General features: G+C 44.0%; 2 protein-coding genes across 7 annotated transcripts; one reads left to right on the top strand and one right to left on the bottom strand.

Annotated features, from left to right (window-relative positions):
• Positions 1-11,076: 11,076 nt before the first annotated feature.
• On the bottom strand, positions 11,077-28,395 carry SKA2 (spindle and kinetochore associated complex subunit 2). 2 transcript variants are annotated; one of them, XM_056556845.1, is made up of 5 exons: positions 28,343-28,395; positions 18,304-18,390; positions 17,107-17,283; positions 14,957-15,041; positions 11,077-12,333 (listed from the first exon to the last, which is right to left on the bottom strand). In XM_056556845.1, the coding sequence occupies exons 1-4, from the start codon at positions 28,367-28,369 to the stop codon at positions 14,961-14,963; spliced, it is 372 nt and encodes a 123-aa protein (XP_056412820.1). In that variant the 5' UTR covers positions 28,370-28,395; the 3' UTR covers positions 11,077-12,333; positions 14,957-14,960. The 2 variants fall into 2 exon arrangements, with proteins under 2 accessions (XP_056412820.1, XP_056412819.1); XM_056556844.1 differs by having other exon boundaries at positions 11,078-12,333; positions 28,222-28,360.
• Positions 27,187-49,653, top strand: PRR11 (proline rich 11). Of its 5 annotated transcripts, none has more exons than XM_056556842.1 (10): positions 27,187-28,105; positions 36,820-36,923; positions 37,159-37,309; positions 39,207-39,329; positions 39,470-39,718; positions 40,504-40,602; positions 42,497-42,609; positions 42,693-42,752; positions 43,542-43,638; positions 46,941-49,653. In XM_056556842.1, the coding sequence occupies exons 2-10, from the start codon at positions 36,823-36,825 to the stop codon at positions 47,010-47,012; spliced, it is 1,065 nt and encodes a 354-aa protein (XP_056412817.1). In that variant the 5' UTR covers positions 27,187-28,105; positions 36,820-36,822; the 3' UTR covers positions 47,013-49,653. The 5 variants fall into 5 exon arrangements, with proteins under 5 accessions (XP_056412817.1, XP_056412814.1, XP_056412818.1 ...); XM_056556839.1 differs by lacking the exon at positions 27,187-28,105 and adding an exon at positions 28,494-28,597; XM_056556843.1 differs by lacking the exon at positions 27,187-28,105 and adding an exon at positions 28,604-28,902.
• The last annotated feature ends 4,297 nt before the right edge of the window (positions 49,654-53,950 follow it).

Genomic DNA, 53,950 nt, shown 5'->3' with positions numbered 1-53,950 from the left:
TGATCCCACTTCGGAAGTGTCTCCCTCACCTTTTGAGGACCTGGTGGGTTCACAGGCTCGCAAGTTGTCTCTTTCCTACCTGTATACGTGCCTTAACACCTATTTTCTGAAGATCTCTCGAACGGAGGTGTTTAGAAAGTGGGAATCTATAGTGCCGGATGATGACTTGCGTTCAAAAATCTTAGAGGGATGGACTAAAGTTAGAGCGAATGTTATCAGTGAGAGTTGGAGGGAGACCTATTTCAAGTTGATGCATTATGGTTACCTGGGATTCAATCTCCCGACCACTACCTCATGTCCCGACAGGATTACTGCATGCCCTAAGTGCTCCAGCCCTGGTACTGATTTTTTTCATGGGATATGGAGCTGCCCTTCCTCACAGTCCTATTGGACTGATGTAGTGAATTATGTAGCCCGCTTTTGGAAACTTAGAGTCCCTGTGTCCCCTCAGGCTCTTCTGTTCCAATCTGTCGATCCCGAGATTGCCGAGGTGGCAGGCTTACGTAATGTGCCACGCTTTATCCATGTGATCTTTCTGGTAGCTAAACGAGTTATTCTTAGAGAATGGATCCACTCGCGCATGCCGACTATGTCGGACGTGGTGACGGAACTAAAAGTTTTCCTGGAGCTCGACAGGTTGGAAACGGAGAGACACAGGGAACGTTATGCAAAAAGTTTCTTTGCCAAATGGCGCACTTTCATGGCTGCCCATTTTGACAGATCGCAAATTGAGGCTTTTGTCCTGCCCTTCCGTCACACGGAGTGGTATTGTAAGGCCTCACTCAGCGGTACTCTAGGCCCTCTCCGCCTCTCAGATGGTGTAGGCTAACTGTCTAGGTCAATGATCTCGTTATGGGTATCCTCGTGGGCCTACCTTCCTCAGATTACTCTCATCTACGCCCTTTCTCTCTCAATTTTTTTTTTCTTTCTCTCTTTCCCCTTACTTCTTGGCCGTTTCCCTTCTCTTGTGTTTTTTTCTTTTACCCTTCAATGTTGTCTTGTGTTGTTGTCCTTGTTATACGTCACGGTCCGAGTACGTGTGGGGGGACGAAAGGAGGGTTGGGGATTGCTCAGCTCTATGCATAATGATGTGTTTACGGTATGATATTAGTATGTTGAGGCACCCTGGGTACTGCGCTACCTGCCTGTGCCTATCTCTATTGCTTTTACTTGTTTACATTTTGTGTTTCTTGCTTCTTATAAAATTTGTAAAATTCAATAAACAAAGTTAAAAAAAAAAAAAAAAAAAAAAAAAAAAATATATATATATATATATATATATATATATATATATATATATATTTATTTTTTTTCCGGAGGAGACCCAAATTTTCTCCCAAGTTCCCACAAACCCCCCCACTGGAGTAAGAACTTCATTGTTGAGAAACTTTTGGAAGGGCATCTTTGTTGGGGTTGAAGAGGAAACCCTTGCTTTTACTGGGAACTTTAAAGGGGTACACCGGCCCTAAGACATCTTATCCCCTATCCAAAGGATAGGGGATAAGATGCCTAAACGCGGGGGTCCTGCCACTGGGGACTCACGCAATCTTTCATGCAGCTTCGCTCCGGGTCTAATGAATCACAATCACGGGGCGGGGCATTGTGACATCACGCTCTGTCCCCTCAATGCAAGCCTATGGGAGGGGGCATGACAGCTGCCATGCCCCCTCCCATAGGCTTGCATTGAAGGGTAGGAGAGTGATGTCACACAGGGGGCGGAGCCGTGATGTCACAATACTCCGGCCCCATGATCGTGATTCATTAGACCCGGAGAGGTATGTCAGAGACAGCTCCACAGGTCTCCCACCGGAGGACAGGAAACCTGAACTGGAGAGGCGTGTCCTTTTTTATGTTCCCAAGTTTCCTGTCCAGGGTGGGATGTCCTCTCCAAGGGTGCTGTCATGAGTGCTAGGTAAAACTGCAATCACAGAGGCCTGTGGGAGGAAGAAAGGAACTATTGGGGGAAAAAATTGCCCTACTAATAATCGTACTTTACTTTTACACATTCTTTTCTCAGGTTTTCCCTTTATCTCCAAGGTGTTGGTGATTTTGTAGCCTCCATTTCATCAAGGTGACATTGACCATTTGGTAGTATGGCCCCTTAACCCCTTCAGGACCAAGCCCATTTTGGCCTTAAGGACCAGAGCATTTTTTGCACATCTGACCACTGTCACTTTAAACATTAATAACTCTGGAATGCTTTTAGTTATCATTCTGATTCCGAGATTGTTTTTTCGTGACATATTCTACTTTAACATGGTGGTAAATTTTTGTGGTAACTTGCATCCTTTCCTTGTGAAAAATCCTAAAATTTGATGAAAAATTTGAAAATTTTGCATTTTTCTAACTTTGAAGCTCTCTGCTTGTAAGGAAAATGTATATTACAAATAAAAAAATTTTTTATTCACATATACAATATGTCTACTTTATGTCTGCATCATAAAAGTGACGAGTTTTAACTTTTGGAAGACACCAGAGGGCTTCAAAGTTCAGCAGCAATTTTCCAATTTTTCACAAAATTTTCAAACTCACTATTTTTCAGGGACCAGTTCAGGTTTGAAGTGGATTTGAAGGGTTTTCTTATTAGAAATACCCCACAAAAGACCCCATTATAAAAACTGCACCCCCCAAAGTATTCAAAATGACATTCAGTCATCATTTTAACCCTTTAGGTGTTTCACAGGAATAGAAGCAAAGTGAAGGAGAAAATTCACAATCTTCATTTTTTACACTCGCATGTTCTTGTAGACCCAATTTTTAAATTTTTACAAGGGGTAAAAGGAGAAAATGTATACTTAAATTTGTAGCCCAATTTCTCTCGAGTAAGCACATACCTCATATGTCTATGTAAAGTGTTCGGCGGGCGCAGTAGAGGGCTCAGAAGGGAAAGAGCGATAAGGGGATTTTGGAGAGTACGTTTTTCTGAAATGGTTTTTGGGGGCATGTTGCATTTAGGAAGCCCTTATGGTGCCAGAACAGCAAAAAACCCTCACATGGCATACCATTTTGGAAACTAGACCCCTTGAGGTACGTAACAAGGAATAAAGTGAGCCTTAATACCCCACAGGTGTTTCACGACTTTTGCATATGTAAAAAAAAATTTTTTTTTTTTCACTAAAATGTGTGTTTCCCCCCAAATTTCACATTTTTCCAAGGGTTAATAGCAGGAAATACCCCCCAATATTTGTAACCCCTTCTCTTCTGAGTATGGAGGTACCCCATAAGTTGACCTGAAGTGCACTATGGGTGAACTACAATGCTGAGAAGAGAAGGAGTCATATTTGGCTTTTTGAGAGCAAATTTTGCTCGGGGGGCATGTCGCATTTAGGAAGCCCCTATGGTGCCAGAACAGCAAAAAATACCCACATGGCATACCATTTTGGAAACTAGACCCCTTGAGGAATGTAATAAGGAATAAAGTGAGCCTTATTACCCCACAGGTGTTTCATGACTTTTGCATATGTAAAAAAAAAATAATAATTTCCACTAAAATGTGTGTTTCCCCCCTAATTTCACCTTTTTGCAAGGGTTAATAGCAGAAAATACTCCCCAAAATTTGTAACCCCATCTCTTCTGAGTATGGAGGTACCCCATAAGTTGACCTGAAGTGCACTATGGGCGAACTACAATGCTCAGAAGAGAAGGAGTCATATTTGGCTTTTTGAGAGCAAATTTTGCTCGGGGAGCATGTCGCATTTAGGAAGCCCCTAAGGTGCCAGAACAGCAAAAAAAACACACACATGGCATACCATTTTGGAAACTAGACCCCTTGAGGAACGTAACAAGGGGTACAGTGAGCATTTGCCCCCCACTGGTGTCTGACAGATCTTTGGAACAGTGGGCTGTACAAGTTTTCATTTTCATGGACCACTGTTCCAAAGATCCGTCAGACACCTGTGGGGGGTAAATTCTCACTGCACCCCTCATTACATTCCGTGAGGGGTGTCGTTTCCGAAATGGGGTCACATGTGGGGTTTTGTTTTTTTTGCGTTTGTCAAAACCGCTGTAACAATCAGCCACCCCTGTGCAAATCACCTCAAATGTACATGGTGCGCTCTCCCTTCTGGGCCTTGTTGTGCGCCCCCAGAGCACTTTGCGCTCACATATGGGGTATCTCTGTAGTCGGGAGAAATTGCGTTACAAATTTTGGGGGGCTTTTTTCCCTTTTACCTCTTGTGAAAATGTAAAGTATAGGGCAACATCAGCATGTTAGTGTAAAAAATAAAAAAAATTTACACTAACATTCTGGTGTAGACCCCAACATTTCCTTTTCATGAAGGGTTAAAGAAGAAAAAGCCCCCCAAACCTTGTAACGCAATTTCTCCTGAGTACAGCGATACCCCATATGTCGCCCTAAACTGTTGCCCTGAAATACGACAGGGCTCCAAAGTGAGAGCGCCATGCGCATTTGAGGCCTAAATTAGGGATTTGCATAGGGGTGGACATAGGGGTATTCTACGCCAGTGATTCCCAAACAGGGTGCCTCCAGCTGTTGCAAAACTCCCAGCATGCCTGGACAGTCAACGGCTGTCCGACAATACTGGGAGTTGTTGTTTTTCAACAGCTGGAGGCTCTGCTTTGGAAACAGTGGTGTACTGGACGTTCTTATTGGGGGAGGGGGGCTGTGTAAGGGTATGTGTATATGTAGTATTTTTAACTTTTTATTTTATTTTGTGGTAGTGTAGTGTTTTTAGGGTACAGTCACATGGGCGGGGGATTACAGCGAGTTTCCCAGCGCAAAATTTGCTGCATCTCAAGATGTGAGAAACCCACTGTAAAAGCCTCGCCCATGTGAATGTACCCTGTACATTCACGGGGGTGGCGGGGCGGGGGGGGGGGGGGGGGCTTGCATCAGCTGTTGCAAAACCACAACTCCCAGCATGCATGGTCTGTTAGTGCATGCTGGGAGTCATAGTTTTGCAACAGCTGGAGGCACACAGGTTAGGAAACACTGAGTTAGAAACAGACAATGTTTCCCAACCAGTGTGTCTCCAGTTGTTGCAAAACTACAACTCCCAGCATGCCCAGACAGCTGAAGGGCATGCTGGGAGTTGTAGTACGGCAACATCTGAAGGGCCAGATGTTGCTGAACTAAAACTCCCAGCATGCCTGGACAGTCAGTGCATACTGGGAGTTGTAGTTTTGCAACAGCTGGAAGAGCACAGATTGGAGACCATTATACAATGGTCTCCAAACTGGGGCCCTCCAGATGTTGCAAAACTACAACTCCCAGCATGCATGGTCTTTTAGTGCATGCTGGGAGTTATAGTTTTGCAACAGCTGGAGGAACACAGGTTAGGAAACACTGAGTTAGAAACAATGTTTCCCAACCAGTGTGTCTCCAGCTGTGTCAAAACTACAACTCCCAGCATGCCCAGACAGCTGAAGGGCATGCTGGGAGTTGTAGTACGGCAACATCTGAAGGGCCAGATGTTGCTGAACTAAAACTCCCAGCATGCCTGGACAGTCAGTGCATACTGGGAGTTGTAGTTTTGCAACAGCTGGAAGAGCACAGATTGGAGACCATTATACAATGGTCTCCAAACTGAGGCCCTCCAGATGTTGCAAAACTACAACTCCCAGCATGCCCAGACAGCCAAAGGCTGTCTAGGCATGCTGGGAGTTGTAGTTTTCAGACTCCTAGAAGCAGCAGTGAAGATCTTCACTGCTGCCTCTGAGGACTACATACTTACCCGTCGCTGCTCGTCCACGTGGCCGGTCCCGCGCTGCTCCTCGGTCCCGCCGCTGGATCAGGTAAGTCCGCCGGTCCCCACGTGTTCCCCCCGTGTGCCGCAGGTCCCCACGAGTCCCTGCAGCCTTCGTCCCCCGTTCTGCCCGACTTCCAGGGGCGGGCAGTGCGGGGGATCTGAACTTTCACCCCAGATCACTGTGATTGGTCCACAGGGACCAATCACAGTGATCGCTGACCAGGACCATCAATTGATGGTCCTGGGGGTGAAGCAGAAGTTGTCCCCTGCTGGAAACAGCGGGACTTCTGCCAGTTAACCCGTGCGATGCTGCGCATCGCCGGGTTAACTGAATGTCATTTATAAACGTCGGGATGCGCGAACGCACTGCACAACCCGGCGTTTATATATGCCATTCTGCGGGAAGGGGTTAAGTTACCATAGTGTATTATTTGGTTTCAGGATGACCATATGTTGAAACCACATGAAAGAATGGAGATGGCACTCACCACCGATGAAGAAATGGCTGTGCTTTAATCAGTGAGCGGCAGACTTACAGCATGGGGAGGAAACGCGTGATAGCTATTTCGTGCACAAGGTGCACTTCTTCAGACCACTCCCCCACTGTCGTCAGTGGGCGTATGCCTCCAAAAAAACACCAATAAGTGAAAATAGAGTAAAAAAGGGTTAAAAACATACGTGAGGACAAACATAATGAAAAATACAGTTTCCGGGATGGGGAACTCTGTATGTTTTTTCCACAACCAATCCATACTGTAGGTGGATTGATAGTTACCACAGATTTGTGGACATTTTTATCGTCTGGGGGGCACAAGTGAGGGCTTCGCAGATTTAGTCAACCACATCAATAGTAACAACATGAACTTAAAGTTCATATACAAAATCAGCACAGTGGACCTGGAGTTCCTTGATGTGGTAGTCAAACCAGAAAATAGAACACTTCACACAAGGGGTTACAGGAAGCCCACTGCTGGGAATGTCCTTCTTCATTTTCAGAGCTATCATCCGACCCATGTAAAAACTGCTCTACTGTATGGCCAATTTTTGCGCCTACGACGGATCAATAGTTTGGATGATGGCTTCTTATTACAGGCGAAAGATCTTGTGCAACGATTAACCCTTAGAGGTTATCCTCAAAATATTATAGATGCTGTTTTCACTAGAGCAGCTTTGTAAGATTGTGATGCTTTATTGAAAAGGAGGAGGAAAAATTATAACCCCACAGTTGAATGTCTAGAGTCGGAGTGCCAGTTGGTAGAATTAACCCCCCCCCCCCCCCCAATAGATTCTCTTCTGTATTCGATTTTAGCCCTCTTTCCAAGGTTATCAAAAATGCAATGAATGACAACTGGTCACTTCTTCAAAAAGATCCCCTGTTAAAGGGGTATTCCAGGAAAAAACTTTTTTATATATATCAACTGGCTCCAGAAAGTTAAACAGATTTGTAAATTAAAACAAACAACAAAAAACGTGGTCTCAAATGGCAGGAGGTGCTCAACCCCAGATGCGGTTGTGCATTTATACTGGGGGAGCAGATCCTGCCGTTGCTAAGACGTTGCTAAGGGCGATCCCCAGCATAAAAATGCATACAATGGAGGATGCCTGCAGCGGACTACAAGTGCCACAATAGAATCCTACACCAGATAAACGGTGTGGATGTGTAACAATTAGAATACAATACAGGAATATAGGTGCACTACTGTGGTGGATGTATACAGTGACATTGGCTATCCCTAAACACTGATGTTAAAATTGAGACATTCGCCAGTGTATCCTTATATGAAGGACACACCAGAGCCCGCACACCAACGCCAAGGTTTCTCAAGATGGTGCGGGACCTACGCTAATCCTACCTGTGCTTGATAAACAGAACAGGGGCCAGTGGGCAATTACGGCAGCATTCGGCTGGCTCACAACCTCCTTCCAGATACCCTCCAGTGTTACTACGCACACATGCAATGGGAGGAGGGAGGCAAGCTGCAAGCCCCACCTGAGTTGGCTTTTAAGGGTGCCTGGCCTCACAGGTGCTTCCTTAATGCTGCCTGGTAGATATTCAAGGCGCATTAATGTTGGAGTTTACACACCTCCAAATTTAAAATTTAAACAAACAACAAAAAACGTGGTTTCAAATGGCTGGAAGTGCTCAACCCCAAATGCGGTTGTGCATTTATACTGGGGGAGCAGATCCTGCCCTTGTAGTCCGTTGCTAGGGGCGATCCCCAGCATAAAAATGCATACAATGGAGGATGCCTGCAGCGGACTACAAGTGCCACAATAGAATCCTACACCAGATAAACGGTGTGGATGTGTAACAATTAGAATACAATACAGGAATATAGGTGCACTACTGTGGTGGATGTATACAGTGACATTGGCTATCCCTCAACACTGATGTTAAAATTGAGACATTCGCCAGTGTATCCTTATATGAAGGACACACCAGAGCCCGCACACCAACGCCAAGGTTTCTCAAGATGGTGCGGGACCTACGCTAATCCTACCTGTGCTTGATAAACAGAACAGGGGCCAGTGGGCAATTACGGCAGCATTCGGTCGACTCACAACTTCCTCCCAGATACCCTCCAGCATGACTGAGCACACATACAATGGGAGGAGGGAGGCAAGCTGCAAGCCCCACCTGAGTTGGCTCATATGGGTGCCTGGCCTCACAGGTGCTACCTTAATGCTGCCTTGAAATTATTCAAGGCGCATTTATTTTGGAGTTTATACACCTCCAAGTATAAAATTTAAACAAACAACAAAAAACGTGGTCTCAAATGGCAGGAGGTGCTCAACCCCAGATGCGGTTGTGCATTTATACTGGGGGAGCAGATCCTGCCCTTGTAGTCTGTTGCTAAAGGCGATCCCCAGCATAAAAATTCATACAATGGAGGATGCCTGCAGCGGACTACAAGTGCCACAATAGAATCCTGGCTCCAGAAAGTTAAACAGATTTGTAAATTACTTCTATTAAAAAATCTTAATCCTATCAGTACTTATGAGCTTCTGAAGTTAAGGTTGTTCTTTTCTGTCTAAGTAATCTCTGATGACACGTTTCTCGAGAACCGCCCAGTTTAGATGCAAATCCCCATAGCAAACCTCTTCTAAACTGGGCGGTTCCCGAGACACATGTCATCAGAGAGCACTTAGACAGAAAAGAACAACCTAAACTTCAGAAGCTCATAAGAAATGAAAGGATTAAGATTTTTTAATAGAAGTAATTTACAAATCTGTTTAACTTTCTGGAGCCAGTTGATCTATATAAAAAAGTTTTTTCCTGGATAACCCCTTTAAGTAATGTGACTCAAAATAGACCCGTAATAGCTTTCAGGAAAGTGAAGAACATCTTCTTACAAGAAGTCGGTACGTGTCAGAAAAGAAAAAGGATATAGATTGGATTAGTAGCACAGCACCAACGGGGAATCACTGTTGTGGGAGCTGTAAATGGTGCCCAAGTTTGAAAAAAGGAAAAAAACTTTCTGCTAGGTGGATCTGAGGTATTGTGAAAGATCTCATCACATGCCGGAGCGATCACATAGTTTATGGAGTCGAGTGTGCATGTGGCCGCTTCTACATAGGGAGCACTATATGCCCCATGCACACTCTGTTCCGTGAACGTGTGCGGTCTGTAAAAACCTTGAAAGGCTTCCCCAGAATTATTGAGCACATAAATACAGAGCATAAAGGTGATACCTCCGTGTTGAAGTTCTACGGAAGTGAGAAAGTCCTCTCCGTTGCTGGTGGAGACAGGAGGCTTTTACTGCAGAAGGCGGCAAGGTGGATTCTGCGCATGCATGCGCAGGGTCCAGCTGGCCTGAATGATAAAGTGAATTTAAGTATATTTTTATAAATATTTACACTATGTTTTGCATTATGTTTGTCCTCACATATGTGTTTAACCCTTTTTGACATTATTTTCACTTATTGGTGTATTTTTGGAGGCATACGCCCACTGATGTCACTGCCAGGTATTTTATGCCGACACTGACGACAGTGGGGGAGTGGTCTGAAGAAGTGCACCTGGTGCACGAAATAGCTATCACGCTCACGGCGTTCCTCCTCCCCATGCTGTAAGTCTGCCGGTCACTGAGTAAAGCACAGTAGTTTCTTCATCTGTGGCGAGTGCCATCTCCATTCTTTCATGTGTATTCTGTTCTGAATTGAGCACCCGCTGAAGCATATACGGACTAGCAGTCCTGGGGCGTCATATTGATCATTTGTGGGTTTCAGGGGAGCTGTGCTGAGAACTCTATCTTTCATGCCTGATATGTTGAAACCATTGTGAGCACATGTGAGGGTGCTTAACAAGTCTGGTCTGTACTGACATCATTTTGTCCTGTATTATTACTTGTGACACTTTGCCCTGAGTTGCTTTGCAGCTGTGACACTGTTCACCTGATTTAGGTGGTGTTTCTGCTGGGAAGGTCCACTTAAGGCATTAAGTGTTGTATTGCATGTGCGTATGATGGATGTTGTACCCTGCACTTTTCTTGGCCAGATCATCATATCCAATAACAATTAGACAGTCCATTATTTCATTTTACGGGTATACAGCTATATTGTTAGGCTTATTTCTTTCATGTAATGAGTGTCTTTGTTCCTTACTGGGTGCTTACTTTATTGTAACACTATATACCAGTATTGAGACTTGTGGAGTCTTTTGTGTAGCATCTATGTATTTTTATTTGTTTTGTACTAATAAAGTTTGTCTGTGTAGAATTATTTTTACTGCTCTATAATATCTGCAATGCTACTTCTAAGAGGTATACTGTAGAGATACATTGAAGAATTCCCTGTTCTGTGTGTGCGCAGAGTATGGGAGACATAATAGCTATTCTCTACACACCAGCTAGGAGAAAACTGAAAAATAGAGAAGGAGCCTGGTGAATAATGCTATAAAGTTATATAATGCCCAGAAATTGAACTACTCCTCATGTACACGTACTTGACACGTTGTGAAATGACACCGGAAAGTGCAGGTACAATTAAATATAAACTAGTTTATTTTTGTTATTTCCTTACTAAGAATGTCTGTGGAAAACCTTCAAGATTCACTCTATTATAAAGCAGGCAGTCCTAAATCTTACAGAATCATATAGATGGTGGTTGCTCAATGATGAGTAGAGATGAGCGAACTTACAGTAAATTCGATTCGTCACGAACTTCTCGGCTCGGCAGTTGATGACTTTTCCTGCATAAATTAGTTCAGCTTTCAGGTTCTCCCGTGGGCTGGAAAAGGTGGATACAGTCCTAGGAGACTCTTTCCTAGGACTGTTTCCACCTTTTCCAGCCCACCGGAGCACTGGAAAGCTGAAATAATTTATGCAAGAAAAAAGTTAGCAACCGCCGAGCTGAGAAGTTCGTGATGAATCGAATTTACTGTAAGTTCGCTCATCTCTAATGATGAGCTATAGAAACAATCTATAGTACAAGGAATTAAAACACTCTGGAATGTGAGCATGCAAAAAAAAAAAATTATTATAAAAATAAAAATAAATTTATAATATGTAAGAAATAAACAAGAAAAAAACATACCAGTAGCAATACAAACATGACATATGCACAATTTCTACTTCCATATTATAGTTTAGTCTGTAATATTAAAATATATACATTTTTAAATTACATGTTATATGTATAAGTTATATGAGCATAGGTAAAAGAAGTCATTGTAATATCCATATCACAACAGGCTTGTGTTGTGGAATTTAGAACTAAAGTGAATGATATAGGATTCCTGTTCTTTTAGGGTCTATTCACACGTACAGTATTCTGCACAGATTGGATGCACAGGATTTTCGGCTATAGATTTCAATGTAAACTGAATGACTGAACACAGCTTCAATCCTGCGCATCAAATCTGCACAGAATACTGTATGTGTGACTAGACCCTTAAAAAGGGAATCTGTCATTAGTATCACCCACACTAACCTGTTGGCAAAGTATGGTGGGTGATACTGAGAAAGATGGTCCTTACATTTCTTTGCTCAGTGATGCCTGTTTTCCGGTATATGCTAATGAGTCGGGTAGGTGCATGTGGGCGTTCCCGCCCCACCCCCACTAAACTGGCTTATTAGCATATACCAAAAGACAGGCATTGTGGACCAATGGAGCAAAGAAAGGTGAACTCCATCTTCATCAGGGTGACCCGCACAAGCCTGTACAAACAGGTTAGTGTGGGAGATACTGATGACAGAGTCCCTCTAAAATATCCCTGCAGTGTTACTCTTCCATCCGATTATCACATTGGGTTGGTTGGAGTTGTGTCTCTTCATGCCTGACCTAAATATTGGTTAGGAGAGTAACGTTGGAGGGATAGAAAATCAACAAGCTGAACCTGCAGCAATGTATTATAATGTAAGCTGTACAAAATAAATTGGAACTGTAGTTTACAGAAAACCTTATATAACATGTTATTTACACTTCAGCACAACAACAACCAGTTTTGCAAGAGTGGGTTTCCTTCGCTCTTAAATAAATAGGTGGGTGATCTTTCACGAATATCACTATCATTGTTTATTTCTGACACAGTTTGGGAGTCATCAAGCCTGTGTTGACAGCAATTCAACTTTACACTGTTGTGTTGTATGAAAATCTCATTTCCATTTCGTGAGGCTTTGAAAGTCTAGAATATTAACAAAAAAGAAAAGTGTATTAGTTTTCTTAGAAGTTTAGTAAACCTGAAATAAACCATTCTTAGCACTGCTGGTCAATCTCATTGTGGCTTAAGGTCTGTGTGGTGTAATGCCACAATTTTGTATAGTGCTCAAAAAAAATTAAGAGAACACTAAGATAACCCATCCTAGATCTGAATGAATGAACTAATCGTATGAAATACTTTTGTCTTTACACAGTTGAATGTGCTGACAACAAAAATCCCACAAAAATTATCAGTGGAAATCAAATTTATCAACCCATGGAGGTCTGGATATGGAGTCACACTCAAAATCAAAGTGGAAAACCGCACTACAAACTGATCAAACTGACTTTGATGTAATGTCCTTTAAAACAAGTCAAAATGAGGCTCAGTAGTGTGTGTGGCCTCCACGTACCCGTATGACCTCCCTACAATGCCTGGGCATGCTCCTGATGAGGTGGCGGATGGTCTCCTGAGCTGGACTAAAGCATCCGCCAACTCCTGGACAGTCTGTGGTGAAACGTGGCGTTGGTGGATGGAGCGAGACTTGGTGTTCTGCATTCAAAAGTGACCAAAACATCAGCCAGGAAGCATAGGAACTAAAAAGAGGTCAGTGGTCACCATCTGCAGAACCAGGGCTGTGGAGTCGGTAGATAAATGTTCCGACTCAGATCCCACAGTTTTTTGTACTTCCGACTCCTTTGTATTAATATGCGAATGTATTTATAAACACTTACAGTTGAATCAAGAAGCTGTTCCACCAAGTCCTTCTAAGCTCTTCTAGCAGAGAGAGGTAGTTGGGTAGAAGCTGCTGCCTTCTCCTTTTTGTGTGCTGATCTGCTGCTGAGATAGGGCAGTGGGAGGATCCAGGAAGGGGCATTTATTATAAAACATGATTTCCCTAGTAGAATCTCATAGTCATGTTTCAAGTTTAAGCTAAAAATCGGAGTTTACAAGTTTTTATAGCCTTAGCTGAATGGCAGCAGTATTCCAATGGTTTACAGTCTTTAACTATTGACCCGCCATTCCTTTCACTTATACAAGTGTCTCTAGTCCTGCAAAAAACATATTTCCTTAACCCCTTATCAGTGAGAGGCTAGGTTACCAATGGGTTCCCTGTAACAGCAGAACACAACACTATGGAAAGTATTGCCACTCCTAATTATGCATTGCGTGCCATATAGTGAAGCACATGAAAAGCATGCTTCTTCGCGGTCACTTAACGTGTTCGTTTTGCGGTTACGTGAGGCACTGCATGCATTGGTCTTTATTCTTACAGTAGAGAGGTCATTAATTATAACTTTTTTGTGAATTGGGACATTTAAACTTGTTTTTTTTTTTTTATTACAATCTAAATTTAGTAGGAGTCGGTGCATTGTTTGCCGACTCCAGGTACCCAAAATTTCGTCCGACTCCACAGCCCTGTGCAGAACCACTCCATTATTGCGGTGTCTTGCTAATTGCCTATAATTTCCACCTGTTGTCTGTTCCATTTGCACAACAGCATGTGAAATTGATTGCCAATCAGTGTTGCTTCCTGAGTGGACAGTGTGATTTCACAGAAGTGTGATTGACTTGGAGTTACATTGTGTTTAAAGGGGTACTCCGCCCCTGGCATCTTATCCCCTATCCAAAGGATTGGGGATAAAATGTTAGATCATCACGGTCCCGCTGCTGGGGACCCCGGGGATCGCCGCTGCGGCACCCCTCCATCATTACTGCACAGAGCGAGTTCGCTCTGTGCGTAATGACAGGTGATACAGGGGCCGGAGCAGCGTGACATCATGGCTCCACCCCTCATGACATCACGGCCCGTCCCCTTAATGCAAGTCTATGGCAGGGGGCGTGACGACAGCCACGCCCCCTCCCATAGACTTGTATTGACGGGGCAGGCCGTGACGTCACGAGGGGCGGAGCCGTGACTTAACGATGCTCCGGCCCCTGTATTGCCCGTCATTACGTGCAGAGCGATCTCGCTCTGCGCAGTAATGATAGCGGGGTGCTGCAGCAGCGATCCCCGGGGTCCCCAGCAGCAGGACCCCGACGATCTGACATCTTATCCCCTATCCTTTGGATAGGGGATAAGATGTCTAGGGGCGGAGTACACCTTTAAGTGTTCCCGTTATTTTTTTTGAGCAGTGTATTTGTTGGATAGATACAGAATTTTACATAGAAAACTCTTCTGGGCACATAATATTGCAGACACACAGAAAACAATATGCCACATAGAATTCTATAGGCGATTAGCTGCATACAACAGGTACGGCTGTACAGAGCTGTGATATGCTTTTCTGCATGAGCTCTTATAGTGCACATTTTCCTGCCATATACTTTCCCTATAAAGATAGTTTCCCCAAACTAACAAAGCGTCTCAGTATTATTACTGGTGCTTACCAGGACAGGCATATTTCTTTTTGTACTTTGGCTGAGACTTTGTATACTGACCTTGTGAAACTTGTACACTAAAGATAACAAAACACAGTTTGGGGGTTTCAAAGTTCTCTATTTCAGCTGATGTCACTTACGCAAAAATACTGGTAAATATAGTTCAAAAACCTTTCACAACCAGCTTTACTTAAGCTACAACTCTGTAATTAAAAAACAACAATACCTGTTCATTTCAGGTTCATGCCTTTTGATGCTAGTGTCTCAAACTGTTGAAGAGCACGAAGTTCTTCATCTGAAAAAGGGGGTACCTGCAAACATAGTTTTTCATTAGTTACTTTGAAGATATTGAATATACCCAGTTTTCAAAAGTAGTTATTGTTTAACCTCTTGGGGACGCAGGGCATATGCATACACCCTTCATCCCCGATCCTTAAGGACTCAGGGCGTACCTGTACGCCCTGGTCCAGTATAACAGGTTTAAACCGTTCTCACCGGTTTAGAACAGGATAAACCCCGTGAGTGCCGGTTGCTAGGGGCAGCCAGGACCCACGTCTAATGCTGGGCACGGCCGATCGGGCCGATGCCCGGCATTAACCCTTTAGACGCCACAATCAAAGTTGATTGCGGCTTTTAAAGTGAAAGTAAAAGAATCCCAGCACCTCAACGGAGCTTATCGAGACTATCGGGACAAAATAGCGATGTCCCGATCAGCTTACAGGATGACGGGTGGCTGCCTCGTCCAATCGGTGATCTATTGCTCCATACCTTTTGCAGCAGGCTAGAGCAGCAGAGCACCGGTTACACTGATCAATGCTGTGTAATGGCATAGCATTGAACAGTGTAAGCAATCAGAAGATTGCATCTTGTAGTCCCCTATAGGTGCAAAAAATAAAAATTTTAATAAAAGTTCATTAACCCTTTCCCTATTAAAAGTTTTAATCACCCCACTTTTCCCATTTTTTTAATAAAATGTAATAAAGAATAAATAAAATCATATGTGGTACCGCCACGTGCATAAATGTCCGAACTATTAAAATATAATGTTATCTAAACCACATGGTCGATGGCGTACACGTAAAAAAATACCAAAGTCCAAAATTGTGCATTTTTGGTCACTTCATATACCATAAAAATAACAAAAAGTCCCATTAAAACAAAAATGGTACCGATAAAAACTAGAGACGATGGTGCAAAAAATGAGCCCTCATACCACCCCATATACGGAAAAATAAAAAAGTTATAGGGGTCAGAATATGCCAATTTTAAATAAACATACTAATTTTGGTGCATGTAGTTTATAATTTTAGTATTAAAATAAAACCTACATAAATTGGGTATCCTTGTAACCATATGGACCTACAGAATAAAGATAATGTGTTATTTTTACCAAATATTGCAGTAGAAACGGGAGCCCCCAGAAGTTACAAAATGGCTTTTCTTTTTTGTTTCACCCCAAAAATATATATTTTTTTTGTTTCGACGCAGGTTATATTATAAAATCAGTGATGCCATTACAGAGTACAATTGTTGACGCAAAAAACAAGCCCTTATATGGGTCTGTAGGTGCAAAATGTAAAGTTATGATTTTTAGAAAGGAAGGAGGAAAAAGCGAAAATGCAAAATCGAAAATTTGCCGAGTCCTTAAAGGGGTATTCCAGGAAAAAAGATTTTTTTTTTTATATATCAACTGGCTCCAGAAAGTTAAACAGATTTGTAAATTACTTCTATTAAAAAATCTTAATCCTTTCAATACTTATAAGCTTCTGAAGTTAAGGTTGTTCTTTTCTGTCTAAGTGCTCTCTGATGACACGTGTCTCGGGAAACGCCCAGTTTAGAAGCAAATCCTCATAGCAAACCTCTTCTAAACTGGGTGTTTCCCGAGAAACGTGTCATCAGAGAGCACTTAGACAAAAAAGAACAACCTTAACTTCAGAAGCTTATAAGTACTGAAAGGATTAAGATTTTTTAATAGAAGTAATTTACAAATCTGTTTAACTTTCTGGAGCCAGTTAATATATAAAAAAAAAGTTTTTTCCTGGATAACCCCTTTAAGGCGAAAATAGTCCCTAACTAAGGGGTTAATACAATGATTAATACTGCTGGAGCATAACTAGACTTTAGCTTAACATGATGGTACTCAACTAATACAGCTTCCATATAAGCACTGGTCCAGTTATAGGCTCATAAGGACAGTTCCAATGAGCTGCTAATATGAAGTTTCAACAAAATGTTCTACATGAACCCAATTTAAAATGTAAGAAAAAAATGATAAGTAACTTTGCTGCAGTACAAAGGATAAACAGGAGACATCACTTTCATCCTTCCACCAACGTAGTCCCATGCAGTAAGATATATAAAGACTCTGGTTAGTACCTGAAAATCTGTTTGCTGTTGTAAATGCTGCACCATTTTCAACGTGTTTGCAATTGTTGCCTGAATGCTTTCCACTGACTTTTGCTGGTCTGCAGCAATCTTGTCGAGCTGGGAAGACAGACCCTTAAAGCGTGACTTCACACTGGCCAACTGCTCCAGCAATACAGTAGGGTTATCCTAAAATGAAATAGTTTGCTCCGTATTAAAAGATACCCCTCAAAGCTTAACCACCTATCGAGTTCTAAAATCTAAAAGAAAAAGTTAACAAAAAGTAAAACTCTCAGCTTTAAGAGTGTCTTCATACAGACAATGTCACATGACTACAGGATAGGTAATGTGTCTGATCCTGGGCCAGCACTACCATAGGGCAGATACATTCGAGCGTACCCCTCCCCTTCTTCAAAGAGAAGAAATGAGCCAGAGCCCAGACATGAGGAAGAGGCCAAAGCGCAGGAGCAGGGGAAAGGTGAGTAAGATTTTTTTTTTTTTTTTTTTGTAGAGGAGATGGGATTCTCTTCCCTAACTTCTTGGGACTTTCCAACCCATCTAAATTACTGGGGGCTTTCCTACCTATCTAACTATATAAGGCTTTGTTACCTAACTAGAGGGTGCCTCCCTACCTATCTAAGTACTGAGGGCATCAACAAAATCTGTGAAGGGGGGGGGGGGGCATTCTCTACCATGGGATCTCTACCTACTGACTGGGGGGGGCGGACTCGCTACCCATCTACAAAGGGGGGTGAGGGATTGCCTACCATACTGGGAGAAAGTCACTACCAGTAGGTATATGGCTATATGCCTGCTTACTGGGTGGCATCTACCTAATAGGGGTGAAATTACCCACTTAGTGGAGGTATCTACCTAAATGGGGCATTTAGCTATTTTTGGCAATCCCACAGAGTGAACAGTGCCAGTGCACTTATTTGACCAGATGGATAATTGGATGTCTTATTAACAAAAAGCATAGTCTATGGAGGAATTTATGTGCAGCATTTAGTGTCTCAGACCGCCATACAGACCTGTTCTCAAAAAAACAAACAAAAAAAAAAAAACCTACAAACATATGTGCAAAAACACTTTTGGGTCCAACTACCCATCCCTGCCTAGAGATTGAAGTATACCTAAGGCAACCTGAGAATAAAAACTTGCTCAGATTGTTGCTTTTTTAAAGCAAATAAAAGGATGTAAATGCTGTACCTGGGACGATTCCTCTGGGAGGCTCTTCCGTATTTCAAACTCCAGTTTTTGTTCAATGTAATCCAAGTCAGACTCAGCTTTTTGAAACTGAAATTTAGATTTCCAGAAAACATCACAACTTGTTACCACAAGCAAACAAAGGTCTTAACACCTACTTTCCCCACCAAACATTGCCATTCTCCAAATGGTGGTTGTATGAAGTTGTCCTCTGCTCCCAAATGCTTTGACAATACTATTGCACTGCTAGCTGTATAGTACAGTAGTGCAATAAAGTCAGAGCAATTATTAGCAGAAAAATCTTCACAGTTCAAGAAATAAAAGCAGCTGGACCACAGGCGATCATACACAGACGGGGGAGGAGGCGTTCAAGTACATCCACAACGTTGCTCGGGTCACTGGCCAATGCCCTTTTAACATTGCACTGCTTTTTGTGCCAGGCCACTAGTAGTACAACATAAAAAGGGCCCTGGACAGGAAAGAGAAGAGTATTAAAAAGAGCTCATATTTATAAATATCACATCACAAGGTTTAAGGAATCTGTTAACCAAATACCATAAAAGGAAAAACAAACACTTAACCTAATCCTAGAACACAAAGGTTATAAATCTTGTTTTGGAGCTATATAAACAAGGCAATCTATGGTATACACCGTGTGGTGTCTTGTAGTGCTGGGCGGTATCAACAAAAATGCATATCATGGTATTTTTGTAAGTTATGGCAGTTCCACGGTATTTAACGGTATTCCTGGGGAACTGATCATATGTGTTCCACGGGCACTGCTCTGCTTCTCTAACCCCCCCCCCCCCAATGAACTATCAGTCGCTGCGCTGTGCCGTCCCCCCCCCATCAGGGAACTAATCATATGGGACCCGCAGGCGCTGCTCGCCACGTCCTCCTGTGCCCGGGCTGCAAAAATAAACAAAATAAACTTTGACTCCCCTTCCTACGTTCTCCCATTGCTCCAATATCGGCTCCTTACACCGACAGCTCTGTGACGTTCCCGTCCCCAGGAAGCAGAATGGTGAACAGTGAGGCCGATACCGGAGCAACAGGGGGAACGTAGAAAGGGGAGTCAAAGTTTATTTTGTAAATTTTTGCAGCCCGGGCACAGGAATATGTAAAATAATCAGTAAAGATGTCATTTATTAATCATTTCCAGCACCGCGGCACGCAACTCATTCATTTAAAGTGCCAACGGCTCACAGGAGGAATGGGGGAGCAGCGCCCGGGGGTCACATATGATTAGTTCTCGGATGTGGGGGATAGCGCAGCGCTGCGACTGATAATTCATTCGAAGGGGGGGGGGGGGGAGGGGTCAGACCGGTATTGCGGTATAGGAAAAATTCATATTGTACAGAATTAAAAAAATAAAAATAGGTATTCAGTATGAAAAGGTATATCGCCCAGCACTAATGTCTCGTACAGGTCCTGGGGGGCGGGGGGGGGGGGGGGGGGATACAAGATCTACTGTTTGAGAGAGTAATAATATATTCTTTGTCATGCACTGGACCAATTGGACCAGCACCAGTCATAAGACAGCAAATGTGCTTTGTTTACAAAAACTAACAAGAGAACTGTCAGTATGGCCTGTGACAACCAATCACAGTACAGCCTTCTTTTTCATAAATTTAAAGTGTAATTGTCATTGACAAACTTTAACACGGTCCTGAGACCGTTCCTCCCTCCTAGAATTATAATGAAGTCCATCTCCTGAAATCAGTCCTTCATTTTAAATGGCAGTAACACTTCAAGTCAACTAATGGTGGACTAGACAGTAAGAATGACAGATTTATCAAACAGTTTAAATGGGGTACTCCGCTGCTCAACGTTTGGCACAAACTGTTCTTAACGCTGGAGCCGGGAGCTCGTGATGTCATAGCCCCGTCCCCTCATGATGTTATACCCCGCCGCCTAAATGCAAGTCTATGGGAAGGGGCATGACAGCTGTCGCACACCCCCTCCCATAGACTTGCATTTAGGGGCGAGGCATGATGCCATGATGGGGCAGGGCTACGACGTCATGAGCTCCCGGCACCGGCTCCAGCATTCAGAACAGTTTGAGTACCCCTTTAAGTCTTTATGATACATCTTATACTAGACTGTCTAAAAATGTGCAAGTTTACAATTAATTAATAAGTCCTTATGATAAATCTTGCACATTTTTACACAGTCTAGTGTACGTTTACATTGAATTAATACATCTTCGGAAACTTGTGCACTGTTGTTGCTGTTTTATTGTGGTAACCCAGTTTTCATTGTGATTTTCCTCACTGGGCACAAACTAATAAAATAAATTAAATAGTAAATCACACAAAAAGGGCATGTTACAGCCACTGGCGGAGCGGGCATTGCCTGCATATACAAAACATCACAGAAACCATAAAAAGAGGAGAAGAACAGCAGGGACCATCAGGGTAGCAAGGGTTGGAGACTGGGTCTTATTTTCAGAAAAAAACCTCTTTAAAAGTTTTAACCTATCCATCCACAGTGGGGGTCCGACTGTTAAAATCCACACAATCACGTTAATGGAGGCCCCTTGCCCTGGGCTAAATAAGTGGAGGAGCGCTTGGCCTCCAATCCATTCACTCTTTATAACAGTATTTCTCAAGCGCGGTCATCAAGACCCCCCCCCCCCCAACAGGTGAGGTTTTCTGGATTTCCTTAGTCTTTCACCCACAGTTATATTACCTGTGAAAGACTAAGGAAATCCTGAAAACATGACCTGTTGGGGGTCTTGGGGACCGCACTTGAGAGACGCTGCTCTATAGAGCTTCCAAAGACAACCTAGTGTGGAATTCAGAGCAAACTAGGTGAAGATGGAGCATGTTCTTCTGCCTCATTCTGCTTGACCTAAGGGTGGTCATTTATTATCTTGGGATAACCCTTTAAGTAAAGGTGATTTGACAGATCTATATAGAGTTCTGCAGGAATTATAAATAAAAGGGTTATTGAGGAGGAAAACATGTGGTAACCAACAACCCGATAATGTTGTCAAAATTGCGCAGACATTGTGTGGCCATTGGTGATCACATATGGCATGGTTTCGCTCACCCATGCATTTCATGCTTAAAGGGGTACTCTGCTGCTCAGGATTTGGAACAAACTGTTCCGAACACTGGAGCCGGCAGCTTGTGATGTCATAGCCCCGCCCCCTCAATGCAAGTCTATGGGAGGGGGTGCAACGGCTGTCATGCCCCCTCCCATAGACTTACATTGAGGGGGCGGGGCTATGACGTCACAAGCTCCTGGCTCCAGCATTGGGAACAGTTCCAAACGCTGAGCGGCGGAGTACCCCTTTAATGACTGCTAACCAAGCGAGACATGAATGACTCCCAGGCCTTTAGCAGCCCGTCTATGAGAACCACATACCTAAACATTTCAAGCAGCTGAGTTGCAGAGGTCCTGGCTGTGCAATCCCAACCCTCCGAGAGGTCATAATACAGTCTTTTTAATAACAGATTTAGAGAGGAATTTTATTTACTTTTGCACATAAACCAAGGAGACACCTCAATGACCACAATGTATGGAGGTTATCCCGACCCAAAAGCTGTCCTGTTTTTTTTATTTAAGAGCTGATGAACGTGCTCTCCAATCACCCAATGTGCATGAAAAAGTACATGTGTGTCACACAAAAAAAAGTGCACAAAGGATGCGGTCTATCGCAAGCTGTTTTTTATTTTCATAGACAAAAAGTGAAAATGGATCCAGTGTAAGATTCTCCATAAATGTATGTTTAGTACTGTAATAACACCTACTGCACTCCCTACTAAGAGGTCAAAAGTTAGCACACGATGTATAGGACATCCTTCATTCTGCTCGCTCACTGACTATTTATGAAAAAAAGAATCAATTTACTACTAGTGTTCCCTAACCCTCTGTGGCTGGTACATGGCAATTGTTCCAAGCCAGTGGACCTATAACTTACATGTTCTTAATTCACTTAGCTTGTTTCAATAAAGCTATTTTATTTCACATTATTTGTGTTTTTTTTTTTTTTTTTTTTTAATGAACTGGGTCAAGCGATCCCCCTTAGCCGGGGAGGCTTTCTTTTCTAGGACCCTCCTAATGGGGTTCCATTTATGGTGATCATAGTGGCCGTTATACAGGCCATTTGGAAACTACTTAGTGCTTTTCACTTTTTATACAATTTATGCTAAAATAAATGTTCCCCCGCCCCCACCCTCATTCTGCGCTCTATACCCCATGATGACAAATTGAGAACAGAATGCAGGAAATCTTACCTAATTTATTGAAAAGGAAAACCTTAAATATTCCATTGACAGGCCACATTCACACAGCAGAATGTCCTCTACTTCTCCACGGCACACAAGTTATTTACAGCAGATTCCAAGCAAAACTTGCATGTGGAAATTCTGCCTTATGTCAATGGAAGGTCCTGACAAGGGGTACGGACTAGGGATCGCCCGATACCGATAATTGGTGGAGGTTAGGGTCGGTAGCCAATAACTTATACCGATATTTCGGTATAAGTTATCAGCTATTTATCCCCCCGCGACACCGCTGCAGATGATTGATTTAAAGCGGGCGCTTTAAATCAATGCACTGCAGTGGCTTTTGTGGTGCCATAGGCCGCCGCCACCACCACCCGCTTCTCTCCCCCTACCTGTCAGGGTGGTCTAGGCCATCCATCCTTCCTGTAGTGTCCGGCGGCATTCCGGGTGGAGGGTGAACCGGTCCAGGCTGCCCTTCTTCTCCAGGGGTCCTCTTCTCCACTCCGGGCAGGCTCCGGCCTAGTAACGCAGCATAGACGCCGCTGCGCAGCGACGCACCTGACATCACGGCGTAGCGGCATCTATGCAGCGTACTAGGCTGGAGCCTGCCCGGAGTGGAGAAGAGCACCCCCGGAGAAGAAGGGCAGCCCGGACCGGTTCACCCTCCACCCGGAATGCCGCCGGACACTACAGGAAGGATGGATGGCCTGGACCACCCCCATTACGGGTAAGTTTAATTTTTTTTTTATCGACTCGTAGGGTGGGGGAGGGGCCCGACCGGTATAGCGGTGGGAGAAAAAAAAAACGGTATCCGGTTCATACCGGTATACCGCCCAGCACTACAGTGGGGGGTGCGACACGGTGCGGTGGGTTGGGGGGGTGGCGGTCGCGGTGTGGCGGGTCGGGGGGCGTTTGCGGTGTGGGCAGGGCATTATCAGCTTATCGGCAATGTAATTGCCGATACCGATAATGCCCAAAATCGTGATTATCGGCCGATATCGGCCATACCGATAATCGGTCGATCCCTAGTACGGACATGTCAATTCTTCAATACACCTTCCATTGACATAAGGTAGAATTTCCACATGAAGTTTTGCTTGGAATCTGCTTCAAATGTCTTGTTGCCATGGGTTTTGATAGAAGTAGGAGGTGCGGTAAGGAAATACTGCTGTGTGAACACTTCCGTATTCAGACCCTTTACTCAGTACTTTGGTGAAACACCTTTGGCAGGGATTACGGCCTCCAGTCTTCTTGGCCATGATGGTACAAGGTTTACACCTGGATTTGGGGAATATTTTTTTTCTGTTGATCCTCTAAAGCTCTGCCAGGTTAGATAGGGAACATTGGCGGACAGTTTTTATTTTTTCAGATCTCCCTAGAAATGTTCAATTGGGTTAAAGTCAGGACTTTGGCTGGGCCACTCAAAGACATTAAAAAAGGCGAAAAGCCTCTCCTTGTGAAGTAACGTAGATGGTAAGGGTAAAGCAAAAGGAAGATTCAATACCGCTTACCAGAGGAGGTTGTGCAACAACATACACCACAATGGTAAAGGTGTGTAGTTGGATAAGAACCGTCTGCAGCCTTCCTGGACATGGGTAGAATATATTCAAAGAAAAGCTTTGTTATAACCAGGATTCGCGGCGCTGAGTGGAGCAAGAAATTACAGAGCCAGGATACAATGCACAGCGAAACGCGTTGCATTATTGGAATTAAATCGGATGGATTGTATCCTGGCTCTGTGATTTCTTGCTCCGCTCAGCGCCACGAATCCTGGTTATAACGAAGCTTTTCTTTGAATATACTCAAAGACATTGACAGTTTTCCCTAATCCAGCCCTGTGTTTTCTTGGTTGTGCTCAGGGTCATTATGTTGGAAGGTGAACCTTCTGCCCAGTCTGAGGTCCAGAGAACTCTGGATCAGGGCTTTTTTTTTTTTGTTTTTTTTTATCATCATCAAGAACATCCCTGCACTTTTCTCTATTCAGCTTTACCCCAACCCTGACCAGACTAAAAAACACCCCCACAGCATGATGCTTCACTGTAGAGATGGTATTAGGCAGGTGATAAGCCGTGGCTGGTTTTCACATGACACCTAGACTAGGGGTCAAAATGATCAATTTCGATTTTATCAGATCAGAGAATCTTGTTTCTCACAATCTAAGTTTTTTTTTTGCAAATTTCATTTGGGATTTCATATGTCTTACTAAGGAGAGACTACTTTCTGGCCACCCTGCCATAAAGCCCAGATTGGTTGAGTGTGGCAGTGATGGTTGTCCTTCATGAAGAGTCTCCCATCTGCACTCAGGATCTTTGGAGCACAGTCATTGTGACCATTGGGTTCTTTGTCACCTCTCCTACCAAGGCCATTCTTTTCTGATTACTTCGTTTGGTTGGGCGGCCAGCTTTAGGAAGAGTTCTGGTTGTTCTTGGGAATTCTGCGCTGCAGAATTTTTTTGTACCCTTCTCAACATCTGTGTTGCCACACAATCCTGTCTCTGAGCTCTACAGGCAGTTTTTTCCACCTCATAAGTGTTTTGCACTGCTATAACATTGTCAGCTATAAAATGTTTTAGAAAAAGGGAGGAGGGGGGTGTCTTTCCAAATCTTGTCCAAACAACTGAATTTATCACAGGAAACAAAGAAATGGAAGGCCCGCAGAGTTAATTCCAAGGGTCATAGCTAAAGGTCTGAATACTTTTGTCTATGCAAAATGTAAAGATCTGTAGTGGAAAATGTTTAGAATCCCCTGTGCCCGGGCTGCAAAAAGTAATAAAATAAAACAAACTCACCTTCTGACATTCCCCCGTTGCAGCGAAATTGGTGTCCCGGTCCTCCGATGCCGGTGTAGTGCCATATTTTTTGTTTTGCCATGGAATAGGTTACATGACTCAGCACTTTCCAGTGCTAGACTAAGATAGTTTCATTGGCAGACCCGCGCAAACCCGCCCCCAACTATTGGTTGCTGGAGGGGCTGGGGGTGCTCGCGCGCATGTGTCAGGTGACCACAAACATACTGTCTCAACCACCGTTCCCTTCAGTGTGAGTTCGCCTACCACAGCAAGATGATGTCTACTGCAGCGATAGCCGAAGCACTGCGGCTGTAATGTAATTGATTCATCACTATGGGGACCGTGCGCCCGCAGGGGGATCTTGGCGCTGCGGCTGACATTACATTAATTCGCTGCTATGGGGACCGTGCGCCCGCGAAGGGATTTGTATGAGAGGCCAGCCAATGTGCTCAGCTTGTGACACCCACGGCCGCACGGTCCCCAAAGCAGGGAATGAATTTAATGTCAGCAGCAGCACTGGGATCCCCCCGTGGGCGCACAGAGTCAATTACATTACAGCCGCAGCAGTCTTCTTCCTGGGGATGAGGAGTCATACTGCACTCAGTGTATCGTCTGCCGCAGCAATGTACCGGCTGATGAGATCGTGTAAGGAGCCCGGGCAGCAGGGAGAAGGTTCCTTACATGACACTCCGCCTATCATCGGCCAAGGCGGGACATCACTGTGGCAGATGATACACTGAATACAGTATAACTCTCCGTCCCCAGGAAGCAGACCAGCACTGGAGGACCGGGAACCCAATATCACAGCAACAAGGGAACATCAGAAGGGGAGTTATTTGTTTTGTTACTTTTTTGCAGCCCGGGCACAGGGGATTATAAAAAATGTATACTACAGATCCTTAAGTGTTTCCTTTTTAATAAATTAGCAAAGACTTCTAACTAGAGATAAGCGAACTTACAGTAAATTCGATTTGTCACGAACTTCTCGGCTCGGCAGTTGATAACTTATCCTGCATAAATTAGTTCAGCTTTCAGGTGCTCCCGTGGGCTGGAAAAGGTGGAAACATTCATAGGAGACTCTTTCCTAGGACTGTATCCACCTTTTCCAACCCACCGGAGCACCTGAAAACTGAACACATTTATGCAGGAAAAGTCATCAACTGCTGAGCCGAGAAGTTTGTGACGAATTGAATTTACTGTAAGTTCGCTCATCTCTACTTCTAACCCTCTGGGGGGGTTTACATTTTCATTGTGGGATAGAGTGCAGAAGAATGGGGAATTTTTATTTTATTTTAGCACAAGGCCACGACATAAAACGGGAATAAAGTGAATCCGTAATCATGTTTGGCGCCATCCAATAGTTATGAATGTCTCAGGTTTAGGGCACCTTTAGCTGGTCCAACCCAATTTCCTTTAGGAGCAGTAATCTTGTATCTAGCGCTTGTTTCATAAGCCTTTATGAGCAATTGCTGGATTATTCATTTAACCCTTCACTTCTATCCACGTTTGCCCCACATCCACATGGAAATGTGCAATTTTTTTTAGCCTTTTAAAAATGACGCGATCAGCTACATATGAGCAGCGGATAGCTGGGCATATACCACAGGGAAATAATTGCTCTATGTACATAGGTAAAATCACTTTTAGTTGCATTCAGCTAAATGCGCTGCAGAATCTGTAGTCGCTAAATTAATAAAATTATTATTAAATGCAGTATGTACTACTGAAATGTTGTGGTTAACGTGTTTTTTTTTGTTTTTGTTTAAATAGTTGCCAGTTTTAGCATTTACTCTCTAAGGCTATGTTCAGAGAGTGGAATTTCCGTGAAAAATTCTGTGGAATTTACTGCGATTCCAGTAATGGGATTCCGCTACCCAATCCTAATTTCCGCATTCCGCAAAAGTTAAAGATCAGTCTTTCATTTTGCAGAATTCCACAGCCAAATCCTATTGAAGTCAACGGGGCTTTGAATTTCAGCGGAATTCTTTGTTTGGAGCACACAATTCTGCAATTCCATTCATCAATCTTTTCAGAACAGAAAATGCGCGGAATTGCGGAGATTCTGCTGTCTGAACATAGCCTAATTTCCCGACCTGGGAGCCTCCAGCTGTTACAAAACTGCATTTACCGCAGATGGGCAACCGCATTGTGTGTTTTCACAATCTGGATGCTTATTAGTTTTGTGATCAAATAGTCACATGACATGTCGGACAGCATGTTAGGGTTAATCGTCGGATTCCATAGATTTTATGCCCTAGCTATAGCAATGTGATCCAAGCGCTGATCCCGCTCCTGGTTTTCTATTGAGCAGGTTTTCCCATCACACTTGGAGTGATTTACTAGGGTTTTCTTTTGCCACATAGTGCGCCCCCTACAGATCAGGATATACAATGGTAATATCACAAGGGGGCGGGGCTATGCATAGATAATGATGGGGCAGGGACTAGGTGGATTACCGTACAGGTAACGCAGCAGTGTGACTGGCGCCAGTGATTGGCGTGCAGAGTGACAAGTGAATGACAGAGGGCGGGGCCGCAGGACGTGGATCAGGAGATCCGGGGTATAATCCGCGGTGTGGCCCTGCTGACGGAGCGGAGCGGGATGGAGAGGCGTCTCCTGCTCCCGCCATTTCTCAGCTCCGTACACGTTCCGGCCAGCAGGCCCTCCGCTCGGCTCTATCAGTATACACAGCCGGGGCCGCCCTCCCGTTGGTGCACACCGCCGCTTGTGGTGCTGGAGCCGGGCGGCAGCTATCACGTCAGCTTGAGGCCGCCACAACCAGGTGCTCGGCGTCCACCATATCCCCAGCCTTCACCCGCCGACACTAGGGCCGTCCTTCCCTGCAGATACCGCTCTCGGTGCAGGCCGAGCCCGCGCACACCCCCTCCGCCGTCTTACCAGAGCCTCCAGCTTATTGACTGCTGTCTCCATGTTGAATAGTTTACATTCCTCAGGCGGACCCGGGAATACGAGCGGGGGAGGGTACGGAGGGGAGGAGCCCTGTTTGTGCAACACTCACTGGGTGCAGATAGCCGGCCGCGCTCATTGGGCAGCTGTCAGTTCATGCCGAGTCCTCATTGGTCAGCGGAAGACGATATCGAGCCTCTTATTGGTCGGGAGCTTAATGTAAACCACTTCATGGCTTTTACCGTCTGATTGGCTGAGAGCAGAGTGCCGGAATGCTATTGGCTGCAGTAATCTCGCCTTCATCTCTCATTGGTTACTCGGCAGTTCCGAAGATTTAACCCATTCATTAATGAATGTGGGCGGGGAGGTAGGATTGCAGCGAACTGATTAGTTGGTGGATGGGCACAGTAGGAGGGGCCGCAGGTAAAGCGCAACGACATCCGATTGGCCACATCGCGAGGGAGCTAACGGCCGGGGGCGGGCTTGGGTGTCGCCCGGTGCAGTGATTGGCTACGGAGCGCCGCGTTGTAAATTTGAATGTAGGTAGTGTGTCAGGCTGTGGCTGGAGGACTGGGGAGCGGCCGCCTCACATCTGGAGCACGGTGAGCATCTCTGCCTGGCATAACTGGCACTGACACTACGGGCACGGTGCCAGCAGAAGCGATCGTACAGGTCTATCCATTGTAATGGCATCTACTATTACTATACACACACTGTACATCTTCTATATATATATATATATATATATATATATATATATATATATATATAGTGCATTACAATACAGTGACTGGTACTGAACCACCACATGTCACAACCTGACAATTACAAGAATAGATGTGACACAGTGTAGTGTGCAGGAGGCTTCCCATTGGTACTCATACACATTGGCATGTGGCCTACACTCTTCCTTAGTATGACTACCTGCAGACCCTACCCAACATGGGTCCCCCATTGCCAGTATTCATATGAAACACAGTTTTCTTTCTTTTTGTAAATGGTAGTATCCACAGGTCTATTGATGTTCACACATAACACTATTTCCCAACCAGGGTGCCTCCAGCTGTTGCAAAACTACAACTTCTAGCATGCCCGGAGAGCCGTTGTATGTCCGGGCATGCTAGGAGTTGTAATTTTGCAACAGCCACAGGCATCCTGGTTGGGAAATACTGACATACAGTCATGGCTGTAAATGTTAGCACTCCTGAAATATTTCTAGAAAATGAAGTATTTCTCACAGAAAAGAGTTGTAGTAACACATTTTGCTATGCACATGTTTATTCCCTTTGCGTGTATTGGAACTAAACCAAAAAAGGGAGGAAAAAAGCAAATTGGACATAATGTCACACCAAACTCCAAAATGGGCTGGACAAAATTATTGACACCCCAGTCCCTTAAGGACTGAGCCCTTTTTCACCTCAGGACCCGGCCATTTTTTGAACATCTGACCACTGTCACTTTAAACATTAATAACTCTGGAATGCTTTTAGTTATCATTCTGATTCCGAGATTGTTTTTTCGTGACATATTCTACTTTAATGTAGTGGTAAAAATTTTTGGTAACTTGCATCCTTTCTTGGTGAAAAATCCCAAAATTTGATGAAAAATTTAAAAATTTTGCATTTTTCTAACTTTGAAGCTCTCTGCTTGTAAGGAAAATGGATATTCCAAATATTTTTTTTTTTTATTCACATATACAATATGTCTACTTTATGTTTGCATCATAAAATTGATGAGTTTTTACTTTTGGAAGACACCAGAGGGCTTCAAAGTTCCGCAGCAATTTTCCAATTTTTCATAAAATTTTGAAACTCGCTTTTTTTCAGGGACCAGTTCAGGTTTGAAGTGGATTTGAAGGGTCTTCATATTAGAAATACCCCATAAATGACCCCATTATAAAAACTGCACCCCCGAAAGTATTCAAAATGACATTCAGTAAGCGTTTTAACCCTTTACAGGTTTCACAGGAATAGCAGCAAAGTGAAGGAGAAAATTCACAATCTTCATTTTTTACACTCGCATGTTCTTGTAGACCCAATTTTTGAATTTTTGCAAGGGGTAAAAAGAGAAAATTTTTACTTGTATTTGAAACCCAATTTCTCTCGAGTAAGCACATACCTCATATGTCTATGTTAATTGTTCGGCGGGCTCAGAAGGGAAGGAGTGTCAAATGGTTTTTGGGGGGCATGTCACCTTTAGGAAGCCCCTATGGTGCCAGAACAGCAAAAAAACCCACATGGCACGTAACAAGGGGTAATGTGAACCTTAATACCCCACAGGTGATTCACGACTTTTGCATATGTAAAAAAAAAAATAATAATTTTTACCTAAAATGCTTGGTTTCCCTAAAGTTTTACATTTTTAAAAAGGGTAATAGCAGAAAATACCCCCCAAAATTTGAAGCCCAATTTCTCCCGATTCAGAAAACACCCCATATGGGGGTGAAAAGTGCTCTGCTGGCGCACTACAGGTCTCAGAAGAGAAGGAGTCACATTTGGCTTTTTGAAAGCAAATTTTTCTCTGGGGGCATGCCGCATTTAGGAAGCCTCTATGGTGCCAGGACCGCAAAAAAAAACCACATGGCATACCATTTTGGAAACTAGACCCCTCGGGGAATGTAACAAGGGGTTAAGTGAACCTTTAATACCCCACAGGCGTTTCACGACTATTGCATATGTAAAAAAAAAAAAAATGTTTTTACCTAAAATGCTTATTTTCCCAAAAACTTTACATTTTTAAAAAGGGTAAAAGCAGAAAATACCCCCCAAAATTTGTAACACAATTTCTCCCGAGTACGGCGATACCCCATATGTGACCCTTAACTGTTGCCTTGAAATACGACAGGGCTCCAAAGTGAGAGCGCCATGCGCATTTGAGGCCTAAATTAGGGATTGCATAGGGGTGGACATAGGGGTATTCTACGCCAGTGATTCCCAAACGGGTGCCTCCAGCTGTTGCAAAACTCCCAGCATGCCTGGACAGTCAACGGCTGTCCGACAATACTGGGAGTTGTTGTTTTGCAACAGCTGGAGGCTCCGTTTTGGAAACCGTGGCGTACCAGACGTTTTTGATTTTTATTGGGGAGGGGGGCTGTGTAGGGGTATGTGTATATGTAGTGTTTTTTACTTTTTATTTTATTTTTTGTTAGTGTAGTGTAGTGTTTTTAGGGTACTGTCGCACGGGCGGGGGTTCACAGTAGTTTCTCGCTGGCAGTTTGAGCTGTTGCAGAAAATTTGCTGCAGCTCAAACTTGCAGCCTGATACTTACTGTAAGCCTCCGCCCATGTGAGTGTACCCTGTACATTCACATTGGGGGGGACATCCAGCTGTTGCAAAACTACAACTCCCAGCATGCGCTGACAGACTGTACATGCTGAGAGTTTTAGTTTTGCAACAGCTGTAGGCACACTGGTTATGTATCACGGAGTTTGTGACCTTACTCAGTGTTTCAAAACCAGTGTGCCTCCAGCTGTTGCAAAACTACAACTCCCAGCATGTACGGTGCATGGTGTAAGGTGACTGCTGGGAGTTGTAGTTTGCAACAGCTGAAGGCACACCGGTCGTGAAACACTGAGTTAGGTAAAAAAAAAAAGTTTCACAACCAGTGTGCCTTCAGCTGTTGCAAAACTACAACTCTCAGCAGTCTCCGACAGCAAACGGGCATGCTGGGAGTTGTAGTTATGCAACCAGCAGATGCACCACTACAACTCCCAGCATGCACTTTAGCTGTTTGTGCAAGCTGGGAGTTGTAGTTATACAACAGCTGAAGGTACACTTTTCCATAGAAAAAATGTGCCTCCAGCTGTTGCAAAACCATAAGTCCCAGCATGCCCATAAGGGAATGCTGGGAGTTGTGGTGGTCTGCCTCCTGCTGTTGCATAACTACAGCTCCCAGCATGCCCTTTTTGCATGCTGGGAGCTGTTGCTAAGCAACAGCAGGAGGCTGTAACTCACCTCCTGCTGCTGCTCCATCGCAGGCTGTCCCTCGCCGCCGCCGTCGCTCCTGGGGCCCCGATCCCAACATGGACGCCGGGGATCGGGGTCCCCAGCACCCGGGGTCGTCTTCCCGCACCCGCTCACGCCCTCCGGAAGAGGGGCGGAGCGGGTGCGGGAGTGACGCCCGCAGCAGGCGCCCTGATTGGTCGGCCGGTATTCCGGCCGACGAATCAGGGCGATCGTGAGGTGGCACCAGTGCCACCTCACCCCTGCAGGCTCTGACTGTTCGGGGCCGTCAGAGACGGCCCCGAACAGCCAGTAATTCCGGGTCACTGGAGACCCGATTGACCCGGAATCGCCGCAGATCGCTGGACTGAACATGGGGGGGCATAATAACCCCCCTGGGCGATATGCCGGGATGCCTGCTGAACGATTTCAGCAGGCATCCGACTCCGGTCCCCAACCGGCTAGCGGTGGGGGCCGGAATTCCCACGGACGTATGGATACGCCCTGCGTCCTTAAGAGGTTAATATTTGGCTGCACACCCTTTGGAAAAAATAACTGAAATCAGTCGCTTCCTATAATAATAATAATTTTTTTATATAGCGCCTACAGATTCCGCAGTGCTTACAATTATGGGGTACAAACAAAGACAAGTATCAGACATAATATTACACAATAACTGTTCAAACAAGAGGTATGGGGATATATTGAGGATATGTTGGGGATATGTTGGGGATATGTTGGGGATATATCGAGGATATGTTGAGGATATGTCGGGGATATGTTGGGGATATGTTGGGGATATATCGAGGATATGTTGAGGATATGTCGGGGATATGTCGGGGATATGTCGGGGATATGTTGAGGATATGTTGGGGATATGTTGGGGATATGTTGGGGATATGTTGGGGCCAATTAGAGACTGTTATAGGCCTGTCTGAAGAGATGTGTTTTCAGGCCACGTTTGAAACTATGGATGTTGTTGTTGAGTCTGAGGGATTGAGGGATAGCATTCCAGAGAACCGGTGCAGCACGAGTGAAGTCTTGGAGACGGGAGTGGGAAGTTCGGATTATAGAAGATGTTAGTGTGAGGTCATTAGCAGATCGGAGAGGACGTGTAGGATGGTAGACAGAGATGAGAGAGGAGATGTAGGGAGGTGCAGCATTGTGGAGAACTTTGTGTGTGAGACTGAGGATTTTGTACTGTATTCTGGACTGAATTGGTAACCAGTGTAGTGACTGGCACAGGGAGGAGGCGTCGGTGTAGTGGCTGGAGAGGAAGATGAGTCTGGCTGTGGCATTAAGGATGGACTGGAGAGGAGAAAGTTTGGAGAAAGGAAGGCCTATTAGTAAAGAGTTACAGTAGTCGAGGCGGGAGTGAATCAAAGCAATAATGAGAGTTTTAGCAGTTTCAGTAGTGAGAAACGGGCGGATTCTGGAAATGTTTTTGAGATGCAGGTGACAAGAACGTGAAAGAAACTGAATATGGGGAGTGACAGACAGATCAGAGTCAAGTATAACTCCAAGACAGCGAGCCTGCGGCCTGGGAGTTATGGTAGTACCACATACCGAGATGGATATGTCAGGGTTAGGTACAGTATCAGTTGATGGAGAAAAGACAAGAAGTTCTGTTTTAGAAAGATTTAGTTTCAGATATAAAGAGGACATGATGTCTGAGACAGCAGAGAGACAGTCACTGGTATTCTGTATGAGTAATGTTGGAGAAAGAGGTATAGAGTTGGGTGTCATTAGCATAGAGGTGGTACTGGAAACCAAATCTACTGATTGTTTTTCCAATGGGGGATGTGTAGAGTGAAAAGAGTAGAGGACCCAGGACCTATAACCATCAGTAAGCTTCCTACACCTCTTCTTACGCCGGAATGTTGGACCACTCTTCCTTTGCAAACTGCTCCAGGTCTCTCTTATTGGAAGGGCGCCTTTTCCCAACAGCAAATTTAAAGGAGTAGTCCGGCGCGCACTTTTCTCATTTCATCCGGTCCGGACTGCAAGAAAAAAAGAAAACAAACTTTCTCTTACCTGCCAACGAGCCCCCAGAGCTCCGGTACAGGTGTTCGGTCGCCGGGCTATTTGCTTCTTACTTCCTGTTAGTCCGGCACATCACACGGAGCTTCAGACTATCACAGGCCGAGGCGGGACATCACTGCAGACGGTGATAGGCTGAAGCTCCGTGTGATGTGCCGGGCTAACAGGAAGTAAGAAGCAAATAGCCCGGCAACCGAACACCTGTACCGGAGTGTACCAGAGCTCCGGGGGCTCATTGGCAGGTAAGAGAAAGTTTGTTTTCTTTTATTTTGCAGCCCGGACGGGATAAAATGAGAAAAGTGCGCATCGGACTACTCCTTTAAGATCTCTCCACAGATGTTCAATGGGATTTAGATCTGGACACATTGCTGGCCACTTCACAACTCTCCAGAGCTTTGTTGCCATCCATTTCTAGGTGCTTTTTCATGTATGTTTGGGGTAATTTTCCTGCTGGAAGATCCAAGATCTCGGTCGCAATCCCAGCTTTGTGACACTGGGCTGTACAGTGCAACCCAAAATCCGTTGGTAATTCTCAGATTTTATGATGCCTTGCACACATTCAAGAGGCACCAAAACAACCTCAAAACATCATTGAACCTCCACCATATTTCACTGTAGGTACTGTGTTCTTTTCTTTGTAGGCCTCATTCCATTTTCGGTAAACAGTAGAATGATGTGCTTTACCAAAAAGCTCTCTCTTGGTCTCATCTGTCCACAAGACGTTTTCCCAGAAGAATTTTGGCTTACTCAAGTTCATTTTGGCAAAATGTAGTCTTGCTTTTTTATGTCTCTGTGTCAGCAGTGGGGTCCTCCTGAGTCTCCTGCCATAGCGACACTGTTGCTCCCTGAGCCTGCAGGACAACTTGAATTTTTTTGGAACTTGTTTGGGGCTGCTTATCCACCATCCGGACTAGCCCATTTTTGGAGTTTGGTGAGACATTATGTCCAATTTGCTTTTTTTTCCTCCATTTTTTGGTTTAGTTCCAATACACACAAAGGGAATAAACATGTGTATAGCAAAGCATGTGTTACTGCAATCCTGTTCTGTGAGAAATACTTCATTTTCTAGAAATATTTCAGGGGCGCCAACATTTACAGCCATGACTGTATAACATAACAGCCAGTTCTGTTGGTTTATCTTGCTGTCCATGATCAGGTCCTGATGCTGTCATAGTGTCATAGCGGGAGGGCAGTCAGGAAAACAAATGCTGCTTTGGGTAACCCCTGGCACCTCTCAGGATAAGATGGGGAGTGGGAATACTGGGGAAAGTGGTGGAGGGGGCACCTATAACTAGTCCTTACTCCTCTTTCTATTGGCTGGGAGGGAGAGGACGACCCAGCAGGTCCCCTCCAGTGGGGGAAGGAGTCACATGTAGTCAGTGTACCCTTTTCCTCTATGGGCAAGTGCTACCAGGTGCCATACAGGCTCTATCTGACTCCATCTGCATGGAGATATTCTCACCCAGAAACAGATAAGCATGTTTTCTTGGTTTTAGTGTAAGTCTAATAGGCATGAACAGTGAAAATTGTGTTTTACCCTTACACCTTTTATTCTGTTATGGCGACTTAACCCTTTAGTCATCCACATGAAATAGCTGTCAAGTGCTCACTGGGCCCACCACTACATTATAAGCATAAACACTCATATGGGTCACATTTACAGGAAGGATAAGCCACTGTGACATCTGTTTGACATCTGGCAGCTGCTGATCTCCTTGGGGAACATAGGCTCAAGGATGTATTGAATTACATTTTGGTTACATACCTAGAGTGTTGGCTGATTCTGACAGTCAGCAGGTCCTAATGTGGTTGGCTAGAATACAGGAACCAGTCACTAAGGTCACGTTCCGGCTAGAACTGAATGAACTTAGTGACAGGCTTTATACAAAATGGGGAGATTTATCAAAACCTGTCCAGAGGAAAAGTTGCTGAGTTGCCCATAGCAACCAATCAGATCACTTCTTACATATTGCAGTCCTTGTTAAAAAGGAAAAAAAGCGATCTTATTGGTTGCTATGGGCAACTCAGCAACTTTTCCTCTGGACAGGGTTTGATGAATCTCCACCAATGTTCCCAAACTAAAACGCTACAACAAAATAAACAAATCTTTATTGAAAGTCAGTAATAAAATAATAATGCACAAATGAATGGCACCAAAAATAGTCCCCTAGATAGAGAAACCCATACAATTAGTAAGAAGCATAATGAAATCAGAATTACAGGTAGGTTCATAGAAAATAGAAAGTAAATACAAAAGTCTGAACATGTGTCATCAGCCTCACCCAGGTAGGTGCAAACCCCAATGTAGGTTTCGCTCAACTGAGCCATTGTCTGCTATGGAAAGACCAACTATAAGGAAAGACCAACTAAGGGTACGTTCACACATAGCGCAGGATATCTAACTGCCGATTAGAAGCTGTGCAGCAGAAAATCCTGTGCATCAAATCTGCGTACATGTGAACGTACCCTAAATGTACAACCAGAATACTGGTCAAAAAATGGGGAAAAAAATAGCTAATAATACAACCACCCTTATAATGCAATACAATAGGACCACCATTTTGACAGTCTTTCTAAATGTTTTAAACTATACTTTCTGTCTTTATAGAGTATGGCAAAGTTCCTGCAAGCACGCAGAAGACCAGGTAAACGGAAGAAGCAGAAACAATGGACAGCAAAGAAGACAGAGGGTTCCAGTTTTAAAGCTGCTAAGTAAGCCTGTCTACTCTGTACCAGATACAGGGATTGGTCTACATGCATCAGGCATTGCACAATTGGTACTATCTATCTCTCTATATAGTGCGCAGCTATCCATCCTTACAAGTTACACAGTTGTGCATATTAAGTAATATATATTGCTGCTTTTCCTCTCCCACAAGGTTTAGGTAGAAAGACGGGGCAACGCTGGGTACTCATTTAGTACTTACTTTATTCTTAATGTTTACAGGGTAAAAGAACAGACAGAGGATAAGCTACCCTGGTACTTCAGTTTGCTCCAGTCTTTATGGCTCAGCATTCACAGTATAAGAAATGTGGCGAGTTCCATAGTAAAAGGCTTCATATCTTTATGTTTGTGGAGCCATAACAGTGTGAAAAAGGTAAGTGAACTTAATGAATCTATTTTATTTTCTGTTATTGCTGGGGGTAAAGGGGGTTTCTCACCTGCCTTTTTGACTCCAGGGAGCACTCCATCTGGTTCTCATTTCAATGCATGGCAGGCAACAAAATTTTGCCTGTAGCCTAGCTGTGCAAGTACCCATTTTCCTTGGATCGGAAAAGAGAAGTTTCTGATCTCCGAAAGATGTGTACAGCAGATGCAGGGAGCCAAAGGGTTACAACAGTTTATTTTACAATGATCTCTAGTAAACCCTGTCACATGATGAAAACAAGCAAATAATCATCATTGGCTTATTTACATCCTGAGACGAAGTAGTGCTGGACTAAGGACAGGTAAGTAATAATCACGTCATGTAGAGAGTTAAAGGAAATCTGTCATCAGTATCACCCGCACTAACCTGTCATACAGGCTTGTAATACGGGTGATACTGATGACAGATTTCCTTAAGGGTACATTCCCACACGGCGTATTTGCTGCGTATTTGCTGCTGCGTATTTTCTTTTCTTTGTTGAAGTCAATGGGTAGGAAAATACACAGCACCAAATACGCAGCAAAATACGCCGTGTGGGAACGTACCCTTAAACTGCTGGGATCAGACTGAACTCCAATCTTGGCAGTTGGAGGCAGGTGTCGGCTGTAAGATACAGCCAACACCCGCTGCATATAGAGTGGCCTCAGTTCTTGAGCCTGCTTAATAATAAGTGACTGCCAAGTCACCGTATAAAGGCATATCAGTTAACAAAAATAACTAGATAACTAATACAGATAAAGCTTATATACAATGCATTCATAAAGTTTTCAGACCCTTTAATTTTTGTTTCACATTTTGCTGACCACTGGGACAACCCCTCATCTCTTGTATGAGGCCCCAGCAGACAGCATGAAGGGAATGTTCCGTCCCTGCATGACACGGCTGCTGAAATGCCCCCTCCATGTATCTATGGGGGGGGGGGGGTGCGTGTCGGTCACTGCGTCATGCGGACAAGCCCCCATTCCTACCGGGGCCCCTTACAAAAGATCGGGGGGAGGGGTTTCCCAGCGGTCAGGATAAGTTGTTTTGCACTGCAGTATTCCATTAATGGGGCGTGCTTACTTATCAGGGACCCTATCCACCTAATGGGGTGACATGCTGGTCTGCCTATCAAATCTTTATTGATAAAAAAACCTTATTTACATACTATTTGGGTTGAAATTATTTTTGTACCAGGACAAGTGGATTTTTATGAGGGACAAGTAGATTTTGCTCCGTTTTAGTCCCTTGGACAAGTAGTTGTTTTTTATTTTTATTTCCACATCCCTGAGAAACGGAAGCCCCCAAAAGTAAAAAAAAAATTGTGTTTTTTTTTATTTTTTTTTATTTATTTTTTTTCAATTTTGTCGCACAATGATTTCTTTTTTTTTTTTGTTTCGCTGTAGATTTTTGGGTAAAATAACTGATGTCATTACAACGTAGAATTGGTGCTGCAAAAGAAAAAAAGCCATCATATGGGTCTGTAGGTGCAATAGTGAAAGGGTGAGGAAAAAAACGAATGTGAAAAAACCCTAAGTCCCCAAGGGGGTTAAGTTTTAGGCCCAATTCTAAGTGTCATGTCTGGAGGAAACCAGACACTGCTGATTTCCTGCCCGATATATTCCCTACAGTGAAGCATTGTGGTGGCAGCACTTTAACTTTCCTCTGTAACTTGTATTGATTTATCTATCATGAAACACCTCTGCCTCTGACCAGTCTGGTGACCTTTTTAATTATTATTTAGCATTTAAATGAGAATCATATTTTTATAGTGTATGTTTTACAATTCTAGATAACTCTAGTATAACCAAAGAATCTATGCATTGATTTCATTGGTACATTCACCACTGTAATAATTATTTTCCAGCCACTTGTTTTCCTTATAAATGTTATCTTGCCACCTATCCACTACTATCGTGAACAACGCACATTGAAACGGCGCTTACATAGACTTGAAATTGAGTTTCTAAAGCTGCAGCTAACACTTCAGGTGAGCACTTACATCTCCAGTTTTTAAGCAGGAAGATAAGTAAAATATGTTTTTATAGGAAGTTAGATATATGTTAGTGTTAGTTTAAAAACAGAGTGTAAAATATGTTTTACTATTTTTTTTTTTTTTCTTTCTTTCAGACTAAAGACACCAGTTCAAGTTTATCTGGAAGTGCTTGCTGCTGTAGTTGTCAACAAGCCAAGACACTGCCTCCTGAAAGAAAGTCTGAGGTGGAGGCAGCTGGAGCAGGTCTCCTGCCTTCCCTACCACCTCCACCACCCCCTCCACCCCCTCCACCGCCTCCACCACCACCACCACCAGTTCCACCTCCAAGTTTTGAAAAACATCTGCCAGCTTTGAAGAAAGTGGCAAGCACTCGACCTCCAAAGGTTGGATACATTTTGAAATGATGTAAAAAGCCCATTATTACTTATGAGTATACAAAAATCATGTAGGCTTTTGTTGTTTTGAATACTAATTTCTTATGATTGAGCTACCGTATATACTCGAGTATAAGCCAAGTTTTTCAGCACGATTTTTCGTGCTGTAAACACCCCCCCCCCCCCCCCCCCCCCCTCGGCTTATACTCGAGTGAACTCTCCACCTGTCAATCCCTTCTCAGTGGTCTTCAACCTGCGGACCTCCAGATGTTGCAAAACTACAACTCCCAGCATGCCCGGACAGCCATGCTGGGAGTTGTAGTTTTGCAACATCTGGAGGTCCGCATGTTGAAGACCACTGGATTAATACGCGGTGATGATGAAGGGGTGGGGGTGGGATGATGATAGGCGGTGATGATGAAGGGGGGGGGATGTTGACAGGCGGTGATGATGACAGGCGGTGATGAAGAAGGGGGGGTGATGACAGGGTAATGATGAAGGGGGGTGATGACAGGCGGTGATGATGACGGGGGTGTTAATGACGGGGGTCTGGATGAAGGGGGGGGTGATGACAGGGTAATGATGAAGGGGGGGATGTTGACAGGCGGTGATGATGACGGGGGTCTGGATGATGACATGTGGGGGATGATGTACTTCCCACCCTATAACTTTTCCTGGGTTTTTGGGGTGAAATTAGGGGCCTCGGCTTATATACCGATCGGCTTATACTCGAGTATATACGGTAAGTGTTTTGTTTTATTTTATATTCCAAAAACTTTATATGTATTTGACAGGCACTACCTGTAAAACAAGAAGGACCCATTCACATAACAATTAAGGATCTTCTGAATGTCAAGTTAAGAAAGACCAAAGACAGTGTAGACAAACAAAAAGTAAGTTTGTTGGGTTATTTACATGTGTGTTGTTAGCAGTTTGATAGTATGAAAATATACAGACCCATTAATAGATGCAAAAGTTGAAACCTGTATGTTTGTATCTATATTTTATGTGTATTTGGTTTTACAATGCTATGGCATGCAGTATGTTGTATGCATGTATTTTGAAATGGTTGTTCCATTAGGCTGAGCTCTGTTTACTTAAAGAAGAAACGTTGACCCACTAATGCTAATAAGTGCAAACTGAGAAATTATTCAAGAAATACAATTATAAGACATTACAAAACATTAGACACAAAGGAAACAAAAAATATGATTAAAATAATCTAAAGTACAAAGTACCTAAATACTTGGTAATAACACATTCACAAAAGGGCAATATCAGTATGTCATGAAGTCATATGCATATGTGAAGTATAAATATGACTAAGAAATGTTCAGACACCTTTTATGGGGCCAGGTCCTTCATGTCTCCACGTGGTCATGGCTTCATCAGGGATAAGCTCCATTAGTTATATGCAACTATACAACATAGGCTTTTGTAATAAAATATATCCATAATACTGTTTGGGTACATTCACAAGTGCATATTTTCTGCTGCAGATCTGCTTTAGCAGATTTTGCAACCTATTGAAGTCAATGAGCAGCAAAATCTGCAGAAGCAGATCTGCAGCAGAAAATATGCACGTGTGAATGTATTCTTTTATATATTTTTTTTGGCACTTTCACTTTAAAAATAAGTGTTACAGAAATATAATTTCTTGGGGTGCAGAAAAAATTTGTGATATTTGCCAATTCTGGTCCCACACAGCTGCTGTTTGAGCAACTGCCGGCCCCCCGCTAGCCACAGTCCTGTGCTACTTCTGAGACAAACCATCTAAGCAGGGCCTGGCAGCATTGGTGTTCTGCCTCAGTGCTGGGCTGAATAGGCAGGTCCGGTGAGCCAAAGAAGCAACGAGTGGTGACCAGTGGGGGACTGAAGGTTGCTGAAACAGGAGCTGTGGGGGGGGGGGGGGGGGGGGGGGATAGACAATTATCACTTATTTTTACAGCCAGCATAATTTAAAAAAATGTACGATGTTAAAGAGGAATTGTGGTCAGGCCTCCATAATTTAACTTTCATTAAATAGCTTAGGGTGTCCTGATTCTACAGAGGAAGATCAGAGCAGAAGACGCCGGGAAGGCAGCAGAGGCAGGTGTGGGGACCTGTGGCTGTGCTGGATGATCGGATCACCGCGGCAGCGCTGCGGGCGATCCGATCATCCATTTTAGTGACCGTGATGCTGCAGATGCGGTGATCTGTATTGAAGGGTTAATGGCGGACATCCGCGGGATCACGGATGTCCGCCATTACCGTCGGGTCCCTGGCTGCGATCAGCAGCCGGTACCTGCCGCGCATGATCCGGGCATCACTCCGATGCTCGCGGTTATGCTTAGGACGTAAATGTTAAGGGGTTAGTCCTTCCAATAATTATCAGCTGCTGAAGTTGAGTTGCTCTTTTTTGTCTGGCAATAGTGCTCTCTGCTGACATCTCTGCTTGTTTCGGGAACTGCACAGAGTAGAAGTGGTTTGCTATGGGGATTTGCTTATACCCTCCACAGTTCCCTAGACAGGTGTCATCAGAGAGCACTTAGACAGAAAAGAACAACTCAACTTCAGTAGCTCATAAGTACTGAAAGGATTAAGATTTTTTAATAGAAGTAATTTACAAATCTGTTTAACTTTCTGGAGCCAGTTGATATATAAATTTATTTTTTTCCTTGATAACCCCTTTAATCTAATTTGTATGACCAGCTTTTCTGATCTTATAACATTTGTCATAGTATTTTTTTTACATATATCCTGTTTTATTGTGTTTTGATTGATATATGTGCTCTATTATATTTTAAGAAGGTGTTAAATGGAATTCAGCGCATTCCCCTGATAACTACATCAGCACTTCAGGGTGTCAAACTAAAGGTTTCATGCAGCATGCCACCAAAGCGTCTCACAAATATTTTTAAGTAAGTCGCTGAATTGGGATATCTTCAAAGCAAAACTATTAGAACTTTATTGTGACAATGTTGTATTCTCATTATTTATACAGGGATAAACCTAATAGCCCATTGGATGTCAGGCAACGTCTAAGAAAGGTTAATATGGAAAGGTAAGCTTGTGTTTCTACTGACAATAGTAGTGAATGCAGATTATTTTGACAAATATGTTAAAACATTTTCAAATGTAGTTTTATTTTTTTATTTTTTTTGTTTCAAGATTTCAACTGCCTGAAACCTAGAAACCCTTATTAAAACATTATATAACTGTTTATCACATAATATAAAATTGATAAAAGTAGAAATAGGAACTGGCACTACTTTTTGTGTGGTCCTTAACAAGTCTCGGCAAAAGACATGCACGATATGACAGGCACCGCTAATCAGCACTTGTGTGGAGGTGCACAACGCCGAAAGTAGTACAAAGTTCCAAAAATACTGTGCAGTAGAAATGAATAGGCTGCACTCACCACTTAATATTTCATCTGTGCTCATATGACTCCCGAAACCCCCCCCCCCCCCGCCTGAAGCTGGCTACACCAGCGTCACTGAGGTGCTGAACACGTGGTGCCCTGCCGAGCAGCTGAGCGGGGCACGTCAACGGTTCATAAGCGCCCTATCCTTAAAAAATAGACTACGGTATTAAAAAAAGTGGGGATGTAAATACTACACATCATGTATACAAGAGAAAAACCTGAAAACAGAAAAAAAGAGAAGTATAGTAGTATTCAGCTGAGCAGAAAAGAGTCTTTTCCACTCAGTTGAATACTATTATACTTCTATTAATCAGTAATGGCTTACATAGGACTACCCCTTTAACTATTAGCACTGCCATAAACTTGATATATACTAACTTTTTAAATGTCCACCTTTTATTTAGTGTCACAATATTTTTTCTTAAGGAGTCCAGGAGGAACCCCACTATATGACAGAGAAAACAAAGAAAATGGAACTGGGCTAACTCCACTTATGACGAAAGCTTTAAGGCGAAAATTTCAGGCAAGTCTGTACTATAGTTGCAGGTGTAGCAGAGCTGAATTTGTTTGTCTATTCATAACTTTGTGATATCTTTATCTGATGGTTTATGTACAGTCATTGAGTTGACACGATAATAAATGTCACAGTTTTCTTGTCATGGCTGTAGAAGTACATGAATTTTTAAGACAATTCTCCATTTGCAGTTCTATAAACTGCTATTTCACTGAGCATTTACTGGCAAATCATAGGGATGTATGGTATATGCCAGGGGTACTCAACTACTCTTAGTAGGGGTCCGCTTATCCAGGTCTGCCATCCAGTGATGGTCCGAGCTAAACCCTAAGACCTGGTTCACACCTAGCGGCCGCAGTGCCATGCCAGAAATAGGTGCTGCCTGTTGTAAAACATTATTTGTTAAGTCATAATCGTTCTCCAACTGCCACACACTGTGCCCCTGGTGTAATACTGCCACACACTGTTCCCCTGGTGTAATACTGCCACACACTGTGCCCCTAGTGTAATACTGCCACACACTGTGCCCCTGGTGTAATACTGCCACACACTGTGCCCCTGGTGTAATACTGCCACACACTGTGCCCCTGGTGTAATACTGCCACACACTGTGCCCCTGGTGTAATACTGCCACACACTGTGCCCCTGGTGTAATACTGCCACACACTGTGCCCCTGGTGTAATACTGCCACACACTGTTCCCCTGGTGTAATACTGCCACACACTGTGCCCCTGGTGTAATACTGCCACACACTGTGCCCCTGGTGTAATACTGCCACACACTGTGCCCCTGGTGTAATACTGCCACACACTGTGCCCCTGGTGTAATACTGCCACACACTGTGCCCCTGGTGTAATACTGCCACACACTGTGCCCCTGGTGTAATACTGCCACACACTGTGCCCCTGGTGTAATACTGCCACACACTGTGCCCCTGGTGTAATACTGCCACACACTGTGCACCTGGTGTAATACTGCCACACACTGTGCCCCTGGTGTAATACTGCCACACACTGTGCCCCTGGTGTAATACTGCCACACACTGTGCCCCTGGTGTAATACTGCCACACACTGTGCCCCTGGTGTAATACTGCCACACACTGCGCCCCCTGGTGTAATACTGCCACACACTGCGCCCCCTGGTGTAATACTGCCACACACTGCGCCCCCTGGTGTAATACTGCCACACACTGCGCCCCCTGGTGTAATACTGCCACACACTGCGCCCCCTGGTATAATACTACTACATGCTGTGTACCTAAATATAATGCTGTCAAACACCATGCCCCTGATATAATACCTCCATACACCCTGTTTCTGAGTATAGTACTGCCATTTAAGCCTGCCCCCATATGAACTGCGTCACCCATCATCACTGCAGAAATTACAAGTGACTCCAGCTCTGATGGCGCCATCAGGAAAATACACAACTGTATAATGACTCACAGGAGACGTCTTCTCTGTTGTCTTTACTTTTCTTCTTCCTCTGGTCTTTATCTTCTTTCAGCTCCATCTTCTCTGCAGAGTCTGATGCCCGGACATCATTGGTTACTTTGTTAGTAGATCCTCATCCTCTGTATAAAGACAATAATCATTATAACCCTGTCAGACATCATGACCCCTAATAATAATAATTATACTGCCAGATGCTGTTTCCTCTGTTTGTCAGAATCCCACCCCTGTACTCCCCCCCCCCCCCCCCCCCCCAGACCCATTTTCCCCTCCTCCTGCAGACCCCTAAGGACTCCTCCACACTGTGGACATTTAGTTGGCAGAATGTCTTCTTGCTGCAGGTGCCACAGAAGCCATTGGCAATAGGACTGCACGGATGTGCGCCATCTGTATAGATGACAATGCAGTCTGGTGGAATTCCACCAGCAGAATGGACGCGTTTGTTCTTTCGGTGTACGTCCATTCTGCTGGGGGAATTCCACTGTGGCGATTCCACAGTATGCACAGAGCAGCAAAAAACCATTAAAACATTTGGTCTCTGCTGCAAGCAGATTTCTGCCAGAGGAATGTCCTCAATGTGAATGGGCCCCCTTAATTCTCCTGCAGACTCCTCTGCCCCCCAAGACCCCTGCATTATTTATCTTTACACTTTGCTGTCCCCCCAGACCCCTCTGTCCCCTTCTGCCTTAACACTCCCTACCCGCATCATTTATCTTCCCCCCCAAGACCAGACCCCTGCATCATTCATCTTCCCCCCCCTCCACACAAAGACCCCTGCAGCATTCATCTACACCCCCCACACCCAATAATCCCTGCAGCATTCACTCCCCTCCCACTCAAAGACCCCTGCAGCATTCATCTCCCCCCCCACCCCAAGACCACTGCAGCATTCACCCCCCCCACACACACCCCAAGACCCCTGCAGCATTCATCCCCACCCCAAGCCCCCTGCAGCATTCATCTCCCCCCCCACCCCAATACCCCTGCAGCATTCATCTCCCCCCCCACCCCAATACCCCTACAGCATTTATCTCCCCCCCCACTCAAAGACCACTGCAGCATTTATCCCCCACCCCACAACCCCTGCAGCATTTATCCCCCCCAAGACCCCTGCAGAATTTATCCCCCCTACCCCTGTAGCATTTATCCCCCCCCCCCAAGACCCCTGCAACATTTATCCCCCACCCCACCCCAAGACCCCTGCAACATTTATCCCCACCCCAAGACCCCTGCAGCATTGATCTCCCACCTCACCCCCACTGCTGATGGCCCGGCCCTGCATACTTACCTGTCCTACACTGCTTTTCTGTGGCATGTCCCGAGCTACTCCACTGCTCTTCTGGTTAGGCCTGGCCAGAGCAGATGATGCAGGCAGTGCTAATCGCGCCGCCTGCATAATAGTGGAAGCGCTGGCCGGGCAGAGAGCAGAGTGTTCCCTCGCTCCGGCGGCACTCAGCTATTCATTTGTATCAGTATCTTAAAGACACCGATACATATGAATGTCGGGTCAGCGGATGCCAGTTGAGTACTGCTAGTATATACTATGAGATTATGATCAATGTGGGGAGGTGAATTGTGAAGAAGCTGATGCACAGTACAAAATGCTTCATGAAGGTCCCAGCAGCTCATCTCCAATGCTCAAGAAGTGATGGCATTCACTTGCATTGCGGTCAGAGTTGCCAATGGATTTCAATGTGCAATGAAATCTCGTGACTTGTTGGCCCTTACCTAGCCTGTAATAGGTGAGGCCTAGTGACAAAACATAGGATTACTTTTACTTGTTACTTTTGATGTCCATTTTTAAGGGTGAAATAAGTATCAATTAAAAAAATATATATATATATATTTTTTTTTGCAGCTTGCTCACCCAAAAAGTCCATCACCACTGCGAAGGTCCCCTTTGAACCACGGTTTGGATCACCCCCACTAGCAGTGCACAGACAGAAAAAGAGTCCGTAATAACATATCACTGTGTCCACATCTGAACATTTACATCAAAGTGAAGTGCATGATATGTGCTTGCCCAACTTTTTATAATAATGACACATTTTTTAACTGAAAGTTTCACTGGAAGAAACCACTAAGTTAGATGTATTTTAATAATTGAGGAAACCACTAATGTATTTTGCATCACATATGATTTACTCGGTTCTGTTTGTGCAGATATTTTTCTTTTTTATAGAATCCAGTGACATGTATAATACAGTTGGTTCTCTGTTAAACACGATTGTATCACAAGTGTTGGGCTTCCCATATCTAGTGGCACATTACTATTACAGTGGTCCTGATATACTGAACGATGATGTTCTGGTGAATGAAACTTATTATTGTGCTTTTTATACATATACAGTAATGAATAAGAAAATAATTTGCATCGCTTTTTGAACTAATGCACCATCTGTTCTAATAAGGCAGTGGTTGTTTAACACCCGAGACTCTTGTTGCATTGCACTAATAAGTTGGTTCCAAATACTGGAGAGGACATTGCTCTTAATTTGCACATTTTTATGTTTTTATGTTTATTTTATATGTGCTATATTTCTGTGTATTCTGTTGTTTGAGAAAATAATTTTAGGGTGCTTAAACCACATTTGTATTCTCTATTTTTCTGTAACTCAGTGAGCTTGGCATGAATATACCTGCCTGTGCCACACTATCAGCATGTAGATATGAGAACTTTATAGTTGACTGTCATGTTCTGCATGTAAACAACCACGAACAGCCAGTTCAGTGCAACTTAGCCTAAACCCTGCCCTGGTTCAATATAGTCCAGAAGTTTTGACAAGTTAAAAAAAAATAAAAAAATAAAAAAAAAAAGGATTAATTTAGAACACTTATGGGGTATGCAGCTCATATGCAGCAGTCATAGTACAACTGCATGCCATTGGAAAAATGTTGTATTGCTGCCATAATGCTGCTCTTTCTAGGTCTAAACGTTAACTTCTAAGGCTTCTTTCACACTGCCATTGTGACCCCACAGTCAGCGGATGTTAAAAAATGAGGGAAAAATAGCGGGAGAAAAATTACTGCATGCACTGTCTTTTACTCCCCCTAAGAAACTAACGGCACCCGACGGACCCCATTATAGTCAATGGGATCCATCGGGACCTGTTGTGCCTTGTCCCAATAATGGCCGTTAAAGGCAAAAAAAAGAGTGCCTAATAGCTGGTTTTGGATGGGGCACGGTGGCAGTGTGAAAGAAGCCTAAGCTAACTAGAGATCTGCTCCTTTTTAAGAACTGAAAATAGAAATAGATGTGGTAAGTGGTTGAATGGCTTTTTCCATCTGGATAAATGCAGGTTCCCCCTTTGAGAACCACACCTTTCTTGAGATCAAGGGCACTCTGGCCTGCTTGCAGTGGCCAGAGGTGGTCAGGAAGCCAAAAACAGCTGAACTGTCTGTTTATTGCAGTTTTCATAACTCCCATAGAAGTTAATGGGAGTTGCATAAACAGTGTTAGCACGCTAGCTACGCTGTTTCCATAACTCAGGTTGCCCTCAGTCTCGAGATACATGTATCTATTTTACATTTGTAATATGTGTGGATATGCCATAAATAGCCTGTTGAAAATAACCCTTTTATAGTCATCTATCCTTTTTACACCAGAGTGTGGTTACAGTAGAGTATGGCAAGGAAATGCATGTTTGTAATACAAACAGAATTTCTTTTAAAGCGTTACTGTCATTAAAAACAACTTTTGACAGGTTGATCAGACATGTTAAAAGTTGTTGATCGGACCAGATCTCACTCCTGAGACCCACAGCAATTGTGAGTTAATAGCCGGGAAAGTGGCTAACTTTATGCTTGGGTCCCTGGTCAGTGAGAGATCTGTACAGTTTTTCTATGTAGACTTCCCTGACACCAGATAAACCTAGTTATGCAGTGGTTCCTTTTCCTTTCAGTTGTATAACTAAGCCAGTTTACTTTTCAGGACCTTTGGAATGCTGGGTAACTGTGGGTTCTGCATTGGAGGTCATATTTTTTGTGATTCAGATTACACAGAAGCTGCTATAACTTAAAAAAACAAGTATTTTTTAAATGTTTTGACTGAAAAGTCAAAGACGCATTTACTGGTGATTTTAAAAGAACAAAATGACATTTAATAAATCAAAACCTCTTTAAGGCGACCACTCAAATTTAAAAACGCAAATAAAAAGTGGTCGTTTAGGAAGGTGGCCTTCTCAAAGAAAATGGGCAGTATGGATAATAAATGCTGGAACTGAATATCTGTCATGGAAAATCTGGTCTGGATGAGGGTAGGGGGGTGGTCACTGTATTTTAAAGTGTGTGTACTCATGTTAGCCAGCTGAGTACAAGCATGTTTACCTAAAATACTTTTTTTTGCTTACTGCTTCTGCCTGTTATACATTGCCAGGATTTTCCATCCTACAAGTTTACATTAAAGCTCAGAACTCTTTATGGGCCTATATTGTATTGTAACACATCTCTAGAAACTGGAGATTAAGCTTGGAGCTTAAAATTCTACTGAGAATGCCGTACTATTTGTCGTTAGCCTTTTTAACAGACTGTCTTGTTTTGTTAATATTTAAATAAAACATTTAAAAAAAGAATGTAATATTTTGTAAAGTTAATATGAATGATTTCTCTACTAGCAGTGTAAAGTCTTCTACCCTTCTATTTATACAGCTGCACTCACTGCATGTGTGTATGTTTCCATGGATACAGACTACAAACAAACCTTGTGCAGTCAGATCCGGCAGCCAACTGATACTTCACTTCTTTTACTTGCAGTAGGATAAACAGAACAGACTGGAAAATATGCAAAGGCTGCTACCATGTTGAAAACAACAAAACTGGAAGAGTGTTTTTTTTTAAAGAAAAAAGCACCTGGCTCTCCCAGCTTCTGCCCTAGTTGAGTTGCAGTAAAGACAAAGAAATAACACAAGATAGTTTAAAATTATTTGTGGAAATGCTTAGGCTATGTTCACACAGTGGAATGTGCACACATTCGGAATTGCTGCAGGATTCTGTGTTCTCAAAACACACTGACTTGATTGGATTCCGCCGCCGAAATCCACAAAATTAAAGACATTCTGCTGTGTAAATGGGACAGCAGAATGGGCAGTAAATTTTGGCAGAATTTTTGTCATAATTCTTCTGCAGAATTCTGCACGGTAATTCCGCTGTGCGAACATAGCCTTAGGAAACAAAAGGGTTGGTAGCCACTTAGGGGCCCAGGGTGTACAGGTACGCCCTGACGCCCTGGTACATAAGGAGCCACGTGCCAGGTGGGGACCGGAACGGGGTGACTGCTGATATCTATCAGTAGGTACCCCGTGCAAACTCCTGGGGGGTCCTGGCCAATTCAGACTGGCTCTTTGCAGCGATTCCGGGTCAATCTGGTCTCTGGTGACCCAGAAAAAAAGGGTTAATGGGGCTGTCCGAGACAGCCCCATTCACCCTTACCTAGCAGGAGTGAGGTGGCACGGATGCCACCTCGCGATCACGTGATTGATCGGTCGGAACGACCGACCAATCACTGTCCTGCTGGGCAGGGACGGCGGGGTCTCCTACCTCTCCCTGGTCCGGCGGGGATCCCCTCAGGAGCGGCAGCGGCAGTCCCGGTGGCAGGAGCAGCTGGATCAGTGGCAGCAGCGGCGGTCCCGGCGGCAAGATACAGCAGGAGGTTCACCTCCTGCTGTTGCTTAGCAACAACTCTCAGCATGCACAGCCAAAGGACATGCTGGGAGTTGTAGTTTTGCAACAGCTGGAGTTCCAACTACAACTCCCAAAATGCCCTTTGGTAGTCTGTGCATGCTGGGGGTTGTAGTTATGCAACAGCTGGAGGCACATTTTTTTCTATGAAAAAGTGTGCATCCAGCTGTTGCATAACTAAAACTCCCAGTATGCACAGACTACCAAAGGCATGCTGGGAGTTGTAGCAGTGTGCCTCCAGCTGTTGAAAAGCTACAACTCTCAGCATGCCCTTCGACTGTCAATGCATGCTGAGTGTGGCAGTTTTGCAACAGCTGGAGACACATTGGTTGTGAAAAAGAGTTTGTGTCCAAACTCAGTGTTTCGCAACCAGTGTACCTCCAGCTGTTTCAAAAATACAACTCCCAGCATGCACTGAGAGACTGTACATGCTGGGAGTTCTAGTTTTGCAACAGTTGGAGGAACACTGGTTGCGAAACACTGAGTTAAGTAACAAACTCTCATGAGCCTTCAGCTGTTGCACAACTACAACTCTCAGCATCCTGGGAGTTGTAGTTTTGAAACAGCTGGAGGTTTACAATGTGAATTTACAGGGTACATTCACACGGGTGGGTTTACAGCGAGTTTTATGCTGCAGGTTTGAGATGCGGCAAATTTTCCACCGCAGCTCAAACTCTCAGTGAGAAACTCATTGTAAACCTCCACCTATGTGAATGTACCCTAAAAACACTACACTACACAAAATAAAAAGTAAAACATTACATATACACAGGGGTATAGTGAGTGCTATCATCCGACAGGTGTTTGACGAATTTCCGTTTTAAATTTGGATGTGAAAATGAAAAAAAAAAAAAATTTCACAAAAATGCTTGTGTTACCCTAAATTTTGCATTTTCACAAGTGAGAATAGGAAAAACGCCCCCCAAAATTTGTAACCCCATTTCTTCTGAGTATGAACATACCCCATATGTGGATGTAAAGTGCTCTGTGGGTGCACTACAATGCTCAGAAGAGAAGGAGCGCCATTGGGAATTTGGAGAGAGAATGTGTCCTAAATTGAAAGCCATGTGCGTTTACAAAGCCCCCATAGTGCTAGAACAGTGCCCCCCCCCCCCCACGTGTAACCATTTTGGAAACTACACACCTCACAGAATTTAATAAGGGGTACAGTGAGCCTTTACACCCCACAGGTGTCTGACAGATGTTTGGAACAGTGGTGTGTGAAAAGAAAAAATTTTAATTTTCATTTGCACAGCCCATTGTTCCAAAGATCTGTCAAACGCCAGTGGGGTGTAAATGCTCACTGAACCCCTTATTAAATTCTGTGAGGGGTGTAGTTTCCAAAATGGGGTCACATGGGGGGGTCCACTGTTCTGGCACCACGGGGGGCTTCATAAACGCACATGGCCCCCGACTTCTGTTCCAATGAAATTCTCTCTCCAAAAGTTCAATGGCGCTCCTTCTCTTCTGAGCATTGTAGTTCGCCCGCAGAGCACTTTACATCCACATATGGGGTATTTCCATACTCAGAAGAAATGGGGTTACAAATTTTGGGAGTCTTTTTTCTCCTGTTACCCCTTGTGAAAATGAAAAATTTGTGGTAACACCAGCATTTTAGTGAAAAAAAAATTCATTTTCATGTCCAACTTTAGCGGAAATTTGTCAAACACCTGTGGGGTGTTAAGGCTCCATGTACCCCTTGTTACATTCCTTGAGGGGTGTAATTTCCAAAATAGTATGCCATGTGTTTTTTTTTTTTGCTGTTCTGGCACCAGCAAAGCACTTGACGTCCACACATTGGGTATTTCCATACTCAGAAGAGATGCGGTTACAAATTTGGGGGGGTGCATTTTCTCCTATTACCACTTGTAAAAATAAAAAATTTTGGGGAAAACTAGTATTTTTGTGAAAAAATAAATAAAAAATAATTTACACATTCAACTTCAACAAAAAGTCTTCAAACACCTGTGGGGTGTTAAGGCTCACTGTACCCCATGTTACGTTCCTTGAGGGGTGTAGTTTCCAGAATAGTATGCATTTTTTTTCTGTTCTAGCACCATAGGAGCTTCTTAAATGTGACATGCCCCCCAAAAACCATTTCAGAAAAACTCTCTCCAAAATCCCACTGTCGATCCTTCCCTTCTAAGCCCTCTAGTGCACCCACAGAGCACTTGACTTACACATATGAGGTATTTCCTATGAGGTAAATTCTTACTCAAGAGAAATTGGGTTAAGCATTTTTGGAAGATTTCTCTCCTTTTACCCCTTGTAAAAATTCAAAAACTGTGTCTACAAGAACATGCCAGTGTAAAAGATGAAGATTTTGAATTTTCTCCTTCAATTTGCTGCTATTCCTGTGAAACACCTAAACGGTTAACAAACTTTTTCAATGTCATTTTGAATACTTTGAGGGGTGCAGTTCTTATAATGGGGTCATTTATGGGGTATTTCTAATAAGAATGTCCTTCAAATCCACTTCAAACCTGAACTGGTCCCTGAAAAATTTCGATGTTGAAAATTTTGTGAAAAATTGGAAAATTGCTGCTGAAATTTGAAGCCCTCTGATGTCTTCCAAAAGTAACAACATGTCAACTTTATGATGCCAATATAAAGTAGACCAGGGGCGGACATATCGCCTGTGCAGCCGGTTCAGCTGCACAGGGGCCCAGCGTGAGAGGGGGCCCGCTGCCCTCTCCAGGTCCAGCCCCAGAGGCGAGCATTAGGCCACATATCACCGCATACTCCCCGACCACAGCAAGTTTGACAGCACCCGGATGGACGCTGCGTTCAACCACCCCTGCAGCCAGTGGCGTCTCTGGGGGGGGGGGGGGGGGACGGGGTTAGGGGGGCCACAGAGGGCCCACCCTACATCATGATTGCCCCCCCCCCCCCCCCCTCCCCTTGTGCCCCCTAGCAGCAGTAGGTCACGAGCAGCTCTCATGGCCACCAGTAAGGGGCCCGAGCCCCTGCTGCACCCAACGCCCCCCGGAGGCATCTACTCCGGCCTTTTTTTTTTTTTATAAATCTTCAGCCTGCAGCCCTGTCACCTCACCACGCAGGGGCCGCGCTATGCAGACTGGGAAGAGCAGACAGGAAGCTCCTCCCCCTCTCTCACTCCCCTGTATGCTGGACCTTGTGGAGCAGGCCCGCTGTGTGTATACAGGCCCGGACACCACCAGTATGGAAGACTTA

This window comes from Hyla sarda, chromosome 2, assembly GCF_029499605.1.
Source record: "Hyla sarda isolate aHylSar1 chromosome 2, aHylSar1.hap1, whole genome shotgun sequence".
NCBI classification, from domain to species: Eukaryota; Metazoa; Chordata; class Amphibia; order Anura; family Hylidae; genus Hyla; species Hyla sarda.
The sequence above is the reverse complement of the archived record's forward strand: the minus strand, read 5'-3'. Positions and strand labels throughout refer to the sequence as shown.

Coding starts and splice junctions, on each gene's coding strand:
- SKA2 (XM_056556844.1), bottom strand. CDS start 28,254: ATGGAGACAGCAGTCAATAAGCTGGAGGCTCTG. Junction 18,391..28,221: donor TCAATAAGCTGGAGGCTCTG/GTAAGACGGCGG, acceptor TCTAAATTTCAG/TTTCAAAAAGCTGAGTCTGA. Junction 17,284..18,303: donor TCCCAGAGGAATCGTCCCAG/GTACAGCATTTA, acceptor ATTTCATTTTAG/GATAACCCTACTGTATTGCT.
- PRR11 (XM_056556839.1), top strand. Junction 37,310..39,206: donor GCCATAACAGTGTGAAAAAG/GTAAGTGAACTT, acceptor ATTATTTTCCAG/CCACTTGTTTTCCTTATAAA. Junction 42,753..43,541: donor AGAAAGGTTAATATGGAAAG/GTAAGCTTGTGT, acceptor TTTTTTCTTAAG/GAGTCCAGGAGGAACCCCAC.